This window comes from Rosa chinensis, chromosome 5 (assembly GCF_002994745.2).
Source record: "Rosa chinensis cultivar Old Blush chromosome 5, RchiOBHm-V2, whole genome shotgun sequence".
In the NCBI taxonomy this organism is placed as follows: domain Eukaryota; kingdom Viridiplantae; phylum Streptophyta; class Magnoliopsida; order Rosales; family Rosaceae; genus Rosa; species Rosa chinensis.
In genome coordinates this window covers 61,818,988-61,891,076 of record NC_037092.1, presented here as the reverse complement: position 1 = coordinate 61,891,076, position 72,089 = coordinate 61,818,988, and the positions used below count along the sequence as shown (strand labels likewise).

Below are 72,089 nucleotides of genomic sequence, written 5' to 3'. Positions count from 1 at the left end.
ACTTTAACCAAATTCGTCCCAAACACTATTCTCAATCCAAAATCAAAGCCCTCTAATGAGTCATTCACTCATTGGAACTCTTGAACTACGAGTGGCTTGATCCCTTTCCAAGGGTACGTAGGCAACCCATTCAAATATTTGGGTGCAGTCGCAAAAACAAACAAACACACATCCCATCAATTGGTTTCCTCATAAATGGAATCAAAGGGTGTTTCCCTGTAACAAGGGATTGTAATTAAGAGACACATTCTGTCTTGAATGGGTCGAACCCAAAATAATAAAAACTCTATTCACTAAATGAATACGAGTGAAATTATGTTGGGTGACATTTACGCTCACTGTGTGCAATTTTCTCTCAACACTAGGACCCAAATGCTATTCCAAACGAGGAAGCGGCTGTCATAGCCGGAGAGATAGTGGCTGAGAATCCTGTTGAACCTGTCCTCAATGTGGTTGGTCAGGAGCCTGCCTCCCATGCCCCCCAAGCCATTGAAGCCGGGGGAGTAGGGGAAAACCCCGAGCCATTGCCAGAGGCAGTTGCTGTTACTGAGCCTCTTGAGGCCCCTCCTGTCGCTGAGCAACCACCTCCGTCCACTTTAGAACGGCTAGCCCGTGTGCTCGAAGTGACCCCTCCTCGGGTCGTATATGATGCCAGAGAAGGCCTTCGTCGCCTTCTGGGCCCTGATATTCTGATTCTTGGCGCGCCCGCGAGAGTTTTGGAGTATCTGAGGGTACTTCTCCGCGAGGGGGCTATCACTGAAGATCAATTTCAAGAGGTTGACCAGCTGCTGCAGGATCTTCCCCAAGGGCTCAATGAAAAGGCAGTCGCAACGGCGCAAGCCAGGCAGACCAAAACACACTACCAGACTCTTGCTCAACAAACGGATACTGCGCGTGATTTCTTGGGTGACCGGGCTAATCTCATCAGGGATCTAACTCTCGAGAAAAACCACCTGCGGACCCAAATCCAGGATCTTCAGGCCCAATTAACTGATGTGACGGCTAGGCTTGCCCATGCGGAACCTCAATTGGCGCAACCCCTTGCCGCTTTCGAGATGCTGATCCATGACCTGGCCCATGCTCGTGTAGCAGCCCAACAGGCCGCACAAGCTGCCGCTGATGCTAGCTTTTGCCTGGATGAACTTTTCCTCCGCTTAACTCATGCAGGCCAGGGATTTTTAGGCCTCTGATATTAGGCCCATTAATTTGTATGAACAATATTACTACCAATAAATTAATTATTTAGCCCACTTTGTTGGCTCAAATTTCTTTTATCTCGTAGGCAATAGCTCTGTTCAATTCTTGCTTTAACTGCACAAAAACAGTTTCAAAAAGATAATCTTGAAAATGAGCAGTTACCTCCTTGGAGACCGCTCTCTCGTCCACGCGTATTCAATTCCGTTTATTTCTGAGATCTCAGCATTGAAATCTATTGATATTCCCATTGATGGTGTTGAAACATCTTCAACTGCCCATATCCAAGGGTTGAGGCCACTGAGGCAGGCTTCTACAAATATCAATACTTTGGAAAGATGAAAACTTACGCAAACGTGGCTTACCCAGAAATGACCTTGCAAGCATTTCTCCTCTTCCTTCTATTTCTCAAATCTTCTTCATACGATCTTGCCCTTAGCCTCTAGATCTTAAGCTTTATGGCTTAATCTCACTGCCTGGGTAGGCCTTATGGCCTAATCTCAGGCAACCTCGTGTCTTTGGTCTATGAAAGCGTGGATGGGACATCCTAGGTTTTAGGTAGGTTGAAGAACACGAGGAACTCCTAACGCGGGGCACCACATGATGGGGAGTCCCTCTCCTCAAATTTCTCTGCACAGAGCAAAGCGAAGAAGGGCGAAAGACCACTCGAGGCCGATCGTTCTTCTTCCGCGGCCTACCTACGGGGTCTGATGAGCCGACTTCTGTTTTTCCCCTGGAGGTAGGTGAGGCAACTGGGTCACACTCCAGCGTTGATTCTATCTCCATCCCGGAGGATAACCAACTAGAAGGGTTGCGATGGATTATTTCCTTCCCTCTCCTTCCAGTACAAATGATAGCATCTGCGACTCAGATCAGAGGAGGGTGAAGAGAGGAAGAGTAAGAGTGAATATCTCATCATCCCTTCTTGCCGCAAGATCTGGAGGCTCATAGAAGACATGAATCCTTATTAGTTGTTTTAGCCACTTTCTGGCTTTGTATATCGTTAATATAATTTTCCCGAACACATTGTCTTGCTTTTGGCCGCAAAACCACTTCATGAATGAAATATTCAAAATTTTCTTATTTGCTAAAAACAATATGATATAATAAGGCCTCTGGTATAGGCCCTTACACACATTCCTTAACACATATTGTCAAGGATGAATGAACCAAAATGATAAATTTGCCAAATGAATTACTGCAAAAATAATGGCCACTATAAAGGCCTTTATACATAGATAGAGTGTTGCCTCCCTAGTGTTCGTAGATGGAGCGAAGACAGGTGAACGAGGCCACAATGAAAAGGCCTAATTACAAGGGATGAGGCGAGCCAAGGGACACTATGTTTGCCCCCCTATCCTTGCAACAAAAGAATCTGGTGGATCTTCAAATTCTCAAACGCTGGGGTAGTATTTCTTTAAGAACCTGCCATTGATAGGGTTGCGGTGGAGGTCGCCATCCAAATCTTTGAGGTGAAAAGCCCCACGTTCCAGAATTCTATGAATCACAAAGGGCCTTTCCCAGCGTGGGGTCCATTTACCACGACCGGTCAACTTCTCACCAAATGGAAGGACTGCCTTCCAAACGAGCTCGCCCTCTTTGTAACTGCGGCTGCGAGTTCTCTTATCGTAGGCACGAGCGATGCGTTGCTTCTCCATCACTAAGTTGTCCAAAGCCTCTAAGCGTTGTCCGCTTAGGTCTTCGTGCTCCTGCCACATGGCCTGGACGTAGTCATCACCAATCAAATGATGTTGATCTTCGACGCGTAGGGAGTGAACATTGATCTCCAAAGGTAAAACCGCGTCGTGACCAAACATGAGTACATAGGGCGTTGTGGCAGTAAGAGTTCACTTTGAAGTGTGATAGGCCTACAATGTTTCATACAATGTCTCGTGCCATTGGTGAGGATTTTCAACAAGCATCTTCATCAGTAGGTTAATGATAATCTTATTACTGGCCTCTGCTTGTCCATTAGACTGAGCGTAATAAGGTATGCTATGGAGAAACTGGATGCCGAAGTCGTTGACGAGCTGCTCCACATCACCACCCATAAATGCTGCCCCCCTATCCGATACTAACACCTCGAGGACGCCGAACCTGCATATAATATCTCGAAAGATGAATTGGCGAATGGTTGCTCCAGAGTCCTCCTTCAAAGGTTCAGCTTCCACCCATTTAGTGAAGAAATCCGTAGCGACGATGATGAACTTGTGTTGGAGTGACGAATGGGGATGAATCATGCCAATCAAGTCCAATGCCCAGCCTCGCTCAGGCCAAGGTTAATAGGCTACATGGGAATATTGGGAATATGCTGAACTGGTCCATGAGCCTGGCAATCCTAACAGCCTTTCGCGAACGTGATACAGTCTTTCAAAATGCTGGGCCAATAATACCCATGTCGCCTGATGAGTCAACGCATCTTTGGACCAGCTTGATGGGCTCCACATACGCCGACATGTGCTTCTCGCATCAAACGCTTTGCATCGCGGCCAAACACACAACGGAAGTCTATGTCATCTTCGCTACGTTGGCGTAGCTCATCGCCTCTGAGGAAGTAATTGAAGGCAAGAAAACGAGTCTTCCTATCTGCAGCAGAGTCTGGTTGCTTTAGGTAAGCAATCAAAGGGATGCGCCAGTCTATATCAATAAGTTCGAGGACCGTGACGACTGGATCTTTTGGCGGGTCAGGTCACGCGAGCCAAGAAGGTAGCGTGCGTCGTTCAACTTTCAGGATTCGCTCGCGAACCCCATATTTCAAAGTAATGCCTGTAGCCAGTTGAACCAGTTTGTTGTCCGCAAAGTTGCGCTCGCGAGGGATATATTCCAAATCCACGTCATTGAATTGATCCAGAAGTTCAATGGTGCGATTCAAATATGGTACAAGCAAGCAGCTCACACACCTGTACTTCTCTTGAAATTGATTTATGACAAGCAAAGAATCACTGCGTACTTGGACATCTCTTAGTCCTAGCTCCAGTAACACCTCTAGGCCAATAATGAGGGCCTCGTACTCTGCTTGATTATTGGTGCACTTGAATTCCAATTGGAAAGAATAAGAAAAACGATCGACTGCTGGGTTTTCCAGAATAATTCCTGCCCCTGCTAGTGTTTCTGTTCTTGAGCCATAAAAAAATAGTATCCAGGGTTGAAGGGAGATTGTGGCTTGATACCAAATAGCATATTCTAGAATGCGCACCAAATCTGGTCGAGTTATGTTTGCGGTCGCTATCTCTAACTCTTTCACTGTGGGGACATCCAACATAGGGTGATATGCTAGAAAGTCTGCGATGGTTTGTCCCTTCACTGCTTTCTGTGGAACGTATTGTAGCGAGAATTCGGATAAGGCCAATACCCACGTGTCAATACGACCTCGCAGAATAGGTCGCGATAGCATGTACTTAACCAGGTCGGTTTGAGTGATAATCCAATTGGTAAAGGATAACATGTAGTGTCGCAACTTGCACGCTGAGAAGTACAACGTAAGACACAATTTTTCCATGGGAGTATACCTGGTTTCGCAATCCGTCAGTGTCCTACTGAGGTAAAAAATGGCATGCTCGACACCTTCCTCATCATCCTAGGTGAGTAGGCTGCCAATGGACGCCTCAGCTGCTGAAATATACAGCTTTAATGGAAATCCAGCTCTAGGTGGAACGAGTACTGGCGGGCTTGCCAGATAGGCCTTAATTTTGTCAAAAGCCTCTTGGTGTTGAGGTTCCCACACAAACTCGCTCTGTCCTTGTAGTCTCAGTAGTGGGGAAAAAAGGCTGGATTTTACCTGCAGAGTTAGATATGAAACGTCTCAGTAAGTTGATCTTACCCAGTAATCGTTGTAACTCTCTCTTTGTGCGCAGGGAAAAGGCATTGATGACTGCGCTTGCCTTATCCTCAGGGACCTCAATACCCCTTTGATGGATGATGAAGCCCAGAAAATCTCCTGCTTGAACTCCGAAAACGCACTTGGCGGGGTTCATCTTGAGCTTATGCAGCCGCATTCGCTCGAAGACTTTCCTGAGATCCGTGATGTGATCCCCGCGCTACTTGGACTTGATGACCACGTCATCAATGTAAACCTCTAAAATCTTCCCCAGCATGTCGTGGAAAATCAGGTTCATGGCTCTCTGATACGTTGCCCTAGCATTCTTCAGTCCAAAAGGCATAACCACGTATTCAAAAACCCCCGCGAACCCTGGACAAAAGAACGCTGTTTTGTGTCTGTCTTCCTCCTCAATCGGAATTTGGTGATACCCAGCAGTTCCGTCCATGAAGGATAACAATTCATGTCCTGCCACTACATCTACCAACATATCCGCGACCGGCATGGGGTAGACGTATTTAGGCGTAGCGACATTAAGGTCTCTGTAGTCCACGCAGACCCTCATCTTACCATTCTTCTTACGGACTGGCACGATATTGGACAGCCATTGATTGTATTTGGCCACCCGAATGATGCCTGACCTGTGCATCTTTTCAACTTCTTCTTTGACCAAAACTTGGGTCTCGGAGTTCATTCTTCGCGACTCTTGCTTCACAGGCCTCTTATCAGGGAGTGTTGGTAGTTGATGGCAAACCAAGTCCGGTGACAGGCCGGGCATGTCTTCATATTTCTCCGCGAAGCAGTCTTTGAACTCTAGTAATAAATCAATGAGCCTCTATTTCTCACTAGGCTCTAAATAAGCACTGATAGCCACTTCCATAGGTTTAGCTGCTGTTCCAAGGTTGACTTTCTCTGTAGGATCCCTGACCTTTGGAGGGGTATCATCCAGCGCTGCTGGAGCCAGCTGAATTTCTTCTTCGTCTTCTTTTTCTTGGTCAGAGAACTCCTCGTCGACAATTTCCAAGGTCGCGACACGATCATAGGCCTCTTTTTCCACCAGGTACGAGGATAGTCTTTCGTACAATGAGTGGAAGGCCTCTATCCCTTCTTCTGGAAGGTCGTAATCCATTAATCGTTTAAAGGTTTGGGCACAGCGTGGCCAGGCCTTTCCAAGACTTCTTTTGCGAGCGTAAGCCCCCATTGTGCCAATTCAGAGGCCGTCACCCCTGTGGGGCGGCCTTTGTCGTCGATGCCACTGACTTGTAATGGAGTAATTGGCTCCAAGTAGTACCTGGCATCTACATAGTTCGCGGAGACTGGGAATGGGCGAGGATCCGCTTTAATCACCTCAGCTTGATCTGTTACCCTATTCCACATCACCAGTTCCTGGTGGAGAGTTGAAGGAACATAATAGCTCCGATGAATCCAGTCACACCCTAGGATGGCGCTATAGGCCGCATAACAATCTGTCACGAAGAAAGCATAGACTCCCTCTGCTGGTCCTACCTTGATACGTAGAAACAATAAACCCAAAGTCTTTGTGACTGTCCCCCAAAGTTCTTCAGCGTGAGGGATGTAGACTGGATCTTCTCTTTCTTGATTCCAAGTAAATGCATGGTTCTTGCGCTGATAACATTGACAGCGGCCCCTGTGTTGACCGTGATCTTGCTAACCTTAGTGCCAGCAATCTCCACTGTTATATATAAAGGTCGCATATGCTGAACCATCGCGGGCGTTGGTCTTGTGAAGCTCATAAAGAAACCTTTACCCTCAGCGTCTTCAATCTCAAGAACCACTGCCTCTGCTAAAGGTGTTGTTGCAGCCGATTTGATTTGCAGAGGTTGATTGGTACCGTCTTCATTCTCCACACACTCTTGCGCAGTGATTAGCAAAGCATATCTCGCGAGAAGTATATAGACTATATTGCATGAAGTATCAACCGCCTCAGTTTTGTCTATGTCGTCCTCCAAGTTGAGCTTCGGCTCTCCAACCGGGATGTCAGTGTTGAACTGCTTCACCAGCCGGTCTACCAATGACTCTTCTGTAAGGCCCTTTACCTCACACTGTTTTTGTTCCTGCAGCTCGGCCATCAACAATGGCGGGTTTGATCTTTGTTCCCCTACAAGTATCTCCTTTGGGGGCGCGACCAACAAACTTTGGACTTTTTTAGGTCTCCACTGTAAAGCTTCTGTAGTGCTGCCCTTGCCCCCCAATCTCTCAAAAACTGAGGGTTTGGCTTCTGGTTCCTCTCGAAACAACCTGCACCTAACATGTGGCCTCCTAGTTGGCGAGTTGTCTTTCCTAGCTAGCGGAGGTGTCATTTCTGTCATGATCCTGCAGAAAACACTAGGCTTAGAGGCTCCTGATTCTGAACGCGCCTGCTTTTTAAAGCTATGAGGAGCCACCAATGGCTTAGTAGCTAATGCCTCCATTTCCTTCTGATATTGCTCAGGAGATTTAACCAGTTGCGACAACTTGATCAGGCCCCGATCCAGAGCTTCTAAGGCACGCTTGGCTTCTCCGAACCTGCGCTGCAATTTCCTTTTTCTGGAAGGGCTGATCTCCATTGCTTTCTCCTTCTCTCTGCTATACCATTTGCCTTCCTTGATGGTGGACGTTGAAGTAGGAGGAATGTAAGGTTTGGTCATGACATCTTTGTGCTCATTCCAAACCCTTCCTTCTTGTTTCTGATCGGCCGCGGCCGCTTTCAATTTCTTGAACAAGTTGGAATCCTTTGGGGATGGTGGTGACTTTACCTCATCTCTCGCCTTTGGGCTAGAAGGCTCGTAGTTTCGTGATGGTGAAGCCCATTTAATTGGCGGGAGGGAACCAAAATGAAATGTCTGCTCGACTTCTGCGTGCGACACTTGGATGCTGCATTCCTCTTTGCATCGCGAGAAAAGGACCACTGGTGAGGCTTCGTTGATGGGCTTAGCTTTCTTCTTTGCAGGGGTTTCCTCCCCTTCACCCCTCTCTTCTTTCCCCTTTGTAGTCAAATCTAGGGTTGGATTCCTCTGGTTCTTCTTAGGCCAGTTCACGTCAACCATACTGACTCTGGTATCTTGAAAAGGGTTCAAATCTACTAGTGCTGCTGCGGCAGTCGAAACTTCTACCTGCAAACTGCCGTTATTGAGCCATACCTGAATTTGGTCCTTTAGCTTCACACAATCAGCTGTGTTATGGTTCCACAAGTTGTGGAACTTGCAGTACTTCTTCCCTTTCAGCTGATCCGGTCGAGGGAAAAGGCCAAAGTCTGCTTTCACCATCTTCGCGGCAATCACTTCATCCAGAATCTCATGTGCCTTATTGGCATCATATGTATATGTCGCGAACTCAGGTTTAGTGAAAGCCACAGACTTGAGCCTGACAGGCTCCTTAGATATCTTTCACTGCTTGAGGGTTGAATTCTTCCTGCCTTTCAACTCTAGTGCGGAGACGTCGTTCTCCTCTTCCTCATCTTCATCTTCACCCTAGAAAACCTCTTCCCCTTGCTGGTGATAGTAAGGATCATAGGTTGGCTGTAGGTATCCAAGAGTTGCCACTGTGCGGTGTTTCCCTGGCACATATGTTCCTTTGGACGCATTTTTCCTAGCATCGGTCTCTCTGAGGAGATGCTCAAAGCTACCCACCTCTGTGATCAGTTCTCCCATTGACTGGATCATGTTGCCATGTTGCTTCTTTCGTTGGCGCGGTTCCAAACCCTTGATCGCTAGCTTGACCAATTCTTTTTCAGGAAGGAGCACACTCAGTTTGGCCTTCTGAATCTGAAAGCGTTAAAGATAGGCAATGGCAGACTCGGTAGGTTGTTGGGACATCTGAGTAAGAGAGGCCAAATCGACCTCGGGCTCAATAGCTCCAAAAGTTTCTCGGAAGAGCTTTTCCATTGCGGGCCAATCTGCCACTGTTCCTGGTCGGAGTTTGGAAAACCATCTAAAGGCGGCTCCAGAAAGAGAAGTGCCAAAGATCCTGCACTTGAGGATGTCATCATTCTGGTATTGGCCACATTGCACCCTGAACCTGGCCAGATGAGTTGTCTCGTTCTCAGTGTCCTCCCTTGAAAAAGTAGAAAATATGATATTCTTATAACCTCTTGGAAAGGACGCGAGCATTATATGTGGCGGGAAAGGTCCCTCATAGACCCCATCCATTTGGGCCCTAGGGTTAGCCAGCTTGATCATCTCCTCTACCTCTTCAAGTCTCACATACACTAGGCCAGGATGAGGAGGAGGATTCGCCACAGTCTGGCGAGCAACCTGCAAGGGTACGGTTTGGCTAGCAGTCGTTGTTCGTTCCCTTAGGCAAATAGTCTGGGGATTAGCAGACTGCTGAAGAGTTACCTCTGGTACGGGCGAATCCTTGACCAACGCTGTTATCTTGACGGGGTTGCCTGCTTGGTCAATGCCGTAGTAATTGTCTGGGAGTTCATGGTAGACATTCTCTGCCCCGTCACTGTCGTACTGAGTAAACACTACAAGATCAGCTGGAGTACCATCACCGGTCTTCTGGATCTTATCCTTTTGTGAGGCTAATGAAGCAGCCTTGTTACCACCAATCACCAAAGCTTTTTCCTTATTTTTGGTTGATGTGGCAGTAGCCGTTGCAAGAGGTATGGCCATACTGCTGCTAGCCTTCTCGCGAGCGTTTGGTGGTATATACTTACCAGAACCAGAGGGCTGACCAAGTGAGCCAAGGATGGCTTTAGGATCGCCTAGAGCTTTGTTCAATACTTCTTTAGCCTGGTTCAATTCGGTTCTCTGCATGGCGACCTCTGTTGCAAAATTAGAACCATCCTTGCGAAGAGCTGCCAAATCTGACGCAGTCTGCTTGGTTTGGCTCGTGATAGCTTTCATAATTTCTTTTTGATGTTGACTCTGCTCATCAGCGATACCTCTGGCATGGGCCCTTACTTCATTCTTCGATCGTGTGATTTATTGCTTAGTATCCTCAGCACGTTGGGAAATGCGCTGGTCTAGTTCACATATAAGCTGGTCTGTTTTCGCTATTTCCCTGTCAAAATCAGCAGCTACCTTCGCAAAATGATTCTCGATATTCTCCATGATGATCGCGAGTTTTTCCTCGAAGGTCGTTTCCTCTGGAATAGGCTTCGGAATGAAAGCCTCTCTTTCTACACTTTCCGCGGCATCAGAAACCACAATAGTGTTGACATGCTCACTTGCCTGGTTAGTAGTGACACTTTGACCCTCAGTAGCGGTCGGGTGATTCTCTCCCTGTTCAATTGACATATTGGTTGATGTGGGTAACGAGAAAACCTTTGAGTCACTTGTTCTTCAGAAAGACCACGACAGTCCGCGCGAAAGTGCAGTCTGTAACTGAAGGTCTTATGCTTTGAGCAGTTAGCGTAAACCTTTTGATAAGGGTTTTTGCTTGACTTCCCAATGGTTAAGTTCGCGAAAATCTAAAAGGCCCACTGGGCGTGCCAAAATGTTTGGCTCCAAAATCAGTGTGGTACAAACTGTCTCTTTTGAATGCACGAGCGTGCTAACACCGTGGGGTGCAGTCGTCGGGACGTCCCTTGACCTGACTTCTTGATCAAGCGTTGTGGACGAGGAGAGCACCAACCTCGTCACAAGGCTCTTTTCTCTGCCTTCCGAGAAAGGACTTCTTGCCTTACGGATAAGGGCTTTGGTTGTGATCTCTTCGCGTCACTAAATCGATACTTAGTGTTGTAGACTAAGCAGAGCAATCACTAGGAAGTTTGGAGAAAGCACAGGGTTTGCTAAACCGTGACTTTAGGTTAGCAGGGTTGCGAGAGCGTTACCCTTGCTTCGCTAGTAGTATCGGTGGCAGTAGCACTAACAGTCGGCTCTTGGAGAGACTAGGACTGGAAGCACGATCGCCGGGTTTCAACAAGGTTGAAGGTTTGCTCCGGGGAGGCTTAATAATCCGAGGGATTTATTGATTTGAGAGTCGTCCTTGATTTGTCCTTGAAACCAGGTATTTATACCTAGGGTTTCGACTGTTCCTTACTATAGAAGGATTATTGATTGAAGTTTCCTATTCAATCTCCGCTACCTGACTCCAATAAGGGCTCGTTTTCCTTATGGGTTTCGAAATGGGCGAAGCTGTAACCCGATTCCAAGTAGACTTATTTTTGGGCCACAAGTATCGGCCTGCTATGCTAAATCCACTAAAGGATCTTGCCAAAATTACTTTTCGGCTCAAACAGGTACATCAAGGGGGGTAGCGGGGAGCTATCTAATGCTCATGAGTACGTGTTTTTAAAAAGGGAGTTTCGGGGATGCTTTCTTTTAAATATTCGGGGAGGACTCGTGTATTATATTTAAATTGTCAAAGTTTCAATTAATATGATTTTTGTCACGGGGTGATTATGTTGTGTTCTTTTGAGAAAAGAATGTGTTGTGTTGGGAAAACAAGGTGTGTGGTTCTTTTTCACGAGTTGATGGGTTTCCTCATTGGACGAGTTGTGCGTGTGTGTTTTGAGTTACTCATACGGGCTTGCAAAACCTTACCGGGTTTGTTGTGTGGCAACCCAGTGTACCATTCAAACGGTGTAGGGGTTATTTCTGCAGGTCAGGATAATTGTGGCTAATGCTGAGGTAGCGTACTTGCAACTTAACGGTAAGAAGTCATTTATGTGACTTTACCGTTATTAAGACGTCCGTTTGTTGTGAGCTCTGAGGAGCATTTACGCTTTATTTTGTTGTGGCAATTTAATTCGTAAGCTGTTGTATTACATAACTCTGTGCAGGGCGAGTATATGTTATTATTGTGAGTTCAGGGCATCAATGTGTACTTGGGTTAAAAGGGAAAAGTTTCCAGGTATTTTATATTGATGGCTAAACGATCGCGCATATATAAGCATGAGATTATATATCGATTTTTAATTTTGTTAAAAATCAGGGGCATGACAGACGAGGCTGACAACGGTGTCGATGGAGGTAACACCATTGATCGTGTGAAGGTAGGCTCACGGCGAGTTCGTGCAGATTGGTGGACCGGTTCAAACAAAGCAGTGCTCCTACTTCAGGGGCAATTCGCCGAAAGAAAGGCGGTAATTGTGACGGCCTTCGATGAAGGGACACGTGACCAGCCGTACAGGCACTACTTGGTGGCCGGAGTATCTAAGTACCCGAGCAAGGTGATCTAGAAGAAGGTGATGCCCCCGAAGCTACAAGCTCAACGTCGACCTCAAGGAGGTGGTCACGTCGACGCGTTACTTTCACGCTACAAGAAACTTGGCCGCCAAGGAGATCAAGGCCAGATTGGAGGACTGGTTCAACAGTGGCAAGAACCAGTGGTTTACCAAGCTTAGGTTTTGAGCATTTAACCCTTTTGTTTTCAATTATTTCAGTTTAGTTTTTCTCTGAGAGTTTTTGTTTGTTCAATCACAGCAATTGTGTTGTTATGCATTACTAAAAATTTTGAGGATCACTAATAGAGGTTTTTTTTTTTAAGGGGGGGGGGGGGAATACACAAATACTCAATTTGGCTTCTCTTCTTTCTTTTGGCAATTGAATAATATGGAACATCTATGGTATTAAAGGTCTATTGGAGGGTAATAGACATCTATTGGGGGCCAATAGACGTCTATTAGGGGGCAATAAATGTTTTGAATTGATGTAGTCTAATTTTTTTTCCTTAATCAAAGTTTTATTTGTCTAATTTTACGTAGATTAGTTGACATTCCAGCGAACGAAAGTTCTATTAGAGGGCAAATATAGGTTTATTCGCGGGAGCAATAAACCTATTTGGAGACTTCTGACGAGGTTTCATAAACCTTTATTGCCTCCCAATAGACCTTTATTGGGGAGTAATAGAGGTTTATTTGCCCCCTCTATTGGGGGCAATAAAGGTCTATTTGGGGGCAATGAACCTTTCCAGTGACCTATGAGATCTCCGACGACCTCTTTGGGGACCTCCGGTGAGATTTTTAGAGAAGTCCTATGTGTGGCGGTTGGTGACCGGAATCCAGCGACCGGTGATGAGACTCCGGCGAAGTCTCCTATGGCTTCTCTCTCTCTCTCTGTGTGTGTAATAAAGGGTGAAGATAAAATACTCTAAAAAAAAAACATAATTCGGTATTAGGGAAGACCTTATTAGAGTTTTCATGGGTAAGGGGAATTAAAAAAACTTAATGGGGTAAGTGAGAAAAAATCTCTAGATTTAGGGTAAATGAAAAAAAACTCGCTGATTTAAGGCCTGTTTGACATTGTTTTTCAGATACTTGATCATAAGTGTATTTAAATTAATAAAATAAAAAAATTAATTATAAATAATAATTAAAAATGCAAAAAAATGAAATGTGACTAGAATTTTTTTTTCTTTTTTTGAAGGGGACTAGAATAGTTTTTAAAAGCAGTTAAATTGGTTTTGCCTGGTATAAAAGTGTCTTTACCAATTTTTTTTTTTTTTTAAATTAGCTCTTTCAAAAGCAATTCAAAGAGGCCTTTAAGCTCATCTATAGTATGTAGTATAGATCCTGCAGGACCTGCATGCATATACTATATAAGCTAGACAATGCATAACTCTACTAGATTTTCTATAATGAATAAGATATTTGTGGGACATACTAAGGTTTAGTTTGGTAGTTCTTCCAACCTAGCTGTTATCTTTTTTGAGGGTTTGTCGTTGCATTTTTTTTTTTTTGATAAAACTCGCCAAACTCTCATGGCTGACACCATTGCAAGACTTGTTGCTGCCTTTTAACTTTCGGACACCACTTGCGTGGATCTTAGGGCAGTGGGTGCGGCGGATTTTCAAGATATCCACTCATATCTTCTAGGTAAAGGCCAAATTCCCTTTTTTTCAAAATATCCCAACGATTTGGAGGGTGAACTCAGGGCTTACTATTCGTGATGTGGGAGATAGATTTGTTTTTCAATTTGTTAATTGAAACCGGAGTTTTGATGGAGGGCTGAGGCACTATAAAAATACAAAGGTGGTTTTGGGAGAGTATGCCCTTGAGATTGCTGAAAACATGGGTTTCTGTCCATGGTTTACTGTGGACATTGTGCAACTCGACGGCTTGCTCCTTGGTTAGATGATCAGTGAGTATAAAGCTATAAAACCATTCAGTCCATTATGTATTTCTGCAATGCTGCAAATTAAAGTATAGAACCATTTTGCATTTCTCAATCAACAAGAGTTGTGCAGCAACTAACTCAAATACTCAATAACTTTATAACTCAGTAACTGAAAGTCAACAAGAGCTGTTGTACAGCAAACCAGCAATTTTGAAACAATGAAACCATTCTGCAAATTTGCTATAATTCAATAACTCAGCTAGGCTGCTAGCAATTCAACATCAACTGATCAACATATCAATTTATCAAATATCAACACCAAGTTCACCAACACAGCAACACATGTTGTCTCAACTCTCAAGTCTCAACAAAATACCAAATTAAAAACAAAACTAAGTTAAGGCCTTAAGGGCCAAACACCCTAAATCAGAAATAGAGAAAGTGAGGAACTTCCATGCTTCCATGCTCAATGTTATGCAGCTGCTCTTCTGCCTCTTCATTTTTTTTTTCCTACACAATTTAGTTTAAAAAGACAATGTATTACAACTTATACTTTGCACCAATGTCCACTGCAATGCAGCATACTTGAAAACAGAAACAAAAAAAGGCAGTAAGGCACTAAATTGATATTCCTTTAGCTTTTCTTGATGGCAGCAGCACTTGTTTTCCAGATTTTGAGGTTCCAACAGTGGCACTTGTTGAAGGAGTTGCAGCTGCGCTTCTTTTGGAGACTTTGAGGTTCCAGCTAGGCAGTTGGTTCATCTTCACTTTCGACAGCTACTTGTTTTCCCTTTGCTACATCTACAACAAGTAATGAGATGTAAAATTATAATCTGTAAAGTGAACACCAAAAACAATCAAAGCTAACTCAGAAATGAAACAATCACTAATGTATTGTAAACCGTAAAGTGAACATCTTTTTCATAAAACAACAGCATATTTTAACAAATGTACCTCTTTCCATTTTTTCATAAAACTCAAGCTCTTCTAGGCTTGGATAATATTCAATTTATATTCAATGTCAAATTGATCTCTCTTTTTTTTAATCCAGTTTTGCAAACAAATCAATGCTTCCACACTTTTAGGAGTTAAAGAACTCTTAAAATGGTCAATGACTCTCCACTGGTACTGAATGAGGACTCATATGCGGACTCATATGCAACTGTACTGACTTGGATTGCAAGTACATCCCTTGCAACAAGAGCAAGGTTTGGATATTTGCAGCCGTTTATCTTCCACCAATCAAGCAGCTGCCAATCTTCATCTTTGGGATTCTCCATTGGATCAAGTAGATACCTGTAAACTTCATTCTCAACAACAACTTCGTCCGATTCAGCTAGGGCTCTTTGCCAACTTCTAACATCTCAATCATTTTCCCGAACATTTTCTTGGTCTTCTCCTTAGACTTGGAAGATGTGGCTATTGCTTTTGTGCTGCTAGAAACGACGCAGCTTGTTGCAGTGTTGCTTCTAGAACATCTAGTCTTTGAAGAGGCATTGCTTGATGATCTATAGAAATCAGTTAAGGATACCAACAGCTCCTTGACATCATTGGCCTTGGCCTTTGATTCGGCAGCATCAAACTGGAGGTGAGTTAAACATATGTGACTAATGTTTTTCAACTTGAACCTAGGATCCAAGATAAGGGCAACTAACAGCAATTGAATCATATCATCAATCGTTCCAAAATACTTCCTAAACTTTGCTCTCATCTTCACTGCCATCTCCATCATTAGCTGTTTAGTTTCACTTCCATCACTTATCTCCGGAGGTACAAAGAGTGCATCAATCTTAGCTTCAATTGCTACAATGTCATCAAAAGCTTTATGAGCAGTGGGTGTTTGGTTCCACTGATTCTTATTGTCACATCGTAAAAAAACCCTTAAGAACTTCACAAAGATTTCAGCTTTATCCCAATTTGCTTTTACTGGTGACCCAACTCTTTTTCTTGGTTGAACTATTTTTTTTTTTAACTTGTATTTCAATCTCTTCTTCCTCCTCAACCTCTTCATCTTCATCAAAATAGTCTTTATACTTATTTTCTTCCTCATCAGCCATCCTATCAAAAGCTGACTTCACCTCCAAAGCTATGTCGAGCATCCAAAATGTGGAATCCCATCACGTTGGAACATGCAAAGCTGGAATTTTTTTAGAATCTATGTTGCCTTCCAGCATCTCCTTTTCAATAGATACCTTGAAGCAGTCCAATATGTTAGAACTACTTCTAATATATTTCATGGCATTTCGGATTGCAGCACAACTTCTATCCATAATTCTCAAACCAGCCCTAACTATGATCTTCAAGATGTGAGCCAAACTCCTCACATACATGAACTTACCCCAAAACATTGGGGGGTTCTTCCATCCAGCCATCTTCCTTTGTAGATACTCTATTGCCACCTTGTTTGCACTAGCATTATCAACCAACCTAGTCAAAACCTTGTCTATCCTCCATTGCAGCAAACATGTTTAAGAGCTTTCCAATTGTTGTGCCTTTGTGATTTAGAATTACACAAAATTTCAAGATTCTCTTGTGCAAATTCCAACCACAATCTATGAGTGTGTTCTTAACACCATATAGTTGATGTTCTGTATAGATGTCCATGTATCTGTCGTTAAGCACACTCTGTGGTTCCTTAAAACCATCCGAATCTCCTTTTTCTTCTCCTCATACATCTCCAAGAAACACCTCACTATTTTTCTCCTAAAAGTCACCTCAAATAGAGAAACTGCTAGCTACCTTGCAGAACCACCTAAACCCTTCATTCTCAATGTGGCTAAATGGCAATTCATCAATAACTATCATTTCAGTTGTAGCTTTGACAGAAGCTTCTTGTGTCCACCCTTTATTCACCTTCAAGCTAGGTTCAGCTCCACCATCACTAATCAATAGTTGCTTAGTGTCTTCTAAACTCTCCCTCCTAAGATCATTTTTACACTTTTTTGATATGTCTGCGCAAAAGTACTTGTATCATTGGCTGAAGAATCAGCAGCAAGGTCAGCGGCGCAATACCGGTATTTTGTGTGTTTCTCAAATCCACATTCCTCTTTCTTCCCATCTTTTTCAATGTAGAGTGTTCTATCATACTTCTCGTAATGATTCCACACAGATGACCTCAGGGCAGCCTTCTTCGTTCTATTTTCTCTTCTTCTCTTTTTCGGCTCACTTCAGGATACCTAAGTTGGTGCTTCATCTACACCTTCTGCTGCAGCTGCAGCTGCAGCTTCTAGTTCCTTGTTCTCAGTTTGCTGACGGACAGCAACTGCATCATTCCCAACAAGCTCATGTTTTCCTGAATATGAGAATGCAAATCCAAAAGTTGCTAAAGACCCAAAAGTTGATGAAGTGACAAACATGGAAGTGGCAACTACTCCAATTAAGGTGGAAATTCTTTGGGGTTTGTATGATCTTTTTTAACTTTACAATTACTTTAAGAGAGGTAATTAGACCTCCAAATTTAGTACTTAGACCTCCATCTTTTTTCAATTGTTATTGAACTTTATAAATTCATATGAAAAGACAAATAGTGGACAAAGAGAGGAAAAATAGTATATTTAGACTTGGTGTGTTGAGCCCCTCGCCGAGAGACTCACAAATTGGGATAAAATTTCAATTAGATTGAGATTCAATTTCAATTAGAACAAAGAGACTCACAAATTGCATAAAAACTTAAATGACTACAGGCTGGGATTTGTGGAAAAAAATGAGAACCATGAGTTCATTTTTCTCAATTTCTCCAACTTTATTGAAAGGGGCTTAAGAATACAAAGGGAAGAATAATCATCTATTACAAGAGGTGATAAGATCATCCTAAGAATTCGTTAGTACCCAACTTAATTCATCCCAAAATTCGGTTTCCTACCCCCTCCATAGCCATGCTTATTTGCATCCAGAAGCCGCTCTCTTTAACCTCTCTTGTTCATCGCACCACTCTATTTGACATCTCTTGTTCAATGCAGCGACTCGACGTCTCCATTGTAAGGAACATTGTTGACATGTGTGGATCTAAAATGCGCCAAGATTAAGGAAAGGAAAGAATATAGAACAAAGAGGATGATTTTTTTTTTGTTGGTGTTTCTTTGATATTGATATGAGAAAGAGGACACGAGGAGGTATTTATATACACAAGGGCGTTTTGATAAAGTTAAAGAGGTGTACTTAACTTTTTTAGTATTTAAAAAATTGAATTGGAGATTTTATAAGTAAGAGAGGTCTAAGTATCAAATTTGAAGGTAAAGCTAGAATCACCCTTACTTTAATTAAACAAAAAATTGTTAAGGAAAAAAATAATACTTTGTTCAATTGGTCATCAATTGATCAAGAATTTATGGTCACCTATCACATGAGTATTCGACAACCTATATATAATTTTTTTTCCTCTTTGGGTCGAAGATGATAGAGATTTGTTATTGATAGAAAAAATTATAGGCATAATTGTCAAAATACCCCATAAACTTGGCAATAATTTTAAATTTACACCCAAACTTGTAATTATGAAAAGGACTAAATGCTGTTTAGTCCTTGAGGTTTTGACCATAAAATACTTCAGTCCCTGACCTTCTAATTTCACACGTTTAGTCCCTGTACTTCAAAATTTCAGACCAATAGGTCATTGCTGTCTAAAATTTACAGCTAAATGTCTATTATGCCCTCAGTTCTTTTTTTTTGTTAATTAATTTTTATTTTTTTTTGGAAAAAGAATTTTTTTTCCCTTTCTTTCTTTCTGTTTGAAAAAAAAAGAATAAAAAAAAAAGAAAAAAGAATAAATAAAAAAAGAGAAAGGAATAAATTTAATATAAAAAAAGAACTGAGGGCATAATAGACATTTCGTTGCGAATTTTAGACGGCAAGGACCTATTGGTCTGAAATTTTAAAGTACAGGGACTAAACGTGTGAAATTAGAAGGTCAGGGACTGAAGTGTTTTATGGTCAAAAGCTCAAGGACTAAACAGTATTTAGCCCTTATGAAAATTAATACCCTGAACTTGACGAAAACTGCCGAATTGCACCATCTCCGTCAAATGCAACATTTTCCATCCAAATATGAGGGGTAATATTGTCATTTTATATTTATTTCTTTGATCAATAAAAATAAATGAAAAACTATTATAAACTAGAGAATTAGAGAGAGATAGAATAGAGAAACAGAATATAGGAGGAGGTAGAAGTGTATGTTTCATTCTCATTAGACCCCTTTATATAGGAGTAGGGTTTACATCATAAAGACATAACTAATGAGTATTTACAGTAGACAGCCACATATATATAATATTTACAACACTCCCCCTTGGATGTCTACCAATTTGTGATATAGTGTTGGACGCGCTTAATGTTGTCTCATCAAAAAGCTTGCCAAGTAACAAAACCCCAGTGGGATAAAAACAACCCTGGTCGAAGGAGAAAAAGAGTGCAACGCGCATATGTCCTAGGTAGCATAATTTTGAATGCGCCCCTTGATGAGAATCTCCCCCTGATTGGTGAAAACTTTAATCATGTATGTAATAAAATATATGCACCATGTATATTAGATATGGTGTGTCGATCACATAGATGTGATTATGTGTGCTTTGCATAAAGGGAACTCATCATGAATTGTAACTTCTGCAAAGGTTAGGGCAATACCAATAAAATTATGATATTCTTACTGAATCTTACCTGACATGACAAGAGTAGAACCAATTTCATATGCTGAAATTATAGATAAAGATATTAGTTAAATAATAACAATATAAAGGAATAACAATTGATACATTTACCTTTATACAATATTCCGAACATTGAAATTTAGGTATGGCATACTTAGCCATAAATATCAATTTGTGTAATTGATAATTTCATTTAGGCTCAATATGAGCTCTAGATAAATTCATAACTTTGTGGAAGTTAGAATATGTTGCAACATTGTGAGCATGATTCGAATTCGATTTGTTGGTCTTGTCATAGTACTCATTGCGGTAATAAGTCACTTTCATGGTAAATGAATGAGTATATATGAACTTTAGACTTTTTGATTCCATAAGCGAGCTATAAGCTCTTTTATTTATTCATGGACTTGCCTTTGGCAATATAAATCCATTAAGGATTTGGTTCAACAATATGCTTATAATGACACATAGGTTTTGGGGATTTGCTTTTAGCAATTTGCATTTAAGATCTTCATATTAACCAAGACAACATACCATAAGCATCTCGTCAGTATAACACCTATATGTAACACTATACTAATAGAAAAGTTGTTGCTTGGAGAAGAATAGTAATCTCATGTCTCTATAAAGAGAGTTGTGTCATAGTGATTTCAATTCACTTTAGTACACCCTTTAGTAATTTTTAGGGTTGATAAAGTCCAAGTATATCATCACGTTTATAATATTCAATTTCATTGGAATTGCCTTTTTCCAATTTGGCCAATATTATAGTTTGTCGACACAGCGAAATGTGGTATAGTATACAACCCTTGATGATTTTTAGTAGCGCTACTATAGATAGATATCATCAAATTTCGATCTCACACATTCATATATGCATGCATTAGCTATAATAAACTTTGTTGATATCAAGTACTCATTCCTCTTTTAGGAATACATTGTCTCTCTAGGACAAATTAATTAGAGAATGTGGATCTTTGTATAACCTCATGAAGAGCATTATAGGGTTTTTATAATCTTCCCTTATAGGGAGCTTGAAACATTAGACTTAGTGGATATATTCCACATAAATTCACGCCGTTATAATAGTGTTTCCTCCCCCTAACGGCGTGAGACTATTTAGTTTGACCATTCACAAAATGTGCGATCAAAAATATTAGATCTATGATATCCATTGGGGGGTGATGAGCCCAAACCAAATTTTAGGAAAAAAAGATAATGAATTTAGATTTTTTCTCGAAATTAAATGAGACATGATGGATAGATATCACACATCAATTCATATTGTTTTTCATACACGATATTTCTCCCCCTAATGGGAGATTGTCTTATTAAAGTGACAACTCGCAAATATGCGATAAATTATAATATTCTCGTTAGGAAGGTTTGCAATTATTGTTGTATTATACAACAATGTAAAGTATGTAGATGAGTATACATGACATAGTATATAAAATAATGACACATTGGTCATGCCATAATAAGTTTTTTGGCTCAATAAAATTTTTAGTTCATGACATAGTATACAGTAGTATATATACTTACAACATAAGTTAGGTGAAAATTTCATCACCAATACACGTAATGGTATTCCATATAGGTAACATAATACGAGCTCACTTGGAGCCATCAATCAAGATCTGCAGCTCTTGAGATGATTGTTACCTTACCTTTCGGAAGCATCAATTGTGAAAAGTTATCAACAATTGTAAGGGATTATCTCCATAGTTGCATTATATGCAAGACAAATATGTTTGTCATTATGTTTCTCATGAACATTCTGTACCTACATGTGCCAGAACGAGCATAATTAGCTATAATGAGCCACGCTCATTGTACCGCCAGAGGTACCGACTCCCACCAAAGGAGTGACCTGCGAAGGCACGGCCAGGCGAGCTACCGCTCGAGCCCTGGATCGTCCCCAGATCACTGCTGACGCGCCGCCACGCGCCGCGTCAAGATAGCATCAGAAGCTCCAGACGCTGAGAATCGAAGCACATCAGTCCCACATCAGAAACAAGAAGAACATCAACCTTAGGGGTCATCATGGGCCGAGCTAGGGCCGGGCCTACCCTAAATTTTAGGGCTTAGGGTAGGGCCGGGCCGGGCCTAGTCAAAGTCAACAAAATTTAGGGCCGGGTAGGGTCGGGCCAGGGCTTAAATATGCTAACCCTTACCCGCCCGAAAAGCCCAATCCGTTAGGGCCGAAAGGGCTGGGTCGGGCCGGCCCTCAAATAGGGCCAAATAGGGCTGAAATGGGCCAAAAAGGGCCTTATTTTGTTTAACAAAAAAAAAACATTATTTTTTTCTTCTCAAAATATGGCTTAATGGTATATATTGGTGATAAAAGACTCATTGTTTTTTATTGAACATATTTTATATTAATGTAATACTTGTAACTTATAACATTTATTAATCTTACTTAAGGTGGTTATATTCAATTAACTATCTATATAAATCTCCCAATATTAATTGTTGTCTAACAAAGAAAATAGAAATTAAAGAAAACAAAACTTATGAAATCAATTACAAAGAAAGAGATAAATTGCATATTATAGAAAAAAGAGAAACGTAATTAAAAAATAGAAAAAAATATATGGCTTATTCGGGCGGGCCAAAAATTTCAAAATGGAAATTGACCAATCTGACAATGCTCATGGAGGGTAACAAGCCTAATAAACTAGTTATACTACATTACAAGGCATATGAGGATTATGTGCGATCCAAAAATTTTGAAATGAAAATCGACCAATATGAAAATTCTTATATGTTTATACAATAGTGATAGGTATTGTGTAAAGAAATTAGGCCGATCCGCCATGAATAAGGCGTCCAAAGTAGCGGTCAACGCTTTGCACAAGCAAACTTCCCTAAGGAGAGAGGCACCATGCGCGGACAAACGTTGCGGAATTTTGACATCCGTAAGTAGACCCCCTACCCATGAGAGTGTGGGAGCTGAAAGATCGAAAAAAATGAATTGCCAAGGACCGATTAAGAGCATATTTGTTTTATGTTCTATTTAGGGTATTGAGTTGACCGGGTAGATCGAGGTCCAACCGAAGGCGGAAATTGCTGAAATTTCTACCACTAATATATATTCATATGAAAACAACATCCAGCGGTTCATTTTAAAAAATTCCATTTCATCCCCCATTTTGCTCATGGAGGGTAACAAGCCTAATAAACTAGTTATACTACATTACAAGGCATATAAGGATTATGTGAGATCCAAAAATTTTGAAATGAAAATCGACCAATCTGAAAATTCTCATATGTTTATACAACATTGATAGGTATTGTGTAAAGAAATCAGGCCGATCCGCCGTGAATAAGGCGTCCAACGTAGCGGTCAACGCTTTGCACAAGCAAACTTTCCTAAGGGGAGCGGCACCATGCGCGAACAAACGTTGCCGAATTTTGACATCCATAAGTAGACCCCCTACCCATGAGAGTGTGGGAGCTGAAAGATCGAAAAAAGTAAATTGCCAAGGACCGGTTAAGAGCATATTTGTTTTATGTTCTATTAAAGGTATTGAGTTGACCGGGTAGATCGAGATCCAACCGAATGCGGAAATTGTTGAAATTTCTACCACTAACATATATTCATATGAAAACAACATCCAGCGGTTCATTTTAAAAAATTCCATTTCGTCCCCCATTTTGCTCATGGAGGGTAACAAGCCTAATAAACTAGTTATACTACATTATAAGACATATAAGGATTATGTGCGATCCAAAAATTTTGAAATGAAAATCGATCAATCGGAAAATTCTTATATGTTTATACAATAGTGATAGGTATTGTGTAAAGAAATTAGGCCGATCCGCCTTGAATAAGGCACCTAACGGAGCGGTCAACGCTTTGCACAAGCAAATTTCCCTAAGGGGAGCGGCACCATGCGCGGACAAACGTTGCGGAATTTTGACATCCATAAGTAGACCCCCTACCCATGAGAATGTGGGAGCTGAAAGATCGAAAAGAGTGAATTACCAAGGACCGGTTAAGAGCATATTTGTTTTATGTTCTATTTAGGGTATTGAGTTGACCGGGTAGATCGAGGTCCAACCGAATACGGAAATTGTTGAAATTTCTACCACTAACATATATTCATATGAAAACAACATCCAGCGGTTCATTTTAAAAAATTCCATTTCGTCCCTCATTTTGCTCATGGAGGGTAACAAGCCTAATAAACTAGTTATACTACATTACAAGACATATAAGGATTATGTGCGATCCAAAAATTTTGAAATGAAAATCGATCAATCTGAAAATTCTTATATGTTTATACAATAGTGATAGGTATTGTGTAAAGAAATTAGGCCGATCCGCCGTGAATAAGGCACCTAATGGAGCGGTCAACGCTTTTCACAAGCAAACTTCCCTAAGGGGAGCGGCACCATGCGCGGACAAACGTTGCGGAATTTTGACATCCATAACTAGACCCCCTACCCATGAGAGTGTGGGAGCTGAAAGATCGAAAAAAGTGAATTGCCAAGGACTCGTTAAGAACATATTTGTTTTATGTTCTATTTAGGGTATTGAGTTGACCGGGTAGATCGAGGTCCAACCGAATGTGGAAATTGTTGAAATTTCTACCACTAACATATATTCATATGCAAACAACATCCAGTGGTTCATTTTAAAAAATTCCATTTCGTCCCCCATTTTGCTCATTAAGAAGTTAACATTATATTGGTAAAAAGGTTTCAACTCGACCAATTGATTATTTTTAGTTATGTTGATTACTTGATTTATTTCAAAATTGGTATTACATGAATATATTGTCCAATTTGAAATAATAGCTTTGTAATTATTACAGTTAATTAGTTAACAGTAATTATTGGTAAATATTAAAATACCCATAAGATTATATTAAAACGGCGGTGTTTTTGCCGAATTAACGGTTAATTCTTTAAAAAAAATTATTTTTTTCTTCTCAAAATATGGCTCAATTTAAAAGACTCATTTCCTAATATGGTAGATTGAAATAATTTTCTACACTTCCATAGTTTTATTACTTTTATACATATAACACATGTAATAGAAAATAACAAAAATAAAATATAAATTTTAGGGCCGGGTTAGGGCCGGGCTTTAAGGGCCGGGCCGGGCCTAGCCCTTATGGGCTCAATCGGGCCGGGCCGTAGGGTAGGGCCGGGCTTTATTTGTGTGACCCATACCCTACCCTAAATAAAAAAGGGTCGGGCCGGCCCGCCCTAATGGAAGGGCCGGGCCGGGCGGGCTTAGGGCGGGCTTAGGGCCCAAGGGCCATATGATGAGGCCTAATCAACCTTCTCCTCACCTATAAAAGGTTCTCTCCTCTCTCCTCATCAATTACACATTTACTACTCATTTATTGTTATGCTGCCTACATGCATGGACTGACTTAGGCATCGGAGAAGTGAAGACCGCCCAACGCGGTCTCCCTCTGACGCCCTGTTTCTCGTGTGACAGCTAGCGGAGGTCATCAAATCCTCAGAGTAGCGGTCCGCCCACCGAACCCGCGTTAAACAAAAGATCGGCTACCACCGGACTTTGAGCATTAACATTGGCGCCGTCTGTGGGAAACTGTTGAACAAAAGGTCATCCCACCACAACCACCATGACTAACGATAGCGGGGGAAACGCTGAAGAGCAGGCAGATCAGTCCGCCATTCCCCAACCCACCAACCCAACGGTAGGCATCAACCGCGCGCTATTCACCACCCCGGTAAACCCCGACGGTGAGACAAACCCAAGTAGCAGCCACCTGCCGGGCCAAGACCTCGCCTCTCCATATGAGTTAGCACTGGCGGATCTTCACAAAGCAAATAGAGAGCGTGAACAAAAACAAAAAGAAAAGGCCGAGGCCCAAAAGCAAGTGGCCACGCTTGTGTCACGCTTTGACGAGCTAAAGAGAACGCTGGAGGCAACTGCCAACCCGGCACGAAGCGAGCAGTCACGGAGCACCAGGCACAGCCGACCTGGTACCGGAGCATTGATACCAGCACCAGTTGTGCATATGCAGGTCCCGCTGCGCCCACCAGAGCTAGCGGGAATAGGGCCGCCCCCTGTACCCCAGCTAATGTTGGAACAGGAGGCAGAGTCATCACTGCACACTCACCGCTCGAGACCTGGGGCAAGAACCGAGGGAAACCCACCGGCTCCCAGGGGAGGATCAGTTCAGCGGAGTACCCGGCTAGACCCCGCCGGCGATGCAACCGCTCAAATACTGGAAAGGATGCAGCAGTTGGAAAAAAGGTTAATCCGGGCGGAATCAGGCACCCCAGCGCCAACTTCAAATCCACTTTTCGCGTCCAGGCCAGGACCATTTACCGCTGCAATTTTGCTGGCCGTCAAACCGGCGTGCGCAAAGACTCCAAAAATGTCACATTACAGCGGTAAGACTGACCCCTTCGTCCATATGGACACCTTCAAGAAGGTCACCAACAACAAGGGATTCGATGATGCCACCCTGTGCCACTTGTTCAGCGAAACGCTGGACAATGAGGCAATGAATTGGTTCTTCGAATGCCCGCCGGGATCCATTGACTCATTCCAGGCATTGTCACACGCTTTCCTTTCTCGGTTCATCCTACTGTCCGCCGGGCACCACAATACAAGCCAATTGTTCAACGTCAAGCAAGGTACGGAGGAAACACTGAAGGCATTCGTCACAAGGTGGCGGGCGGCAGCACCTCAATGCCGTGATCTTGATAAAACAATGGTTTCGGCCGCTTTTAAGCAGGGACTCCTCAAAGGGCCATTCCTCTATCACCTCAACTAGAATCATCCAAATGCGGTATACGACCATCTCATGAGTGAGGCGGTCATTCATGCCCAGGCAGAATTCATCACATATGGAGAAACCTCACCGCCACCAGCAGCACTAGCAAAGTCCACACAACCCTCCTCCAGTCAGCAGGGGACCGCTAACAAAACCTCCAACACACCGCCAACTGACAAAAAGAGGGAGTGGCAGCAGGGCCAGTACCAGAACAAGCCGCAGAAGGACCAACACTACAAGGGAAACCGCCCATCCCATGGGGACAACCGCAACAAACATACAGAGTCTTCCCAACGGTATGTAGTATTTACAGTCCTCACGGCCTCGTATGAAGAAATATACAATCAGTGCAAGGATCAGATCCCGCCGCCGCCTCCGGGAAAATACCCAAAAACGGGAAAGCCAAGAAACACTGGCCGGTGGTGCAAATACCACGAGGACAGTGGTCACAATACCAACAGCTGCAACGCTCTCAAAACCGCCATTGAGACCTTGTATCGTGATGGCAAGATGGAGCAATTCAAGGTGCGCCAACCACCACCTGTGATCGCTCACATTGAACCATTGGGCCACATCAACACCATTGACGGAGGTGCTCCAATCACCAATATGTCTCACAGGGCTAGAAAGCGCTACGCGCGGGCTAATCACCCAAAGAAAGTCTGTAACATCCGCTACGAGAGATCCGCCAAACTCCCAAAGTCTGGTTGGGAGCCTATTACCTTCTTAGAGGAGGAGGAGCGCGGAGTGCATCTGCCCCATGACGATCCTTTCTTGATAGACGCCATTCTCGGCAAAATGTCAGTGGGTAGAATCCTAGTTGATAGCGGATCCGCTGTCAACGTCATATTCAATGGCTACTACAACGACCTTAAGCGGAACAGAAAACTACTCCAAGATCATGAACCACTGCTCAGCTTCTCTGGTGACGTCACACAACCGCTGGGTTCTGACTATATGTGGCTAGTTATCGGTACTAGTCCATGTATGGCTGAAGTACATACGGAGTTCATAATTGTCGATTGTCTCAGCTCATATAATGCCATCATTGGTCGGCCAGCACTCAACAAACTTAAGTGCATCATCGTCAGGTACATGCTGCTCATGAAGTTTCCCACACCCAACGGCACAGGCTGTGTCAAGGGAAGTCAACAGTTGGCACGCGAGTGTTATTCTACTACTATAGCACAATCAACCCGCCGCCATGAGATCCTAGCGGTAGGCAGTCAGGCACCACCACCGAATATTTTTGAGGACCCCAGGGATGACGAAAAGAAGTACGTAAGGAAGGAGCCGGTCAACCCGAAAACATCATTAAGAGTCGTCAACATCTCTGACGAGCACCCTGGGCGGACAGTCCGCATAGGCGCTCAATTAGACCCAGAGCTGGCGGCAGAGCTCACTCAGTTCCTACATGACAACGCTAAGGTCTTTGCCTGGTCATATGCAGACATGCCAGGTATCTCTCCTGAAATCATCACACACAAGTTGAGCATCAAACCATCCTTCTACCCTATCAAACAGAAACGTAGAGCCTTCGACGAAGAGAAGTACCGTGCTATAGGAGAGAAGGTTGCCAAGCTACAGGGCATTGGGTTCATTCACCAGGTCATCTATCCCCAGTGGATTTCCAACCTGGTTATGGTCAAAAAGGCTAGCGGCAGGTGGAGGATGTGCGTCGACTTCAAAAATCTTAACAAGGCATGCCCGAAAGACAGTTTCCCACTACCCCGCATTAATCAACTGGTTGATGCAACCGCTGGACAGGAGCTCCTTAGCATGATGGAGGCTTTCTCCGGCTATAATCAAATCAGGATGCATCCCGACGACCAGCAGTGCACCACCTTCACCACCGACAAAGGCCTGTATTGTTACAATGTGATGCCTTTCGGTCTGAAGAACGCAGGGGCAACTTATCAGCGACTGATTAACGCCATGTTCGCAGAACATCTAGGCAAGATAATTGAGGTCTACGTAAACGACATGTTGGTCAAGAGCGCAAAAGCCAGCGAACATGTGGCAAACCTCAAAATCATAATAACCATCCTCTTGGCCTATGGTATGCGCCTCAACCCAAAAAAATGCTTCTTTGGCGTCACTGCCAGCAAATTTCTGGGTTATATTGTCAGTGAACGGGGCATCGAGGCTAACCCTGACAAGGTGCAGGCCATCCTCGACTTGAAAGACCCAGAGTGGAAGGTGCACGTCCAAAGCCTCCAGGGCAAGCTAACCGCCCTGTCTAGATTCATCTCCAGGCTGACCGACAGGTGCGCCCCATTTTTTAAAGTCCTTAAAACAACCCACAAGAAAGTGATCGATTGGAACCCAGAGTGCCAAGCAGCGTTCCAAGGCCTGAAGGAATACCTGGCGGCTGTTCCACTCCTTTCCATTCCTGTGCAAGGAGAAACATTATACATTTACCTAGCGGTATCACAGTCAGCGGTGAGTTGCGCCATCGTCTAGCGGGAGGGCCAGGATGAGCTCTCAGTGTTCTATGCCGGCAGGGGCATGAACAGAGCAGAAACACGGTATCCTCCCTTGGAACAACTCGCTCTCGCACTAATCGTTGCTGCCAGACGCCTCCACCAGTACTTCCAAGCCCATACAATCCATGTGCTAACCAATCAACCACTGAGACAAGTAATGCAAAACCCTGAACATTCGGGGAGCCTCAGCAAGTGGGCCATTGAGCTCAGCGAGTTTGACATCGATTACAAACCAAGAACCGCATGAAGGGCCAGGCGGTGGCAGACTTCATTGCTGAGCTCATCGAGCGTCAGCCCGAATCTAAGATCGATGTACCGCCCGGAACGAAAATAGTGACCGCCGAGGAGCCGGCTCCCCAATAATCGAACTGGAACCTACACATGGACGGCTCCGTTAGCGCCAGGGCCAGCGGCGCCGGAATCATCCTAACAGGACCAGGGGGACTTAGCGTCAAGTACGCATTGAAATTCAACTTCAAGGCCTCAAACAATATGGCGGAATATGAAGTACTCATTGCCGGCCTACTCCTCGCCATTGATTCAGGGGCGGACAGTGTCAACATCTTCAGCGACTCTCAGTTGGTCGTTAACCAGGTCAACAACAGCTTTCAGGCGAAGGACCAGCAGTTAGCGGCATACTTGGGATACGTCAAGACACTACTCAATAAATTCAAGTTCCACACCATCACACAAATCCCCAGGGAAAAGAACGCCAAGGCTGATTCACTGGCAAGACTGGCAACCGCCCAGCCACACTAGAGTCCAGTGGACACAAGGGTAGAGTGTCTGGACAAGCCAAGTATCACAAAAACCCTGGCAGAGATCTTCAACATTGAGTCCAATCCTAGCTGGATGGAAGAAATTATTCAGTACAAGCGCAACGGGACATTGCCAGAGGACAAGATCAAAGTGCGACAGCTCCAGCGGAGAGCAACCCGCTACAACATCCAGAGCGGCAAACTTTACCGCCAGGGATTCACTCACCTCTGCTGTCTAACCCCAGAGGAGGGAAAGGTCGTGCTGGCGACAATACATGGCGGAGAATGCGGAAATCATTCGGGCACCAAATCCTTGGCTAATCGCACAATGCGACAAGGCTACTTCTGGCCTACGCTTGGTGATGACGCCCGGCGGATATCAAATTCTTGTCACAAATGCCAACAATATGCTGATCTTCCACATGCCCCGGCGGAACCTCTGTCCGTTATCGTCGACCCCTGGATTCACTCAACGTGGAGCCTAGACTTGATGGGAAAATTCCAAACCGCCAAAGGGCAGTTCAAATACATCATTGTCGCCATCGACTACAACAGCAAATGGACAGAGGCGGAGCCCCTAACGGCAATAACTACCGCCAAAGTAATTCACTTCCTCTCGAAGAACATCTACTGCCGCTACGGTGTCCCGCATACAATCATCACAGATAACGGCACACAGTTCAATAACAAGGAACTCATCTCTTTCACTGCCAACCTGGGTACCAAGATGCGTTTTGCATCCATCGCTCACCCCTAAACCAACGGCCAGGTCGAGGCGGCGAACAAGATAATCAAGAAGCTGTTACAGAAGAAGCTCGACAAGGCCAGAGGTTGTGGGTGGAGAAGCCCCCGGAAGTTCTATGGGCCATCAGAACAACCCCAACTTCCGCCACTGGTGAAACCCCCTTTTGTATGATGTTCGGAACTGAGGCCGTCCTGCCTATCGAGGTAACCCAACCAACCGCTAGGGTCGAAGGCTATTGCCCCGACACCAACAGCGACGACGTCAACCTTGACAGGGATCTCGTAGAGGAAAAGCGAGACGCAGCCCATTTGCACAACCTTCAGAACAAGCAACGGGTCTCTCGTTTCTACAACGCCAGGGTCAGACCCCGTAGCCTCCAACTGGGGGACTGGGTAATGAAAGAAGTCATACCACCGCCGACAAAACTCCGCCCAACTTGAGAAGGTCCATAAAAAATTGTAGAAGTCGTTAGCCCAGGTACCTTCTACTTAATGGACAAGGATGGCGTCACTACGACCCACCCTTGGAATACCGAGCACCTTCGGTATTACTACAAATAGTCATACCGCTACCCAAGAGCACCTTGACTTAGCTAAATTTTTGTTCAATATTTAGCTAAGGGAAGCTACCCAACAGGTACTACCCCGCTTTTGTAAACGCTGATCAGTCAGCTATCAATGAAACGAGGAATTATTCAAACCATTGTTACCAAGTCTAGCACTGGGGGCAACTGGCAACGCCAGTCAGCGGACTACGTCTGCTACATTGTGCACTTGGACCAATTTTAATTCCTTTAATGTTTCATTCGTGGCCAAAAGCAAAATTGTCAAAACTCTAGCAGAGCAAACATCATGAAAAGAAAAACCAAACGCCGAAATTTCATTAACTTTAGGCCTGTTCATTACATCAGTTAAATACGCCTTAGCGGCTACAAAATGGGCACCATCCATCTTCAGGGGTTGGCAAGGTTGGCTCGGCTGCCTTCGGCATTTCCACCTTCTGCGTCAAGCGGCGGTTATTAGCGGTTTGTCTGGTCAGATTCGCGGGCTGTAGGACTGGGGGTCTCTATGGTACCATCCGCCCGGGTATGGCCCGCCAAAAACCAGGCACGGGACGCCTCCGACTGGGTAGGGGTCCGCTGGGAGTCATCCGCCGGACAAGCGCCACTTTCCCCGCTACACGAGCGGGTACCATCAATCTGAGAGGGGCCATCACCCTTGGCCGACGGAGCTTCCCTGGCTGGTCGCAAGACAGGCATAGACGCCTTCGCCTAGTCAATGGCGCCCTTCTGCTGCAGCATTTCCACATTGGCCAGAGCACCGGCCTTCGCTGCTTCGGTCAGCGCCTTCTTGTACTCCTCCGATTGCTTGTATGACTCCACAGCGGCGGCCGCAGCGCGGCTTCCCTCAGCCTCCAGGCGAGCGACTTCACCCTCTAACCGCTTAACCTCGGCCTGTCTGGCGGCGGACTCCCGCTGAAGGATCTCAACCTTCTTGTCCTTGGTGGCCACCCGATCTTGCAGCAGGGACATCTCTTGCCCCAATTGGGCGAACTGTTCGGTCCATGCCAGGTCCCGCTCAACGGCAACAGCCAACTTGCCACGAGCATTTGCTGCATCACAGTCGGCCTTTGTTAAGCGTCGCTCAACATCAGCCAACCTTTCCTGGGCCGCCCCCAAATCCCTCTGCAGGCCCGCCATCTCCTCCCTGAGCTCCCGCTCAACCAGGTGCTGTTTTGACGCCGCCAGGAACATCTCATGCAGCCCGACAGAGATGTGCCCAAATGCCGTGCTGAAGGGCGATTGGTTGACGGCCGTCGACCGTACAATCCCCTCCAAGCCGCTGAACCCCAGCCGCTCGCAGAGGTGATACAGGAACTCCCGCTCACCGTCATTGAGGAACTCGGCGTAAGCGGCAAATGAGTCCAGGTCGCTCGTACCCGCCGTTTTCGCCACGTCAGCGGGAGCCTCAGGCGGAGCTTGCCTTGCCTTCTTCGGCTGCTCGCGGGCCCCAGTTATCTCCACGGCATCCTCCTCTTCCCCGCTGGATTCGGGTTGACTGCTTTTTCGCTTAAGCACCCGCGTGCTTCCAGCTACGGCAGGCCTTGAACCCTTCGTCGGCGGCTCCAACCTCGCTATGGTGACACCCTCCGCTGGGCGCGTTGCTTTCTTCTGCACCCCATGCGTCGAGGCCGGCGCCCTTTCTTTTTGTGGCACGGTCTCCCTTACAGTACCAGTCGAGGCCTGGACAGTGGGCAGCCCGTCACCGCCAAGATGGGAGTGATGTGGCATGGACAGCACCACTGGAACCTTGGATGGGCTTAGAGCCAGTGTCTCCAGGTTCACCACCGTCTTCTGAACCGCTAGCCCAGAAGCGTACATGGACTCCAGGAAGTTGTCGATTTCAGCGCGGTCCATTGCTTTCGCAAAGGCGTCATGGCTCGCCTTGTTTCCCGGTGGAGTCTCTAAAAAAAAATAACAAACCAATCAGCATGAGACAATCTCACCAAGGGTGTGGTATAACGGAGAGTACTTTACCAACGGCACGAGTCAGTTGTTGATCGACCAACAACTCCCAGCCTGTAAGAAGACGAAAGTCCAGCAAGTTGCGATTCTGCCAGCAACCTCTGATGCGCGCCACGCGGCACTCTTCCTCGCTAGTCAGGTTGTACCGCAACCCCGCTGCACAAAAGGTCATTCTCAGTACAGGGTACAAGGCTGAGTAAAAGCAAAAACAAAAAAAAACAAGAAAAAGAGAAACCCCGCCAGACATGTTCGGCGGAAACTAACAAACAACCTCGGATAGGCTGAAACTCTGACTTAATTCTAAACGTCGGCTCCCCTCGTTGGACCCCGCTTGATACTCCCACCCCGTTATGGCAACGCAGAAGGTACCCCGCCAGTAGGACATGGAATCCCTCAAGTTCTCGACCAACTTGAGCGCTCCTTGGCGGCGACTCAGGTTTACCTGCCCTCTGCAACCTTGGCGTTTCACATACACCAGTTCGTAGAAGTGCAGCACCTCCGCCACAGTCGGTCCCTCGCAACCTGAAAACCGCCATAGCGAGTTCAGCGCCAGCATCAACCGCCACATATTGGGGCATATTTGCCCAAAGGCAACGCCAAACTCGCACGCCAAAATTTGAAGGTTTGGGACCAGCGGGAAGGTCACTCCCTGGAGGAATATTGCCTCGTGCACGGCGGCATGGCCCGCTGGCAGGATCGAGGCCTTCTCCTCCACTGTCAGCGGACGCAGCTTTACCACTCCGGGCAACCGGAACATCCGCTTCAGCCGGTTGACGGCAACATCAGTCATCCTACCTCCCGCCTCATCAACGGGGGTGCTGTCCTCGAACACCCACGCCGACTCAGTATCTTCTCCCGCTACATCTCCCCCCCCCCCCAGCTGAACCGCTGGCTGCACTATTGCTTTCTAAACGCTCTTCGTGCATATTTTGGGCAGCGGCAGCCTCCCCCGCCCTAGAACACTCTGGACGAGGTGCTTGACCCATAACTACATCCCACGGTATGGTCTGTAGCGGCTCAACCTCTAGCGGTTCTGGCAGTGAGGTTCCTGCACGGGCAGATGGATGCAACGAGTCAATAAAATTTCTATCCATCGCGCTGAACGGCACTTCGGATCCAGAATCCTCACTGCTTGAAATCTCTACAGCGTCGGCCATCCCAAAACCCTAAAACCCAAATCAGTTAGCTCACACAGGATCTAACCTATCCCTATATCAGTTAGTACCCAAGAACATCAAGAACAGTTACCCAGAAAATACCAAAACAAGAACAAACACTCAAACCCAGATTCGACCATCTAGCAAATCCCTAAAAGTCCCAACTCTGTCAAACATAGCAACCCAACCCCAAACCCACTCTCACACCCTCACAGCACATCAACGAAGAACATATCACAGAAATACCCAAAACCCAAAAATTCCCCATGGCAGATATCCAATGAAACAGGGATAAAAGATCAGAGTACCAACCTCAACGATGGAATCTCTGGTATGAGTTTGAGCACTTGTCTTCAAGGCCAGAGATCGTCGGTTTTTCCACGGATGGTGACTCAAAGATATCGCCTCAGCCTTCTTCTCCGATCTCAGACGCAGAAAGCTTGAAGACGATAGTATTAGTTCAAAGTTTAGAGCAAAGTGTCAAATATCGCTAACTTCCCCCCCCCCCCCCTTTTATGTCAATGTCAAACAGTTCTAGGCCGTCCACTGAAAAACGACATCAAGTGTCAGCCGTACACGTGTCCCATGACTCCAATTACTCTCTGGATTAACCGAGGCAACAAAATCCATCATTACTTAGCATTAATGGCGAGGAGACGGCTAGGCGGAGGAGACACGCCTCCGCACGCTAACCCTCTAGGGGTTCGCCACGTGTCAACCGCCATCAGATGAAGAGTCTAATGGAAGCCACCACTTTTGGGAAGGCGCCAATCGTCGGCGGTATCCGCTGAGCGAAACCCCGCTAGCGGAACTTCTCACTTGTCACTTTCCAAGTGTCAAAGTCCGCTGAGCGAAACCTCACTAGCGGAACTTCTCACTTGTCAGCTTCCAAGTGTCGAAGTCCGCTGAGCCAAACCCCGCTAGCGGAACTTCCCCCTTGTCATCTTCCAAGTGTCGAAGTCCGCTGAGCGAAACCTCACTAGCGGAACTTCTCACTTGTCACTTTCCAAGTGTCGAAGTCCGCTCAGCCAAACCCCGCTAACGGAACTTCCCCCTTGTCATCTTCCAAGTGTCGAAGTCCGCTGAGCGAAACCCCGTTAGTGGAACTTCTCACTTGTCACTTTCCAAGTGTCGAAGTCCGCTAAGCGAAACTCTGCTAGCGGAACTTCTCACTTGTCACTTTCCAAGGGTCGAAGTCCGCTGAGCGAAACCCCGCTTGCGGAACTTCTCACTTGTTACTTTCCAAGGGTCAAAGTCCGCTGAGCGAAACCCCGCTAGCGGAACTTCTCACTTGTCATCTTCCAAGTGTCGAAGTCACCGCTGAGCGAAACCCCGCCAGCAGAACTTCTCACTTGTCATCTTCCAAGTGTCGAAATGACCGCTGAACGAAACCCCGCCAGTGGAACTTCTCACTTGTCACCTTCTGAGTGTCGAAGTCTCCTATGAGCGAATCCTCGCTAGCAGAACTTCCACTCATCAACTTGCAAGAAAGGTAGCCTCAGCTACACGCGACACTGCCGGCAGAGCCCCCTCCATCTTGCAAACCCCGTGCGTTGTTGGGCGCAACTCCACTCAATAACTACTGCCAAACACGTCTACGCGACGCTATTTCCTGCTACATCTAGCGGGGGTATCCGCCAGCACTCTGACAACGACCGCCACCGGGCGTTACGGTCAGGTTGTCCCTACTGGACACGGGGACTTGTCAACAGTCTACGATGACCCTGATCAGGTATGTTGACCCCCGTCACTCGGGTACTAAGATTGGGCTCGCTACCCAACACCCTCTGCTCTGCGCAGCTTCCCCTCAACAAACAATTTGCCGACCATCCGGAGGTCCGTCATGGCTAGGGAGTGGGGGACTCCCTGGCGGGCCTAGCAGGGGCCCACCCGAAAGGGTATAAAGCATTCGCTCAGTAAATCCATGGTTGACAACGCACTGACGCTAATTATGTTGTTGCAAGTCTAGCGGAAGTAACGCTTCACACCGCCGATCAACTCCCCAACCAAGATTCCCGTCCTTGACTGGGGACTTAGGGGACTTGTACCTACATGTGCCAGAACAAGCATAATTAGCTATAATGAGCCACGCTCATTGTACCGCCAGAGGTACCGACTCCCACCAAAGGAGTGACCTGCGAAGGCACGGCTAGGCGGGCTACCACTCGAGCCCTGGATTGTCCCCAGATCACCGCTGACGCGCTGCCACGCGCTGCATCAAGATAGCATTAGAAGCTCCAGACGCTGAGAATCGAAGCACATCAGTCCCACATCGGAAACGAGAAGAAGATTAACCTTCTCCTCACCTATAAAAGGTTCTCTCCTCTCTCATCATTAATTATGCATTTACTACTCATTTATTGTTATGCTGCCTACATGCATGGACTGACTTAGGCATCGGAGAAGTGAAGACCGCCCAACGCGGTCTCCCTCTGACGCCCTGTTTCTATTGTGACAGCTAGCGAAGGTCATCAAATCCTCAGAGTAGCGGTCCGCCCACGGGACCCGCGTTAAACGAAAGATCGGCTACCGCCGGACTTTGAGCATTAACACATTCATAATTCAGATTGAATTTATTCATGAACACCTGGTTCATGTTATTGTTTGACAATGAAAACATATGCTAAAATGATATACTCGAATTTCGAGTCTAGGACAGTAGTCCATATGGGTATAAGCATGTACTCCAATAATAATACAATGGAGGATCATAGCCTCATCAAATTTTATATTGTACTCAAAGCATTGGGCTGAAGTCTTCACAATTAGAAATTTGTTCTAAAAGTGGACTGAACAGAGATTCACATGTACTCATAAAGAGATGGAGAAAAGTCCTGTCATAATTGGAGATCAAGAAACAAGAGGTTCCGATCTATTTGATTGTATAACAATCAGTGGAGGAATTTTAAGTCCACATATAATTGGATCAAGAAACATGTAGTTTCTATCTCATTATAAATTGACAAATTATTAGATTAAATAATAAGAGGAAACCAAATTGATGTCGACAAACTAATAAAAATACATACCTCAATTCTGTAGGAAATATAATTAGGGTGTGGCTATTGCCACCCTACCATTTTCTTTGTTCACCCTATAAATATTTGAATTATTGAAAGACTATATTACCCAAATACCAAATGACTAATAAGTACACTAATTTTCTAAAATTTAAATCTTTAAGGAAAACTAAATACATAACTAATTAAATACAAAACTACTTAATTTCTCTTCTGATAACATTAATCTTCATCTTCTCTATCCAAATTTCAATTTATTTCAATTTTCTTTGTTATCTTTTTGTTTCGTCCTCATCATCAATTCGTTATTCAATTCACAAAACCATTAGTGTTAACTTTATCAAAATCTTTATAATACCTTAATAAACACCGAAAGTAAAAAATTTAAAACACGAAAAAAAAAATCAATCTTTTTTTCATTGCTCATAGTAGCACTTACCAATTTTTTTTTAATATGGATTGAAATAAACGAACATTGAAACTGAATGGAAAAAATAAAAAAATGGAAGTAAATCAAATTATGATTTTATTAGGAAAGTTTAATATATTTTAGGACGTCTTTTTAATTGACATAAATTAAATGAGAAATTTTCGTTAAACAAAATTTCTTTTTTAATTTGATATGTCATATGATGGAGGATATTCCAGGAAAGAGAAATGAGTTGAATAAGTAAATCTAATAATTGAAATTAAAATGTAGGGTGTAATGAGCAAATATGGTGAATAAAGAAAATTATAGGGTGGCAATAGCCTCACCCATATAATTAATATTGTTGATATCAATTGGTGAGTACCATATGTCAAAATAGAGACAGATTCATTTAGATTCGGTAATTGAAACATGCATTAAAATAACATTATAACAAAATAATCATAAATTTGTTGTAGTCTAGTTGTTTAGGATATTTGGCTCTCACCCGAAGGACCGAGGTTCAAGTCCTGGTAATGGAATGTTGGGACTTGGGAGGTAATCTGATACATAACGGAATTGAAAATCAGTGACAAAGTTGAAGTTCTGAAGGCGCAAAATGCATCCATTCATATCATGCTCTAGGTAGAACAATAGTTTTCGGGTGAGCAAATCGATCAGCTAATGCTTGCCAAATCTCAAGCGGGTTTTTATCGTAAGGTCCTCATCTTTTAAGCTCTTGTCAATATGATGACGCAAGAAAATCATAGCCGTGGCGCGATTTTGCACTGATGACTTATTGTCAATTTTTTATGGCATTTCCAAGGTTGTTAGCCATAAGGTGAATTTTGGCATCAAATAGTTCTTGCCAGAAATTTCAAGAGGATCAAAGTCCAATTTTGTAAGATGTGTCATCTTTCTACAAAGAGAAAATACAAGATATATCAGGATCCATAAGTATTAGAACTAAATGTTCTATGAACAATGATAGAAAGTTCATATACGAAATAGAAATTTTGAAGTGTTCATAAATATGAACAATGGATCCCATAAGGAAAAACTAGAAAAACATTCGTGTGATGTCTATAGAGCCATAGGTCTAAGACTACTCGGTCAGCGGACTCGAGTCTTGACTATTGGAACAATGGTTCTTAGAGTTGAATATATATAAAACATAAATCTCAACAATTACATTATATAAAAAATACATACAAATATATGTAAATGATCGCATGAAAAAATTGATGTTCATATGTAATAGGAACAAAGATGATAAACATGAAACACATATATTTGTTATGCGATAATATAAGGTATCTATGTTATATATGAAGCAATTCGTCGAAAATGAGAGAAAAGCTCATAGATCATTAGCCTTGGTCATAAGCAACTATATTGCACCATAAGGCTTGCGGATCATCATTGAGTTTAAGGAGAAAAAAAATAAGAGCAAAAACGTGCTGATAACGTATTATAAACTAGAGAATTAGAGAGAGATAGAATAGAGAAACATAATATAAGAGGAGGTAGAAGTGTATATTTCATTCTCATTAGACCCATTTATAGTGGAATAGAGTTTACATCATAAAGACATAACTAATGAGTGTTTACAGTGAACAGCCACATATATATAATATTTACAACAAAATCAATTCTTTAGATGGAGATTCATTCCCTTCTACCTACTTATTTATCTATTTACTTATACAATTTCATCCACCTATGTACTCATTCATTCATTCATGACTTTTTTTTTTTTTTTGATAAACAACTCTCTCTTTTTTGGCACTTATAACAAACAATCTTTATAAACCAAAATAGAGAATTGTTTTTCATTTATTTTTATTATTCAAAGAAATAAATATAAAATTACAATAAAAATAAAAAATGACCATATTAGCCCTCATATTTGCATGGAAAACATTTCTTATGACAAAGGGGATGCAAATCGGCAATTTTTGCCAAGTTCGGGGGGTTAATTCTCTTAATTGCAAGTTGGGGTGTAAATTGACAATTATTACCAAGTTTATGAGGTATTTTGACATTATGCCAAAATCAGAACATGGTAATAAGCAAAAAGCAAATAGTAGTGTAGTACCAGTTGTGTTCATGCATATGTAAGTACTATGCATATGTTCTTGGAGCTTGATCTCCTTTTTTTTTTTTTTTGGATAATGAAAGACCTTCATTAAAGGGCAATGCCCAAAGGGAACCCAGCAAAAACACTTAGGCCTGAATTACAAACTAAAGAGGAAAGGATAATTCTCCTACTACTAACAGACAGAAGTAGACATAGGACAACTAAACCAGAAAAGGAAATAAAGATCTCCAGCCAAAAGCTCAGAGAGCATCATCGTGAGGGCAAGGCAGCCCATCGTTCCTCAGTACCAAAGTCAGAGATGGTGGTGGCTGGTTAGCCCATCTATTAAGACCCACCGATCTGATGGCAAGCAAAGCTGAGGCATGCGCGGCTTTATTCGCTTCACAGGGAACCCAGTCCCAGAAGCAATCATCAAACAAGGTAGCTCTTCTCCTAATTTGTTCAATGATTAGATAAATTCTCCAGTTCCTGCAACTTTTTGAATTCCTCAGCTCTTTAATTATCTCATTTGAATCGGATTCAACAATAACCCTCTTCAAATTCCATGAAATGGCCAAATTGATTCCAGACAAGATTGCTTCCGATTCGGCAATAGCAACAGTGTCGCAATGAGTACCAGAAGCCAAGCCACAAATCAAATCCCCATTAGAATTGTGTATAACTACTCTGAGACCGGATGAGTTAGGAGATGACCAAGATGCATCACAATTCACTTTGGCCATGTTTGGGGAAGGAGGTTTCCATCTCGGAATAGTAGTACCAATAGAACGAGGTGGGGCTGGTACCTGAGAATTAGCTGCTTGGTAATCCAAGGCAAGATTTGCTGCTAAGGAGATGGTGAAGGACAAGGAGATCGATTTGTGCTCATAGACAAAGACACATCTGGATTTCCAAATTCCCCAACAAATGCAGCTAATCATGGTTAGTGACTTCTTCTGTTCTCTTGTACTGGAAAGTTTGATAGAAAGGTTGTATAACCATAAGTCAAAAGTTGTGATTTTTTGCTTATCAATTCTAATCCCAAGAGGAGATCCAAACCACACTAAATCCACCCAGGGACATAGCAATAGTAAATGTTCAAAGATTTCTTCCTCTGTACCACAAATAAGACACAGTGGAAAAGAGGCCAACTTTCTCCTGTATAGGTTAGCCATTGTAGGGGTTGCTCTATTAAGGACCTTCCAGAGGAGGTTCTTAATCTTAGGCAGAGTCTCAATTTTCCAAATCAAATTCCAAGCTTTAGTATCCACAAAATGAGAGGATCCACAGTTAGGTGGATGAGAGATGATGAGTTTGGAATGAATCCAATGGTACCCTGAGCGCACAGTAAACTGCCCATCCTTATTCCAGGGCCAGATCAGACGATCCTGGCCCTCCCCATCTCCAATAGGAATCGAACGGATCTTATTGATCTCAGAAGGCTGAATAAGATGCAAAATACTGTCCACAACCCATGAGTGGGTATCCCAGTCGATGAGAGATCTAACCAAAACAGGGGCAGCAACCTGTGAAATCCCAGTAGTTTTGATGACTCCAAAATGGGGGGGAAGGAGCCAATTATCCTTCCATATATTAATGGAAGAGCCAGAGATGACTTGCCAACTAGTTCCTTTGATCATAGTGTCCCTAGCCTCTGTTAAACTAGACCAACTCCAAGAGGCTCGATAACCCTTAGTAGCCTCAAGAAAACTGCAGTTCGAATAATACCTGGCTTTTAGGACCCTAGCCCATAAGGACTCAGGTTCATTTATAAGGCACCAGCATTGCTTGGAAAGAAGGGCAAGATTAAAATGTTGTAGGTCCCGGAACCCCATCCCACCTGCAGATTTAGGTAGCCCAAGACACAATTTCGTGGTGAGTTCCAACTATTTCTCTGAGCTATCAAAAGGAGATTGAATATGGAGCTCCTCCAATTCCATAAGACACAATTTAATCTCCTCTTTATTACACTTAGGGAATTTACTTCTACTCCATCTCTTCAGATTCACTCGGCACTTGTTTAGATTTAGTGACCACTGAGTGAGTGATGGAAGACAAGGATCAGAATTCCAGCTATCCTCAATAAGAGACTTTGCATCATCCTCATCAGCCCAAAATGCTTCAAACTTGAAGGTGGGTTTATGCTTGCTTAATCTTGGATTAGTGATTAGCAAGATTGGGTTATGGTCTGACCCAATCCTAGTGAGATGAATTAAGCAAGAATCCGGCCATTTAAGAATCCATCTTTCGTTTACCAAACACCGATCAAGACGTTCTTGAAGAACAATTTTTCCTTCCACCTTTCTAGCCCAAGTAAATCTTTGACCTTTGTAGCCAATATCCAGGAGTAAATTAGAATTCATGAAGGTGCGTAGGAATTGTTTGCGAGTAGAACTCCAAGAAGTACCACCCTCCACTTTATATCGACACAACAACTCATTTAAATCTCCCATAACCAGCCAAGGGATAGAGTTATCACAGCCTTGTGAGTTCCAGTAGCTCCAAAAATCCACTTTTTCATAAAAGTATGGGGGACTATTCATCCAAGTGGCCCTCACCTGAGAAACTTTATCCTGTAAAGTAATTTTGGTATCAATGAAATACCTTGAAAAATTGACAATCTCTACATGAAAATTGGGATTCCACCAAAGACTCAATCCTCCCACCGTAGAGATAGGATCAACATTAAAACCTTCCGAATACCCCAGTTGACAACATAACTTATCGACAAAAGTGCTTTCCTGATGAGTTTCCAATAGAAAAATAAAATTAGGACAATGGGAGTGGGTTAGCTCCCTTAGTGTTTGAGCTGTCAAGGACTTCCCCAAGCCCTGACAGTTCCAGGCAAGGCTTATCATTGATCCCTTGCGGCTAATTTCGGCCAGCCGCCACTACCCTGGAGGTGGGGTAAAATCCTCCATACCTTTAGTATTCACCAACAAATCACATCCAACAGAGTCTCCGGTCTCAACCAATAAAGTACTAGTAACAGGGGTTGCATCAATCTCACTTACAGGGGCTAAGAGGTTTCGATCTTCATCATGAGAGGCTCTCCCTTTTCCTCTACCACTTCTCCCTCCCCTACCACGACCCCTAGCTCTCCCAACACCAGTAGATAATCTAAGACCGGGGTTGTTGAGAACTTTAGTTTTCTTACTTCTCTGAGCAAATCCCTCTCCAACAGATCTTGTTTGTCTTTTGCGTTTTGTTGCTACACCCTTGTCAGGCTCTGTTTCCACAGTAGGAATCATGGCTGTGGATGAATCCATTTCAACAAGTTTTAATGGACATGGGCTCGACTGGAGTAGCAGATGACCCATCAAAGTTATCAGTAGAGAGTGGTACTGGAAAAAAGGGATTTGCGTGGAAGTACTCCTCCTTGTCTTTGAAAGCCCAAGGCGGTATACACTCTGGATCAGCCCAATTTCCATGATGAATGCGTAGCCCACTAATAGCCCGAGTTATGCTTCCATTACGAAACATTGCCCCATGAGCATTGGGGTCCCACATACTAGGTCCATTCTTAGTGTACCTTGGTTTTGGTATCACAACAGTAGATAGAGACACATCCTCCTTTGACTGAATTAGCTTAGAGGAAAGGTCAGCATCAGAACTTGTGCAGTGTGCCAAACAGGAGTTGTCCCTGTCCCTCAATCCCCTACCATCCAAATTCAAATTTCTGTCCCAGCTGGTCTTATCTTGCTTCCGGGGGAAAATTCCAGTCGTCGGAGCATAAGGAAACTCCAAAGGGAAAGAGGCTTAAGTAAACACAGGCTTTTGTAGTGGATCTGCTACTAGATAATTATCATACACAACACCCCGTTTTATGAGCAAAGGAAGTACGTGGAACTTACACAACAAATTCATATGCCCCAATCTCCCACAATTGTAACAGAAATTGAGAAGATTTTCATACTTCAAACGGATTTTGGTAACAGATGAACTAGACCTGGGAAGTTGAACAAAGGTTGCAAGTGGCTTTCTTGTATCAAAATCAATTCTCAATCTCAGGAAGCCCCTATTTCCAGCCACCACAGGATCTTCAACCTCAATCACTGAACCCAACATACCACCCAGCTTTCTACCATTGTTTACCGTAATCTGGTCTAAAGGAACTCCGTGAGCCTGAATCCAATAAACTGCTCTGTTAACTTCTATATCATCAAAGGAGTGACACCGGGGCCAATGGCGAATAGAAAAACAAAAGCCCTTGACATTCCAGGGACTATCATCAATCAGCTTGCTAGCTAACTTCTCCAAACCAACAGTCAAGCAATAGGTATTCTTTTTAACTCTAATGATACGTATCTAGCCAAGAGTTCTCCAGATGCCCATTAGAATAGTTTTGACTCCACCTATCCCTGGTTCTTCATCAGCAATTAAAATTCCCACTAGATTGATACGACATTCCAAATCAAGAAGATCGGCACTCTGTTCAAAATTAACAGCCATTGCCTCAATAATCCCCTCATCCTCAAAGGGGATCTCATCATGTGGGGTAGAAGAAGAAGCCATAAAGACAAAGGAAGTAAAAGAGATAGTGCTCTGAGAAATATAAACAACGCAAATCCTCTTAAATGTTCTTTTTTTAAAAGGGGTTTGGAACCTAGCCTAACTGGGGGGCTCAGCCTCACGCCTGGTTCCCTTTAAATGTTCTTCAAGCTTTTAATTTTAATTTCGTAAGTGTAAATTGTTAGTAGGGGCAACGCCACTTATGACGTTGCTAGCTAGAAAGATAAGTGGCAAACAGAGTGAAAATTGAATTCATTTAGGTGTTAAGTGTTTTTTTTTTTTTTTGGGATCAATTTAGGTGTTGAGTGTTGAGTGCTGATATCGGTATAATAAAAATTAAGCACGAGAATAATTAAACACCAAAATATATATCCAAATTTTCCCCTAAATTTAAGCCACTTTCACATATCAAAATTCCAGAATCCAGATCATGGTGCAACGCAACAAGGCTCCATTATGCTTGGTTGACTCGGTTTGTATTGCAGCTCTTGGCTACTGAGTATTGTAAGGTGGAGTTTTCCTATTTCTTTCCTATTTGTAGCACCAAAGAGACAAAAACATTATTTCGATTTTGATCAATGAGGCAAGAATTGCTACCATCAATATTTTTTAAACAAATTAATCTCCTATTGGATAGCGTGGCCCTACCACTTAGTGTTGCCTCATTTGGTGGAGAATCTATCACCAAATTTATCTGAAAATGAAACTCTAGCTAGGATACGTTCCTCTGTATAAACGACATGAACTTCTCTTGCCTCCTTCAGAATATCATATATATAGTAGTTTTGGGTAAGCATATTTTATAGAGGTTTTTCGAAGCAAACAAATAGTGTCTTTTCTCGCTCTTTTGTTTATAAACTATAGTTTTGGAAATATTCTAAAAGCTCATAATGAGATTCCTGGCTGTTGCTCTAATTTTGTTGATGATGAGCTCTGCATTTGCTGGCCGGCAACTTGATGATGATCGACATGGCAGCCGACAGCTAGTTCAGGAGACCAAGACCGTCAATCATGCTGGGGATCCTGGAACCAGTACGGGTAAACACGGTAGCATCCATGGAGCCAGTGTGAGTAACCACCATTACATCCCTAGGCAGGACTTTAACAGCAAGGGTGGCAGTGATGGTGGGAATGGCAGTGACTAAATTGTTCTCATATGTATAATTACATAATCGCGGTTACCAATGGTCTGGCATATTAGTAGCTGCCTGGGTTTGAGGCATATGGATTGTATTATAACACACATATATATATATATATATATATGGTAATGAACTTATGACTAAGGTATATTGATCAAACTAATTAGTCATAGTTTTTGGTATCAACAATTCTGTTTGATTACTAGTATTATCGAGTACTTAGCTTGTGTTCATGCCCTGCTTCTTTTGCTGGATACTTGGATTGCGCGGTTTGCTATCGTTTTGCTTGAAAGAGGAAATCAACTACTACTAATTAGCTTGTGTTCTTGCTCTGCTTCTTTTGCTAAATTGTTTGGCTTTCCTTTACAGTGGCTTGTTTCTTTTCCTTGTTCTTTAGTGTTTTTTCTTTATTGTCTCTAGACTCTAGGTTTGGTCATCCAGGGCTCTACCCTCCCCTTTTTGGTTAATTTACTCGTTTATATACCCTAGAAAAATGATATGGTAAAATAAACCAAATGCCTAACAAGATCAAACACCTTCACAGATAAAGGAATCGAGTTACAGTCCTTGCAAAAGGAAGCATTGATCAAGATAATTGCCCTCAATACCTTCCTTCATCGCTGGTGATATTTTGGATAACATTGCTGGCAGTCTGGCACTACTAGAAGTTTGTAGCGTCTATTTTTACTTAATTTTTTTTTCTTTTGTTTGGGCAAGGGCCCGGCCCCCATTGTACCCAAAAAAGAATACTTTCTAAGATGACCCCAACGGTCTTAAAATCAAAGTTGATACAAAACAAGCAACAGGGCAAAGGTAGTCACTCTAATAAAACTGGACGCTAAATCAATGGGAAACTGTTAATGCTCAGGATTCCAGAGTGTCGGATCCCGTTAACGCGGATAAGGGGTCCGGAGTCTCTGATAATCTGTTAGAGGTAAATGAGGCCGCCTCCTATTAAATTAAATACACCAGCGTCAAGAGAAGAGACCGCGGTTAGAATGCTTTGCTCCTCCGATGGTAAAATTAGTCAATGTATTTATGTTGACAGAGTAGCGGTAAATAAGTATTTAATACGTAATAAATTAAGAGATAGAATTAACTTTTTATAGGTGAGGTGATGGTTGATCTCAACCTTGTTTTTGATGTGAGACTGATGTGCTTCAGTCTACATTTCCAAACCCCTATGAGGTAGCGCGTCAGAGCATGTTTCAGCCTAAGGCTTGGCTCAAGCAAAAGTTGGGGCTTGCAGCGTCTCCGTAAGTTACACTTATTAGGTCATTCCGACAATGGGAGGCGGACTTCAGTCGCTGTTGACTATGACCTACGGTGTCATGTATGTGCAAAAACAAATATCAGGGACGAGATCTTGTACTCAAATCCAGACCTGAATTCTCTATTCCGTATACGACCTAAATCCCAAACACAGATTCAGATCTTACCCCGTGGGATTCCAAAACAAGCAAAAACACCGAGCCAACCCACAATCATCAAAACAATATCGACAATCAATAGTTGGGGGCAACGACAAACCAAAGGAATTCCAGCAACTTTTCCTGGCTTGCAACAACGTGCGTAGGATTCTTGGATCAATGAAAAAGTTTTCAGAATTAGCTCCGTTTATCACCACCGATACCATTCATTCTAATCTCCCCATTAAAGGATGAAGAACCTCAGTAAGAAGTTCAAACTATATTTCTGTCAATCACTGGATAGAAGGACAACATATCTCTATAATAACTTTGCGGAGACAAACAAAACAAATTACTTCGGGAAGTGTCAAAACCACCACCATTCCCATACAACCATAATAGACCAACGAAATAGAATATAAAATTCATATTATAGAATATGCTAAGAAAGTACAACATACCATTTCAGAGAATAGAACAAGCCTCAGAGACCTTGTATCTACCTAAAATATAAGTATAACTTAATCGACCTGGTTAATAACCAGGTAAACTAGAAGAGCAAACGAAATATGCAAAAACGAAAACAACAAAAATAACCCTGCACAACCTGGGCTAGGGCACAGAAAATGCCATGGCTCGAAACAATAACCAAGCCTTCTTCGCCCATTATGCTCTTGGTTCCCATCTTAGTTCACTCTGAGAAGACGTAGCTCAGAAAAGTAAATACCCTCACTACATTGTCTCATACATGCGTAGTAAGCAAGGTCAACAAATTAACAACTACAAAAGCTTATGACAAACTTATCAGCCGCTGCCGCATCCTTAATCACCTAATCCAGCCTTTGACTTTAGGTGGTTTTTAAATTGCATAATATCACCTTCCCACCGGGTCACAGCTTGATTTTCACATACCCAAATCTCATGAGCTACCTGGTTTATGAGCCTGAAATCGTGGCTAACAAGAACCAGACCCCCATCCCACTCATTCAACGCCTCAGCCAGTGAGTCAATTGTCTCAATATCCAAATGATTAGTTGGCTCATCCAACAGAAGCATCTGAGGCTGCCTAAACGCCAACCAAGCAAATATCACTCGGCTCCTCTGCCCATCTGATAAATTGCTCATTGGCATCACCTGTGCCTTGCCTGTAAGTCCAAATTTACCAATTGAAGCCCTCATCTTTTCTTCCTCATTTCCTGGGTACTCTTTGATCATAAACTGGAGGGCAGACAGCTCCATATCAAGCTTCTCAGTCAAGTGCTGATGGAATTGAGCGATTCTAAGGTGATTGTGCCTACGGACCATGCCATCAAGAGGAGTCAAATCCCCCGTCATCAGCTTCAGGAGAGTACTCTTTCCAGCTCCATTGGGCCCAACCAGAGCTACACGCGAATCCAAATCAACACCAAAGTCAATGTTCTTGTAGATCAGATTATCAGGAGTGTAACCAAATGAGACTTCAACGAACTGAAGTACAGGTGGAGGCAGCTTTCCCACATCAACAAAACGAAAGACTAAAACCTTGTCTCGGGCCACCTTTTCCGTAAGCCCACCACGCTCCATTTTAGCTAGAGTCTTCTCTTTGCTTTGTGCCTGGCGAGCTAGTTTTGCTGACCCGTGACCAAAACGAGCAATATACTCTTTCATGTTAGCAATCTGTTCTTGCTCCCACTTGTACTGTTTCATCTGATTTTCTTCCAGTTCTGAACGTGTCTGGACATATTGATCATAGTTTCCAGAGTAGATCTTCAGCTTCTTGCTCTGCATGTGAATGATATTTGTGCAAACACCATTTAGGAAATCCTGAGAATGTGAAACCACAACCAAGATGCGTTCAAATTTCTTCAGAGTCTCCTCCAACCACACACAAGCTTCAAGATCTGTCAACATACATGTAAAATTATTACTGTTTAAATCATCAAAATTTGTAGTCTTCACATAAACAGCAGAACTATGATGCACAACATGGATATATGAAATTTGCAGTCTTACAACAATATATATTATGGTCGTGACTTATTTATTTAGAATTCTGAATCCACCCAACCAAAAACTGTTGAAGATATGTATTAACTGACATTTTGAATCTTTTCTGTCATCTAGAAGATCACAGTTGCCAGGCACAAAAAAAAAGGTAGTATAAATGTTCTTGCATTCAATAGACAAAGTTTGTATAAAAGAAACGATCACCTAATAACTCCTGCAGAATTTTGGTCAAGTCAGTCCAACAAGAATGAACAAGCTCACATATAAAAACACAAAATAAAATCTACAATGTAAGACCTATAAAATAGAGAAGCAAGCAGTAACCAACTATAACAGATCAAAAAATTTCACACCATACAAAAGGAAAAGCAATCTGAAATGCTGAAATATAAAGCCAGAAAAACTAACCAAGATGATTGGTAGGCTCATCAAGTAACAGGATGGTTGGGTTAATAAATAGAGCACGTGCAAGCGCAATCCTCATCCTCCAACCACCAGAAAAATCTCGAGTTTTCTTTGCTTGCATCTGTTTGTCAAAACCAAGACCATATAGAATTTCAGCTGCACGCTTCTCTGCAGTTGCTGCATCCAGAGCTTCAAGGCGCTCATAAATGCGTTCAAGCTGCTCTCCACCTCCATCATCCTGAAAATCGCAAAGTCAATAAACAAAAGAGTAGACTCAAGTAGCAGGTGCATAACAAAAAGGTACTGTTTTTAATCACACTGAACAGCATTTTCTTATCATAATCATTCTACTTCAAGGACACCACTGTATTACAAAGTGAAAGGCTAGCTATTGTCTTGATAACAAATGCTGACACACTACTATTACAAAGTGAGATGCTAACTATTGACTTCAACTGCAAAAGCTTTCAAGTTTCCAACACAATTTGTCCGACTTCATGAATAGCTGTTTCATTCATTTTGGGAAAAAAATTTAGGACGAACAAAGAGCAATAAATGACTGAATTTTTATAAATAGAACTTCATTGCAAAACATTTTTTTCTTTCTTCAAAAATCTCCAATACCCCATTGACGATGAAGACACAATGCATTTCACCCAATGAAAATGGCTTTCCTACCTCACAAGTTCATGTGATAAAACACTAGTAATATATTCTGATGAAAGAAATGATATACTTCCACATCTAGGAAACTACTGAGTGATTTGAAGAATAAGTTGTATACTGAATTGGCAATGCAATCTAGTTACATTAGTTCAGAATGTCAGACCAAACACTAATTCACGACTCCATAAAAAAAAATTAATGTTACCTGAGCTGCCAATTCTTCAACTTCTTTCTCCAATCTAATCCTCTCCTCATCACAGCTAATGACAGCATCAAGTGAAGACATATCTGAAGCTTCAATTTCCCTGCTGAGATGATAGATATCCATGTGATCTGGAATAGGAAGCTCTCGGCACCCTATTGCAGTAAGGAGAGTAGATTTACCACACCCATTCAACCCAAGTAAACCATAGCGTCTGGAAAAATAACACAACAAATAAATTTTAATACAAAAAATATATACATATGTAGAAGAATATCATTCCAAGTGTGAATTGACAAAATAGCTGAAACTAACCTGCCATAATTAAGCTCCAGTTCAGAATCAACTATCAAATCGTGCCCATGAAAAGTAACTGATAGAGACTCGATCTGCAATGATCAGGTAAAAATCGGTTCAATTTTATGAGGAATCTTAATTGACTGCTATTACCAAGAATTTCAAAGGTGAAAACTAACTATAAACAAAGTTGAGGGCAACAAACTCAAAAGAGACTGACACAACTCCTAAAGGGTTTCTTGGAACAATAACAAACTACAAACCAAAAGTACGTAAAATCCAAATCAGAAGGTATTTTCCTTTAATAACAGTTTAAGGTTACATAGCTCACACATGCAATTAAGGTATTCAAAAACAATGAGCTGGTCTTAATTTCTTTGATCATGAAATACTAAATAAATTTCTTAACTGACACAATAAAATTGTCAATCAATCTAGATTTTCGACATTTCTTTCTTGCTCACTAGCACATAAATTACAAAATGATCACATAAAACCATATTCAGCGATTCACATAATGTTTCCAAACTTCACAAAACAAACAATACATTCCCTCCTCATTATGACTATAATCCCCCATCCCCCCTCATCATCTCTTATGCTCCATGTTCAAAACAGGTCAATTCCAACAAAATTGGATGTATATAAGAATCGAAAAATCATTTTTCCATCTACATAAACGCTTCTACGAGTTTATATATATGCAATTTTTTTTCTCACAAAAGTAATCGAACAATCATTTTTACATCTACATAAACGCATAGGAAAAACTAGGGCAAACAAAACATGGCAAGGTATACATACCCGGATGTCCCTGGAGAGAGGATGAGAGCAAAGCACGCCGGTGCAAGTCCGATCCGATATGTGCATCGCATTAACACCATTAGCGAGCTGGTCGACTCCATTCTGCGACTCTGACGCCGATTTCGAGGAAGCAGCCGCCGCTGCCTTTCCACCTCTCTTGGCCGCCGCCGCCGCCTTCTTCTGAGCCGCCTTCTTCTTGCTTGCGTCGGACACCATCTTATCACAAAATCAACCTGCAAAAAAGATTCCAAAATCCCAATCAAAAATCAAATCACATAACAAACGATACATACAAACATGAACGAACGAGATAAAAGAGATAAACGATTGGGCCGGGGCGGACCTTGCGAAGAAGAGAAGGCGATCGGAGAAGAGAGCGCGAGGGCGGTGGGACTCAGATCTGGGGGATCGGTGGTGGTTCTCTGAGTCGGTTAAGCAAAAACCCGAGAGGTTAGGTCGGGTTGGGGTTCGAGGTTTTTGGAACGGAAGGTGGGGGATTTGAGGGATTTATAATGTGAGTGGGTTAGGGTTGGGTCGTGGCCTGACACGTGTTCGGGATCTATCGGCAGTCCCAAACTATGGCTTTGGGTTACGTATTCAATTTGCTATTGATTTGTCTCCACGTGACACGGCAGCGTTTTGGGCTGACCCAAAACGCTGCGTTTCGGTTCAGCCCAAAACGCAGCGTTGCGGTCTCTTTGGCAGCATAAACACCCTTCTTCTTGCTTCTGTCTCTCTCGCTTCTACAAACTCAGCAGTCCGGTTATGTTTTTGGGTAAGCAATTTCATTTCTGTGTTCTGGTTTAAATTGAGGCTTTTGGGTTCGTTTTCATCCTTGAAAGTTTTGAACTTTGTTAAGAACATGGAGTAATCTAAGTTTCTCAGAATATTATTGGATTATGAATTTCAATTAGGTTGGGTAATGTATTCTTCAAGCTGTGTTTGTGGAGTAGTTTTCTCTTTGTTAAGGTAATTCTTTTTTTAACAGACATAAAATTTTGAACTTGGTGTGAGGTACATGGGACTTATGATCTGTTGAATATGATGAGCTGCAGCTGATGTTATATGTCGACATGCAACTGTTAATTTGAATTGTGGTAACCTAAAAGAAGTACATGTAAATGAACCAACCTGTAATGCACGATTGGAGTTGTATCAAATCATTAGTCTGAATTTTACTAACCTTTATGAAATCATTCAATGTAAGTGTAATTAGTGTTTACCTTTACATAACCTGAATTTAGATGACTCATACTGCCTGACGAATGAGGATTCCATACTATCACCTTATACATCTTCTCGTAAGTTGTTTTGTTTTAGTCTTGAGATTAAGGTTCATCCTTTTCTTTTTCTTTCTTTTTTTTTTTTTTTGGTTGAAGTAGATTAAACGTTGGTTGCCATCTCAGCTTAAGGTTGTGATTATAATTGTCCTTGCATTATTAAGCAGCTTACATAGCAGCGGAAACAGATTGGGAAATTTTAATTTCGGATTCAAATGAATGAGTTGAAAATCTGTTATTTTCATCCTTTAATTTTTTAGGTCCTGTGTGGTAACAAGTTTTTCTCTTTTTCTTGGGCTTTTAATTTTCATCTTTTACTTAAAGATAGAGGGAGAAAGGAGAAAGCATGGTCAAAGGAGAGAGAAATGATGAACGTATGAAAACTTCTCTTATGTATTTTGCTTCTATCTCTAACTGAAAAACAGTATCTAAATGGTCACCAAAAAAGCCCTTAGCTATTGTTGGACTAGCGGCAAATGTGCAATTTTTCTTTGGGGTGGGTTTTAGGTAGCTAAAACTGGAAGAAAATAAGAAAAAGATATGACAAGTAATACAGTCCAAAGGTCAAGTCTCCTTGCAATGTCAAATAGTTTATGTTTTTCCTCATATTAGGTACCTTTAGCCGATTACTTAACATTGTGAATTGTTGAGAAACATAACAGAAAATATGGGTCTGCACCTCTTTATTTATTGGCATCTGAACATATTTCTTACATTGGAAACAACCTCATCATGGTCGTACAGATCTATTCTATTCCTAATTTTTAGATGCATCTTATTGCCTTTCTCCATACTATAGCCAGACGGGGCATTCTTCACCTTTAATTTCAATGGGAGATGCATCTGTTTTTCCCCCTTTTGTTTACCCTCTCTGTGATATTGTCATAAGGTTTATTTGTACTGGTAGTTTCCACAGTTGTCATCTACTCCTTGTAGTATTAATTTGGTCTCAATGATTATGGTTAATGTAGTGAAGGATGTACCTGCCCTTGGCTATCCAGAATTTGGAATATAATAGGTTATTGTGTCCAAACTTAATAAGTTTGTGAAGCTATAATAAAGGTGAATCCTCAGTTGGGACAGAAACAGAGGAGTGTTTTGCTAGGATATGGACTGAACACACACACGCACACAGATATATATATATATATATATATATATATATATATATATATATGCTGTGCTGCCATGAGCTTATGATAAGTCTGTCTTATTGGCTGTGACTAGCATATAAAATGCAAGGGTGGAGATTCTAATATGCAGAAATAGTTGGGACATGCTGACTTGATAAGATAGTGTTATACCTGTACCTTCGTCATGGATTAGGGAGCTTTAGCAGACAGCATCTGTAGTAGTGACCAGGGCAATATTTTGAAGTGTTGAATAATCCAGATGGGAGTGTTTATTCCAATTTAATGAATTTATTGGTAAGGTGTAATATCCAATTGTTAAAAACCTGACTTCTTAATTGCTGCATTCTGTAGAGCAAACTGTGAAAGCATGACACTGCTACTTTAGTCATGCCGAGTTTTGTCATGTCTTACTAGACAGTTCTCTCTTTTCTTACAAAATGAAACTAGTTTAGTCAAGGTTCTTTTGATTCAGGTTGGATGCCTGTTCAACCTGGCTTATGTATACTTGTAATCAAAATTCAAATATACATGTAAATACTAAATACATACTGTACTTATTTTTATATTGATTTTGGAAGCCTTATCAAATCCAAACTAAGTTTAATATTTGGCATGTGCTATATTCTTGAATCAAGTTCGTTTTATTGAATGGTATTATGTTGACCTTATAAAGCAGTAGTCATGGACACATTGAAGAGGATGTACATGCATTTTGCAAAAAGGCATATGTAATTGTGTTCATTTTTCACACTGTCTTTGTCTTTTCTCTTTTAGATCACCCAAGATTTAAGAATGTTTAACTGTCTTTGATATAGTTCTACATGTTTGATAAAAAAAAGTATGTTAAAGTTGCCTCCAAGTTCATTGTGACTGGTCTCTTAACCACTTAAGCAAATGAGGTTAGACTTACCCTGTAGACAATGTTTAGTATAAGCTTACCACTAACCATGAGGAGAATTAAATGCCTGACTGTTGGTATTTGCAATTTCTTTCATTTGGTTCATATCTAATTGGCTTTTTGTTAAACACAAAACTCCAGGAGTGTCCAAGAATGAGTCTTATGAAGCGGTATGTGCTGCGGTTGTTCATATCATTGAAGTACATCACAGCAAACGTCGTTGACAGAAATAATGGCCGGATTGTTGTAACAGCATCTACAATTGAACATTCAGTTAAGGGCTCGCTCGAGTGTGGCCGCTCTTGCAACGCAAAGGCGGCAGCAGTTGTTGGAGAGGTGCTCGCTATGCGACTTAAGGTGGAAGGTCTTGACCAGGGACAGGGACGAGGGATTCATGTCAATGTTAATAATGAAGTTGAGAAGAAGGGTTTTAAGAACCGTACCAAGGTATGGGCTATTGTCAATGCTCTTAAAAACAATGGAGTTAAACTCATTCTTGATGATAATGATGAAAATAGTTCTCAGCCAAGTTAATTATAAGGAATCTCTTGTTTACCTTGTTTATGTTTTTAGTGTTGAATCATTATATGTGGTTTGTTAGTAGATAGCTTTATGCTGGTTATGAAATCCAGGAATTGATCAGTATATACCAGTTGAAACTTGTTTCTTTCACAGCTGTATCAATTGATCTTGAAAGATTTTCCTTTCAAATCACCGATTGGTCCTTCATTTTTCTGTTTTCTGCATTGATCTTTCCTATTTGCTCAAGATTGAAGTTGAGAAAAAGGATTTTCAGAATCCACACCAAGTTTGGACGGTAGCCAATGCATGCTTTACGAACAATAGAATTAAACTACCTTGTGTTGATTACGACAAAATAGCTCCCAGCCAAATTACTAAGTAGAATTCCCTTTTTTTCCTTCTTTTTGTCTATATGATTTAATATTTACACACTTTTGTTTGTAGAAGGATTTGAGCTGGTTATAGAATCCATGGATGGAGTGTGTACCAGTTGGAAGTTTTTCTACCATAACACCAGAACTTGATCTTGGAAGATTTTCCTTTCAAATCACAAACTGCTTAGCCATTTTTCAGATGCGCTTCTTTCGTTCATTGATATTTCCTACCGGTAATTGGTAACATCACAGTGTTACTCTTTCAAACTCTTTCACCCGCTCAGTCTAGTCTACCATAGGTTGAATTACCCAAATAATCAAAACATGGACAAGTTTAATTTGGAGGATGCATCTGAATGTCTGATTGATACGGGTCTTGGGACGGAAATTTTTGGTTAGCAAAAGTGAACTGGAGATCAGAAAGTGTAGGAAACAGAGTGAGAGACTGGAAGTGGGGAAGTTTGAAATGGAGGTTTAGTTACTTTATTAACCTTAGTGTTAACATGTATAATCAAAATCTCCACATGTCAAAACAAGCATTCTTGACCTTTCTTCAGCTAGGGTCGATAGAACTTAGAAGGGTGATCTCTTTAATATTGTAGATGACTTCCCTAAGAAACAGCCACCCTTTCGACCCATAACCAATTGCGGAGAGACTAGTGAAGTGGGATTTGTTAATCTAAAGTAAAGAGGTGAAAGTGCTCATAGTCTGATTACAGTTGGGTTAAAGTAAGTGCCTCTGTGGTGTTAAAGTTATCAGCAAACCCAGTGGTATTTTGAAATTCACAAGAGGGGTCATACTATTGAATCAGGATAAATTTTAATTGAAGTTAGTTTCTCCGCCAAATTTAGTCTTATGCAGTTCCATGAAGTTTCCTCTATCATGAAGCTTTCTGTTGCTAGTGAGTTGGTTCTGGGAATATATTGATGCTCTTGCCATGCTCATTTGAACAAAATAGTTAAAACTAGTGAAAATATGTCTAATTATAAGTTCTCCTGGTTTCCTTCATTGTATCTATATGTTGAATGTGATTTGTTAGTAGAAGCCTTATAAAAGGTTGATAAACCAGATCAACCACGGTTTTAGAATCACATTCCACAATAAGATCTGACATTCTCACCGGAAGCCCCTACTAATCCATGAAATAATCCCCAGAACTCTGCCAGTCCGCCTCAGTACTCGCGAATGCAAATATTCAAAACCGAGCTTTTATGCCAAACACTAATATGTCCCCTGATTATACCACCAACTCCAGTAACACTTTTCTGAAGATCTGCGACTGTCATAAGTGTTCAGTTGAAAATAATGGACAAGAGGATTAATCCATTGGCAGAAGTATGAGTGTTAAGTGTTAACCTTCAACCAATCATTAACACTACAACGGGGCCATAGGGGATGAAAAACGAAATGGCCTGGTAATAATAGAAAGAAGCACAAAGGAGCAGCTCCATTTGATTGTGAATTCTGTTCCCAGATTAGAGTATAACTGATCCTCAAATACCAAGGAAAAAGAGCTAGTAATGGAGAAGTCATTATTGAAGACGGAACCAGATTCTCACAGATACCTCATATCTGCAGAAAAGATGATCATATCAATTCTAAATGCAGATGACATCTGGGACAGATTAGTTTAGAAGAAAGATTTCTTCGACGTCCCAGGACATTTGTGAGAATTTTACCACGAAACCAAGCCCCATCAAATTGTCCAACCAGAACGAATGGAAGAGCCAGATCCCTTGAGACTGTTAGGTAATATGAAATCAAAAACGTGAAAGCTGGTCTTGTGGATTTGATGTCAAAATGTACCGCAAGTGTTTTTGATATTTAACTTTTGATATTAAATTCAACAATAAGTGACCATAAATTTCTCGATCACCAAATATACACCATAAATTTCTCTTCCTTGACTTGTATTCGATCATTAGTCGCTGTTGTGATATTTAGCACTAGCAGGCCCCACCCACTATGTGTGTAGAGATAAGTTAAATAGTGGAAAAACTTCCTGTACAACTGCTACATTTTCTGCTTTTTTTTTGTTTCTATTTTACAATTTATCATATTATCTTTATTGATTAATTATATTTCATAGTTTTTTAATATATAAAGGTTAAATTAATAAAAAAATTCTATTTTAGAGAGCAAACTCTCTTCTCTTAATAATAATATAGATAGATTAAGACCAGTGTAATCGGTTAGAGGTACATAACTTCCTTAAGAAGTAGTCAATAGCAATTTGAATATATAACCTCCCACCCTCCCTAAGAAGCAGCTACCAGTTTGTACCCGTCTCCGATCTCAGAGGCCTTTGGTTGTTTCTGACCTATTTTATATGAAAATGAGATTTGTTACTGTCGAGTAAATAGGTGAAATTGTCAACAAAATCAATAATCACAGTTATGTTAACCTTGTGCCCGAAGTTCATCTTCCTTGTTTTGTAAGAGTTCCCATTTCCAGTGAGTGGGGTTTGTGGAGCCGACTAATACCAACTTGTACGAGTTTGACTGTCGGTTCCATGATTGATTACTATCGTACCATGTTTGAATTTTGTGTCCATTCGTATCTACGTATCAGATTAACAGTATATTATTTGATTCAGTGCCATAGATTTTCGTTTTTGTAAACTTTTGTTCAGTGTTACAGACAAAAGTGACTAGTAGTTGTCTTATAACAAGCATCAACCACGAACCTCACACTCACAGTGACAAGTTCTTTGGAATTTGGCTACAAACTTTCCTCAGGAAGTTTCACTCACAACCCCTAAAGCAAGTTGTTGGCTTGGAATATTCATTAAGACTATGTTCTTCACTAAACTACAGTGATGAAGTTGGAACAATTGGTCACGTTTAGTCATTAAACTTTGTCTCATTGCTCAAAAAAATTGCAATTTAGGACGAAAGTGTGGCAAAGGAATAGAGCCTTCTTTCTCTTGAAAGCTTTCTCCATTCACCCTCGACACTTTTCCCCGACAGCTCTTGACAGTACACAATTTTTTTTTTTTTTTTTCCAATCAAAAAGACGACTTTATCAATCGTGATTTAACCGACTCCATTCGTTCTTCATCTTTCACCTTTTTGTTTTTCAACTTTTTCATGATTATTGACTCAAAATTCAAGGCCACAGATATACTTGGAAATTTCCTACCAACTAAAATCTCAAAATCAAACTGTATTGGAAATTTGGAACTTCTCTTATTCCATTTCATGAACTGGAGGTTTGGCTCAACTAGTGTATCTCATTGGTGAAAAGTATATCATTCTCGTTCTTTCGAATCTTTCCTAAATCTTAATCCAAAGAGAAATGATTGAGGTCATATTGCTTCCTTTTGCATGCATGTGGCTTATCTTGGAGAGTTTAATCTCTACAAAGCATCATTATGTTCCTACTAATTAGTGTTATTTGACACACCAAGGAGCTTGTTCTTTGCCCTCTAACTTTCATCATGAGCAATGCACGCTTGGATTCCATGACTAATTAAATTAAGAAGATACTTAAAGTGGATAACTTTGCTAATTGCTCAAACAATCGATAAATAAATTTTGACCACTATATGTAGAATATGCTTTCCGAATAAAAAACTGATAATAAAATCATTGATTATATCTTAAATAAGAAAAATTAAAAATAGAATAGGTATTTAGCACGAAATAAGAGAGGTAATCATATATATAGAATCTACGTTACTACTGGATACAAGTTTTTATTAAATGATGGAAAATTATATGTGGTCATTGCGGTCGTGTGAATTAGGCGAAAACTCTTGTTTTAAGGTGTTAGCATTCAAAAACTTTGAAGAGCACTCTGATAAGTTTGACTCGCCCCAAGTAAAAAGAGAGAGTTGAAGCACACCCTTATTATAAAAGTTCAACATCCACTTTTAATTTCTCATCATGCTGTCATTGTTAGTGAGAATTTCTAGTTCCATAACTAAAGTTAAAAACCCATATATAGTACTATTATGGTTAACAAAACCAGCAAGCTTGATGCTAACAAAACATCTTGTAAAATATAAAATTATTTTGTATTTTTGTATTAAGCTCTTGAGTCTTGATAAAGATATCTCCAAAGACAAATGAAAAGTCTCTCGTCACAAAAATCAAACCCTTTTTATCTTTCGTGCTTCCGTCTTTAATTAACCTTTTCCCAGACCCTACCAAATGCTCACATGTAATTGAACTCATGCAATGATCACTTCTAAAAATAAAGATTCCGAGCAAAACTCTTTGAACTTTGGTCACATGCATATGGAAGTTGGAATCTTAAAGGCTAGGTAAGAGTTTTGAGTAATACAAAAGGTAGTGGCAGGTCCATTTCTTAAACAGTAGGAAACGATATATATACAACTAAATAAAGATATCTAGATGAGGTTAATTGACTACTTGTGAGGTACGTTGTTGACTTCTTAAGTCGGTATAATGATTTAAATTCTCATACCTTTCCTCTTGATTGTTGAGCTTTCCATATTGATAAAGAAGAGTGAAAACTTATCTTTAATGGAGTATTGAAAGAAAAGAAACTAGAATACAAAATATAATGTTACAATCGGATTTTGATTAATGAAAATTTTGAGTCAAGAAAATATCTAAACGGATAGCATGATTTTATATATTCTTAGACTATCAGCATGTTTAAAGTCGGCAAAGCATCAGTTACGAAATCGGCTTCATAAAGCACAAAGGTGAAGCAGATAATTTCAAATTTTGTTGCCAAGAAACAAAACATTTTTTGCTCTTATACTTGTCCTCCGAATAACATCATATCCTTCAATTAACAAAATACATCTTACGAACTCAACTCTTGTTAGGTTTAATTTGAAGCAGTAGAACCATTTTTATCTCTAAAAACAAAACAAAAGGCAAATACTAAAGTGACGATCTAATTTTCTTGCTCCCAAAAAAAAAAAAAAAAAAGGTTATTTGGTTTGGTTTGTGGAATGAGCGTTTCTTTTGGGCATGTAAAGACGCGTTTCCTTTTGGCCTTTAACCCAACCCACGTAGTCTTTATGAGAAGCTTCATGTTTCTTTCTCAGAGGCACAGGCATGGTTGTCATGGTATGGCCATCGTGCTTATGGGATGATGACAAGTACACACATACATACATAAGGCCATAAAGCCATAGCATAACACGTGCTCATCAAAATTTTAAAGGGACATTCGGTATTGCTTGCAACACGCACCCTACACGCCCTGGCTAATGGCAGCTCGTGACCCGGAATGGAATGTTATAAAATACCAAAAATTCCTTAAATACTGAAGCAAAATATATATTAACTGTGGCTCATGTAAGCTGGCAGTAAAAACTAACATTTACCAGACTCTTTCAATTTCATTAATCAACTTTCTCATTCCCTGAATAATCTTGATGAAGACCCTGAACATAGATATTTTCCAATCTGACTCGAGAAATAGTGTAATTAACTGACTAGCTCGAAGTTTAGCTGCAATGTTCTTTTGCTAATAATGAAGGCAGCAAGCTAAGAGGGACAACCCCAAAAAAAAAAAAAAAAAAAAAAGGTTATTGGTAAATGACAAATATGATTATTGACCTAGCATGTTGGACGTACACATGTCAAGAGTTGCGCGTACCGCAAGAGGACATAGAGGGCGAAGGTTCCAAGTATTCCATCAAAAGGGGTATGACCACCCCTCACCGTAGTATGCGATTGACTAGTGTTCTGAAACCAAACGATCACATTGAAAACTAGAAAAATGTGATCATTATCTGATTCGTAGAAGAGCAAGTCCGTTATGAGGTGGACGTCCGCACTGCCATAAAAGTGCGGACGTCCATACTTTTGCAGCAATCAGGCACCGACAGCGACGCGGTACTTGTCAAATGAAGGCTAGAGGCATTTCGGACGGCGTCAGCATGAAGATGAAGGCCAAGGAGATCAAGGTCGAAGGTTCTGGGCAGCGACCTCACCTGAAACTTCAAGCCCGATCAAGGTCGACTGCAAACTGATAGCCTGCGAGTCCACCGACAAGAAAAAGCTCAAGATCGATGTCTGGCCTCCGTCAGGCAAGAATCGCGCCGTCGTCAGTACCTAATCTCTACAAAAGCATGGACGTCCGCACTTTTGTGGCACTGCGGACGTCCTCTTCTGATCCTTTCTCCGTAGAAGAGATACACGAGATATATGGCTATGATCTTCTGAGTAAAATCATAGTAATTGTTCATTGTATTACAAATGTAACTCCTCTCCTGAATAAAGTCATATGCGAGCTTCTTAGCCAGAGAAAAAGAGATTCCTAAATGGTATCTTCTTGTGTGAATTTTTTTTTTAACTAGCGTTTAAAGTTTAAGGAAAACAAAAAAAAGCATTTCCAAATCTTAGAAGAGTACAATTCTAATTTGTATTGTTAATTAGGTAAAGTATGAAATCATATTTTCATCAGCTAAATCAATTAAAGATGAAGCCATATTGGTTTTCTTTTCAACTTTTCTTGTAAAAAGTAAAAAAAAGGTCGAGAGAGAGAGAGAGAGCAAAAGAAAACGAGGGCTTAGTTTTGTTTGGTAAATAAGCTAGGTGCGTTTGTGTGGGCAGATCGATAGACGTACTATAGAGGCGTGTCTGTTGTGTTCCAATGGCCACTAACCAAATAACCATGTACCTTCCCTTCCCCACGACGCCCATCACTATCGCGTCTATTAATTTTATACACATAGGACTACAGAAAGGGGAGAGAGGCTATGGCATAGCCTGGCTGGTCCTATCCAATACTATATATATTAATTTAGGGACAGACATGCCTTCAGGTCGATCAGGACAAAGAGCCTTTAATCCCCTTCACTGGCTTTCTGTACCATACACAGGTACCCCAGCACCTCCACCTCCACTCCCAACTTAGCAACAGACTCTGCCTCCTTCAGGAACAGTATCTCAGTCCGTCGTAGCTAAAGCAAAGGACAGCCATAATAGGACAATGCCGAGCTAGCTAGCTTACCTGTCGACATCTTAGTGGTGTGTTTTGACTGCCTTCCTTTCCCCAGATTCGTTTATGGACCCGACCCGACTCGACTGGACCGTCCTAGCTGTCAAAGAACAGGGGAGAGTTATTGGGTTGGTGATGGGCGTCGTGGTGGTAAAATGGAGGAGGAGGTCATTGTGTACTGGAATGTTTTGTGGTCTGTCAAGCCCTCCTGTACGGACCCTGAAATTTGTGCACGATTTGTGCCTGTGGAATCACTTCGGTGAATAATACAGTAGTTTTCCAAAGAGAGTCACCACTTAGTGAGTAATTTCTTAAAAAAAACATTTTGTGTTTTTTGTGACAAAGACCAAATTTAAAAAGTTGGAAAACAGAAACTCATTGGGACTCATTGGGAGTTTGGGACCCCAATCTTTTCGTAATCAATTTTTTCTTTAAACTGCTATAAAAATGAGAACGCGAGATATTATAACTTTTTGAGAGTGTAAATAATAATAATTTAATAAATTAATTGATATTTATATAAATTAGAAGGCGTCATGTCAGTCTTGAAGCGCTTTTCAGATAAAAAAAATTAATTTTAAATGGAATGTGATTTTAAATCTTGTGTCCAATTTGATTGAAAAGAAAAAGCGATTAGACTACACAAATTGTGTTTTATATATATATATATATATATATATATATATATATCCTATCCAGAGCTAGGCCTCGCTCTGAAATTAAAGTGCGAAGTTAGAGTTTAGAGTCACTTTTCGGTCACATATCAACATCTCGACCGTTCAGTTTTTAGGTACTAATGTATAGATCATCTCTGCAAAATTTTAGCCAAATTGATGGTCGTTAAGGTATCCAACTAGCTTAAACCAATGGACGAATTGAATCTGTATTAGAAGGCGTCATGTCAGTCTTGAAGCGCTTTTCAGATAAAAAAAATTAATTTTAAATGGAATGTGATTTTAAATCTTGTGTCCAATTTGATTGAAAAGAAAAAGCGATTAGACTACACAAATTGTGTTTTATATATATATATATATATATATATATATATATATATCCTATCCAGAGCTAGGCCTCGCTCTGAAATTAAAGTGCGAAGTTAGAGTTTAGAGTCACTTTTCGGTCACATATCAACATCTCGACCGTTCAGTTTTTAGGTACTAATGTATAGATCATCTCTGCAAAATTTTAGCCAAATTGATGGTCGTTAAGGTATCCAACTAGCTTAAACCAATGGACGAATTGAATCTGTCCAACCTGAACCGTACTAGCTTTAAGGCAGTTATCAATGTCTTAACGATCATCAATTTGACTGAAAATTTGCAGAGATAATCTATACATTAATACCTAAAATCTGAACGGTCGAGATGTGGATATGCAACCGAAAAGTGACCCTAAACTCTAACCTCGCACTTTAATTTCAGAGCGAGGCCTCGCTCTAGATAGGATCTGCATATATATATATATATATATATAGCGGAACTTCGCTTTGAAATTAACGTGTGAAGTTCGAGTTTTGGGTCACTTTTCAGTCGCACATCTACATCTCCACTGTTCAATTTTTAGGTACTAGTGTATAGATCATCTTTGCAAATTTTCAACCAAATTGATGATCGTTAAGGTATCTAACTTACTTAAACTAATAGACTAACTGAATCTGTCAACCTGAACTGTATTAGCTTTAAGACAGTTATCAATGCCTTAACGATCATCATTTTGGCTGAAAATTTACAGGGATGATCTATACACTAGTATCTAAAAACTGAACGGTTGAGATGTGGATATGCAATCGAAAAGTGACCAAAAACTCGAACTTCACACATTAATTTCAAAGCGAAGCTCCGCTCTGGATAAAAACTGTATATATATATAGAGCTATTCTCAGGTGTGGACGTCCGTACCTAAGCAAAAGGTACGGATTTCCATTTTTTCCCCCTTTTCCGATCACACATTTAGATCTTAACCGTTCAGTTTTTAGGTCCTAATGTATAGATCATCCCTACAAAATTTCAGCCAAATTGGTGATCATTAAGGCATTCAATACTGCAATTTACCAAAATTAATACGAACGGTTCCGAATCTGTCGAACCGGAACCGTTCGTATTCATTGTTGTAAATTGCAGTTTTGAATGCCTTAATGATCACCAATTTGGCTGAAATTTTGTAGGGATGATCTATACATTAGGACCTAAAAACTGAACGGCTAAGATGTGAAACTATGATCGGAAAGTGGGGAAAAATGAGAAATCCGTACCTAATCCTTAGGTACGGAGGTCCGCAGCCAAGAACCCCTGTATATATATATATATATATATATATATATATATATATATATAATTCTCATAAATTTGGACTTTTGAGATGATCTTTCTGGTGTAGATATGTGCAGTTGAGTGGAAGCAACTCCAAGCAACCTTTCAACCAATTTAGAATTATTAAGCTGTCTCTTCAACTTGGAAGTCAAGACGAAATGAATTTGCTTGATCAATTGCATCGAGGCAGTCGACCTTTTCTTTTTCCTTATGAGAGAAATTTGAGGATGACAAATATTACATAGCTGCATTGTGACTTGGACACAAGACTTTAAGACCCTACAAAATCCATATTTTGAAATTAAAAGATATGCTACATGAGCATTGCAAATTCATATATAATAATTGAAATAATTAGGAATCTTGGATACAAGTCAATTGGTGAGATTTGAAAATGGTACTCCTCACCTAAGTTGTGTCATATAGTACCTAAATGCTTTGTTATGAAAATTGGAATCATACAAAAATATGCCTTAGAAAACTAATAAATCAAACCAAACCAATATGCTAACACAATTGACCACAACCCATATACTAAACTAATCCTATTCTCTTTTGGTCCAATGAACAACTCCATGTATAACAATATTGTCTTAAACTAGTTTCTGTTAAGAATCTTTCCAGATCATTCATTTCTTTATCTATTTTTTTACCTCATGACCATGAGTTGAAATGTAGAGTGAATGATGAGATGAGGTATGACATGTCCCAGTTCAAGTAGTTGCACATCAAAGCTCACACTACCAACATTTTCCCCCATTTTTGGGGCCTTCACCAGATGTTGAGTGGTTAACTGCTTAGCTTCATCTTCCAACTAGCACATTATAATTAGGGTAGAAACCAAAAACAGACAATAATGGCTAGAAAGAAACAAACCGGTCACATTGTGCTAAGCTTTCAGATATAAATCCACATGGGTCTATGCCCAAATTGACATTTAACCATCAACATAATATCTCATTACATTAACTTAGATCAAAAGCATTGATAATAACAGAACAAAATAGTAGCTTAATTAACCCACAGGACAAAACTAACCCCATCAAACCATTACCCCAAACCCATTTCCATGACTAATCTCTCTGCCTAACCTCTTATTTACAATTCTCTTCTGATTCTGTAGCTGATTGATTCCTCATCACATTCACATAATTGAACAGGCATTTGGGTTCTCATCACTGAAAATCTGAGGAGCATGAGGATTCCCCATGTAGATCATTGGTAGTGGTGGATAATCATACCCATAAACAACCCCATATGGAGGTACCTGGCCAAACCCGGGTTGACCAACCGGAAAATCCATCTTGTCCAATTTTTCACCTCCGCCGCCGCCAGCATTACCACCCTCTCCTCCTTCCTCCTTGTTCTTCTTCTTGCCACCTCCGCCATTGTCGCCGCCACCTTCACCTTTCTCCTTTTCTTTCTTGTTGTCCTTCTTGGGTGGCACAATCTCCACATTCCTCTTCAGCCTCGCTTTGAGACTCTCAGCCACCGCCTTCATGTCCATTGTCCCTTTCAGAGTCACCAGCTCCTTCTCCTTGTCAATGCTCATGTCATGGACCCCTGCCAGACCATAACAAAACCCAAAACGTTAACATCCACCACCACCACCCAAACGCCGCCGTATGAAGTACACAAAAACACAGCTGAGAGAAATGATAACCTCACCTCTGGTCTTGGTGACGGTCTTGCGAATCTTCTGAATGCAACCCTCGCAGTGCAGATTGAGCTTGAGAACCGCCGTCGTCACCGGAGGCTACGCAAACAGAGGAATAAATTAATCCAAACAAAATTAAGTAAGGTAGGTACGTTGCGCACAATAAGACAGGCGCATGTTAGCAGGGGCCAGTCTCTCACCTCTTTGGGTTTTTTGTCGTCGCTTGCTGCTTTCTCAGGCTGCTTCTTGTTGCTGTTGTCGTCTTTCTCTTTCTTGGGCTGCGGCGAGATGAGGTCCACCTTCTTCTTCAGCTTTCCGGCGAGCTGTTCCCGGAGCTTTGAAGGGTCCACTTTTCCGACCACCGTCAGCTTGTGGGCTCCGACCTCTGGCTTCACTGTGTCGACCCCTGCAAAAGAAAGGAAACCAAAGTTGGAATCGAATCTGGGTTTGGATGAGATTCAACCCATAAAGCAGAAACAGAGAGCGTTTCTTCTGGAATATACTCTTTTTTTTTCATGCAAAAATAACCACAAAAATTGGAAAATACAAAAAGCCCATTACCCAGAAACAGTTTTAGGGGAAAGTCTAAATGGACCAAATGAGTTTAACGAATTGAACCAGAAACCCAGATATGAAAAGCATTGATTATTATGAACATAATGAAAACAGAGAAAATGGGTTTTGAGTGAAACGGTGAAACCCAGAAATGGAAAGCACTAAATGAACAGGCTTTACGAAATTGGGAGGTATATGAGGCTGAAAATAACTGGAAATTTAGACTACTAAAGGAAATCTGACAGTTAAAGTGGGTTTTAGACTAGGAAAGGGAGCATTACCTTGAAAGCCTTTGAGGGTTTTGACGATTTTGGAAGTGCAGCCGTCACAGTGCATGTCAATCTTCAAGACCACAGTGATGGGGTTGTCCTCCTTCTTCTTCTCGGCGCCGTCGCCGCCCTTCTTGTTGTCTCCGCCGTCGCTCTTCTTCTGCATTCACCCAACAAATAAAAACCCCATTAGTATTAGTATTGATACATCACAAATTCACAGAGAGATTCACAGTAAACGAAAAACGAGAGAGAGGTGAGGACTCACAGCGCCCATGGTGGTTGGTTTTTCGTTTTTGGTTCTGGGAGTGGAAATCGGAGAGTTGTGAGAGAAAATGGCGAGACTGTGGAGAGGACGTGGTTATTTAAAGGCAGTGAGGGTGAGGGGGTGGGTTCAGTTTTAGGACGATGCAGGTGGGTGGGTTATTTTAGTCTTTTTATTAGTGATGACGATCGATGATGGATGATGGAGGTGTGATGTATCATGTATGATTATGATGATGATGGGATGTGATGTGATGTGATGGTGAGGTGGGTTTCTATTTGCGTGTGAAGCGTGTGAGGGGGCAATAGAATGACTAGGGATGGCAATGGAGAGGGTAGAGTAAGGGGATTAAATTATCATCTCCATATCTGACTTCATTTCCCATCCCCTTATCCGCCCCAATCCTTGTAAAATATGAAGTTAAAATCAAGGTAAAATAGTCAAATTATTCCCTAACTTTTCTCATGACTACCGATTTACTCCATGACATTTCAATTTTGATTATTTACACCATCACTTTTCTAAATGTTGCCCATTTACACTCTATAGTTAAAATTTAGACTTTCCATCCAATTTCTCAGTTAACTTAGTTAGCACGTGAAGGGTCTTTTCATCTCTGCAATTGTCACCAAAAAAAAAAAAGTGTTGCTATTTGTACCGAACAAAAATCTTAGTACACCCAGGCCAACTATAAATTTTTTTGCCTCTAATATTCCAATATTACCCTCATATATTAATAAATGAAGAAAAAAATACAAAATTACTTTGTTAAAAAATAAAAAAAATACTGCTATTCGTCTCCCACAACTGTTTTTTTTTTTTCCCTCATCCTCTCCTCTTCTTCTCTGTCTATCTCTCAATTATCTTCTTCTCAGCATGACCTCTTCCTCTATGTTCCTTTTATCGAAATCAATATAACACAATCCCAACTTGGATCAATCAAGATGACCTTCACATGCTTGCTGTAATTTTAATTTTCATATTCTATACATATAAATATTTTAGTTTGTTCGATGACTCCTCAATCTTATACACAATACAAACCCCTCCAACTGGAAACATGGAAGATCAAATTCTCATATGAATGTTTGAAATATTAATCCAGTCTGGCCTTCAAAGAAAAAGAAAACCAGAAAACTAAATTATCAAAGATAGTTTCTCTTTCAGTGATATGACCATCCAATCATTTGATGTGACTAGCAAATATTAATTAAGAGATTAGTTGCAAGCTAACAACCAACCTTGAAATAAGAAGAAGAGATGGACAAGGAAGAAGCGACAAAGGGCAATTTTTTTTTTCCTTCTTTTAACGAATAACAGTTTTGTAAATTTTTTTTTATTTCTTTAACGATGTGTTGGTTTGTTTTTTTTCTTTTTGGTAATAGTTGAAAAGACGAAAAAGCCCCTCACGTGCTAACCAAGTTAAGGGAAAATTGGATGGAAAGTCTAAAAAATAACGATAGGGTGTAAGTTAGCAACAATTAGAAAAGTGAGGATGTAGATAATCAAAATTGAAATGTCAGGGGGTACCTCAAAAAAAAAAAAAATGTCAGGGGGTAAATCGGCAGTCATGGGAAAAGTCAGGGGTAATTTGGCTATTTTACCTAAAATCAAACATCAAAATAAAATAAATTTCTTATTTCAATAAAGGGAAATTGACATGTTGATAAAGATATTTTATTAAAAGAATCTTCCTTTTTTTTTTTTAACATATTTATTAACAGAATTTAAATATTGACAAAAAGATGAAGTTTACATAAATATTTATTTATAAATAATATCAAAAATATATATAATAATATATATATATATATATATATATTTCATATAATTCTTATTGGGTGGGTATGAGGATGGGGATCAAAATATCATCCCCGCCCCGTATCCGATTTCAGAATTCGAATACTGGAGATCCCCATCTCTGTTACCCAATTTCCCCCGAATTTGTCGCCGCGCCGTTAGGGTTGAATACCCGATAGGGATTTTTGCCATCCCTAAGAATGACGCGTGGGAGAAACTTCTTCGTGATTTTGGAGCCCTTTTGAGAATTGGTTTGTGATTTTCTTTTGTTTTTTTTGGTCTTTGGTTTGTGATGGGAAAAAGAAGATGAGACATGTCAAAGTTGTCTAGTGTTTTACAACAGGCTGATAAGGCCTAAAGGAATACACCCAAAGGTAAAAAGCATGGGAAACAAATTTACAATTTGACCTTTATCTACTAAGTAACTAAGATTAAGGTAGGCCTCGTCAACGGGTCAGGTGTCATACTCATATATAACTCAATTCTCATCTTCAGCCATGAGATGCTATATGAAGGTGCTATTTTTACTATTCTTGATTAAAATATAATATAAGTATAATGTTTTTTTTTTTTTATTGGGGGAGGTTAGCATTAGAAAGTTAGCAACACGCACATACACACCCTTCGGGGGGTATCCCAGTAGACCCGGACTAATCCCTTCTGAACACCACAAGGCATTAAACACCCATTAGTTGGCCACCAAGGCCTCATGGGGATTCGAAAGCCAGACCTGGGGTGTCCAGACTGGGACATTATATAAGTATAATGTTTATGAATATTATATTAAAAATATGTCAATTTAATTAAATAAACTTAAAATTTACATTTTGTTCAAGTAAATTCAGAATATGTGTCTGGCTCAAACTTGAGGTTACTTGCTCTAGTTGAAATAAGATTTATATTAGAGATATTCTCGGAGAATCTTAGGAGATATCCAATCAATGTACGATTATGTTTCCATGTACAACTCTATCTCTATGCTGGTAATCCTCTATATAAAGAGGCCCCTATTATCAATGAAAGTACGACTCAATTCTCTCCTAATTCAGTTTTCCTTAAATACGTTATCAGCACGAAGCCCTAACCCTGAAACAAATAACCAAACCCTGATTCAAGAAGCTAAAAACCTTGAATCCGAATACAAAACCTTGAAGCCTTTTCTTCCTCCACCTCACACATTGAAGAACTCGATCCCAGGAGTCCAGAACCGGCGGCCCCACCCAAAGAACCGGCCGGAAACCCACCGAACTGGCCACCGGAAGCTCCATACAACTCGCAGCAAATATTCCACTGGTTCACCATCTTCCGGACCTCCAATTTCCACCAAATTTTGTCACAAGAAGATCCTCCACCTGAAGATTTAGGAACCGAAAGAAATATCACAAAAACAGGCCGAAACATTGCTGAACCGGCCGACTGAAAGTCCTGCAGAAAAACCGGCAGAAGGAAAAGAAGAAAAAAAAAGGAGGAAGGAGAAGCTGCAGCCAGAGGCCCAAGTCGAGATCAAGCCAAGCCCACAGACAAGCCACATCAGCAGCACAGTTAGCAGCCACGTCATCACTGGACCCCATTGCTACTTCAGCGGTCAACGATCGCTGGCAACTTTTCCGGCCAATTTCCTGCAACTTTTCCCTGTCAAATTTCCCGGCGACCTATTTTGAGGTATTTTTTACTAAACGTTCCCATTTTTTTAGAGTTTTTAAAGTCAATTTCTCTTCTTTTTCGGGGACTTGCAACCTCACTTCTTCTAGCCCCCTTTCTTTATCATAGGGGAGACCAAATTAAGCCTAACTGTGGGGGTTCGTGCTCACTCCAAGCTTGGAGCTTGTAGAGTTCTCAAAACTTAGAGTTTGTTGAGATAAAATGATCGACCGCAAACATCATTGTTTCGATCTAATCCAACCCCTCTTGGAATCGAATTTCTTGGAAGCGACTACGCTCAGAAATTCCTAATTTCTTGGAAGCGACTATGCTCAGAAATTTTATTTGTTTTCGTGGTAGCCTTTTTCACTCCGAAACTAACCCTAATTTCTTGTTCTCTTTCAGGATGAGTAACCTGAACAAATTGGACTTTGCTCTATTGGGAACAACTAGCTCTGAATATCACAGGTGGGTTCGTGATATCCGCCAGCATCTCAAGGCCGATGGAATCTTGGATACGATTCTCGAGCTTAGCCAGGACGTGTTAACTGTTGAGCAAGCTTAAGCTTTGGAAGCAAATAGAGCAACCTTAGAGGTAAATAAGGCGAAAGCCATCATCCTAATCACTCGTCATATGGATGATTCGCTCCAGTACGAGTGTATGAATGAAGAAGACCCCAGAAGGCTGTGGGTCTCACTCGAAGATAGATTTGGCAACGTCCGTGACTCCCTGCTTCCTGACCTAGAAGTGAGATGGCATAGTCTCCACTTCTGTGATTTCAAGTCAGTTCTTGACTACAACTCGGACGCATTTCGCATTAAATCCTTAATGGAATTCTGTGGTAGAGAGATCACAAATGCGATGTTGATTGAGAAGACTCTCTCTACTTTCCCCATCTCTGCATTGATGGTTGCTAAGAACTATCGAATCGATGTTACTGCAAGACGAATCACAAGGTTTCATGAGCTCATTAGAGCTATGAATGTCGCTGCAAAGCATGACAACATCCTTGTGAAGAACTATAATTCTAGATCCGTGGGAACATAGCATATTTCGGAATCCAATTATAGTCGCACCCCAAAAAGAGGGCGCCAAGAGCGAAACCCTAATCTTAGGGATACTTCTCGACGTTCTGGTCTATATAATCGCTCTACTTGGGAAGGTAATCGCCAAAATAGGCTAACACGGAACCGAAGAGGTCAACGTGAAAAGAGAGAGGGAGGCAACGCGTCTGGCCATGTTGGTGGCGCCACCAACACTAAGAGCCATCTAAATGACGCTTTCAAAGCGCCTCAATCAATGGAGTTTGAGCAAAGAGATGTATGTTCTCGATGTGGAGTGTCTGATCATTGGACACACATTTGTAGGGCTCGTGAAGAAATTGTCACCGCCTACAAAGCATATTGTGAAGCAAGAGAAGC

The 72,089-nt window shown here is 41.5% G+C and overlaps 4 protein-coding genes and 1 pseudogene across 6 annotated transcripts; 2 read left to right on the top strand and 3 right to left on the bottom strand.

Annotated features, from left to right (window-relative positions):
• Positions 1-3,883: 3,883 nt before the first annotated feature.
• Positions 3,884-4,693, bottom strand: LOC112163797. The gene has a single exon (XM_024300054.1). It carries the CDS (start codon positions 4,691-4,693, stop codon positions 3,884-3,886), a length of 810 nt encoding a protein of 269 aa, XP_024155822.1.
• Positions 4,694-10,407: 5,714 nt separating this feature from the next.
• On the top strand, positions 10,408-12,312 carry LOC112202568 (annotated as a pseudogene).
• Positions 12,313-47,072: 34,760 nt separating this feature from the next.
• Positions 47,073-51,538, bottom strand: LOC112201920 (ABC transporter F family member 1). The gene is made up of 6 exons (XM_024342840.2): positions 51,377-51,538; positions 51,034-51,266; positions 50,248-50,321; positions 49,936-50,146; positions 49,068-49,302; positions 47,073-48,553 (listed from the first exon to the last, which is right to left on the bottom strand). Exons 2-6 carry the CDS (start codon positions 51,247-51,249, stop codon positions 47,496-47,498), a joined length of 1,794 nt encoding a protein of 597 aa, XP_024198608.1. The 5' UTR covers positions 51,250-51,266; positions 51,377-51,538; the 3' UTR covers positions 47,073-47,495.
• A 139-nt stretch (positions 51,539-51,677) lies between these two features.
• On the top strand, positions 51,678-55,058 carry LOC112201334. Of its 3 annotated transcripts, none has more exons than XM_024342216.2 (2): positions 51,678-51,808; positions 54,486-55,058. In XM_024342216.2, exon 2 carries the CDS (start codon positions 54,498-54,500, stop codon positions 54,876-54,878), a length of 381 nt encoding a protein of 126 aa, XP_024197984.1. In that variant the 5' UTR covers positions 51,678-51,808; positions 54,486-54,497; the 3' UTR covers positions 54,879-55,058. The 3 variants fall into 3 exon arrangements, with proteins under 3 accessions (XP_024197984.1, XP_040375575.1, XP_040375574.1); XM_040519641.1 differs by lacking the exon at positions 51,678-51,808 and adding an exon at positions 51,902-52,002; XM_040519640.1 differs by lacking the exon at positions 51,678-51,808 and adding an exon at positions 53,518-53,728 and having other exon boundaries at positions 54,483-55,058.
• A 10,283-nt stretch (positions 55,059-65,341) lies between these two features.
• Positions 65,342-67,377, bottom strand: LOC112167295 (heavy metal-associated isoprenylated plant protein 3). Its single transcript, XM_024304303.2, has 5 exons — positions 67,230-67,377; positions 66,974-67,121; positions 66,338-66,543; positions 66,149-66,236; positions 65,342-66,043 (listed from the first exon to the last, which is right to left on the bottom strand). Exons 1-5 carry the CDS (start codon positions 67,236-67,238, stop codon positions 65,625-65,627), a joined length of 870 nt encoding a protein of 289 aa, XP_024160071.1. The 5' UTR covers positions 67,239-67,377; the 3' UTR covers positions 65,342-65,624.
• Positions 67,378-72,089: the final 4,712 nt, after the last annotated feature.

Coding starts and splice junctions, on each gene's coding strand:
- LOC112201920 (XM_024342840.2), bottom strand. CDS start 51,249: ATGGTGTCCGACGCAAGCAAGAAGAAGGCGGCTCAGAAGAAGGCGGCG. Junction 50,147..50,247: donor CTGGAGCTTAATTATGGCAG/GTTAGTTTCAGC, acceptor TTATTTTTCCAG/ACGCTATGGTTTACTTGGGT. Junction 48,554..49,067: donor TGAGCCTACCAATCATCTTG/GTTAGTTTTTCT, acceptor GTATGTTGACAG/ATCTTGAAGCTTGTGTGTGG.
- LOC112167295 (XM_024304303.2), bottom strand. Junction 66,544..66,973: donor AACCCTCAAAGGCTTTCAAG/GTAATGCTCCCT, acceptor TTTCTTTTGCAG/GGGTCGACACAGTGAAGCCA. Junction 66,237..66,337: donor ACGACAAAAAACCCAAAGAG/GTGAGAGACTGG, acceptor CTGTTTGCGTAG/CCTCCGGTGACGACGGCGGT.
- LOC112163797 (XM_024300054.1), bottom strand. CDS start 4,693: ATGGAAAAATTGTGTCTTACGTTGTACTTCTCAGCGTGCAAGTTGCGA.
- LOC112201334 (XM_024342216.2), top strand. CDS start 54,498: ATGAGTCTTATGAAGCGGTATGTGCTGCGGTTGTTCATATCATTGAAG.